Raw genomic sequence first — 72,089 nt, forward strand, 5'->3', positions numbered from 1 at the left:
AACGAATTATTTCGTGTCACTGAAAGAGTGCATGACCTTAATCCTGTCGTCTATAAATTGGAAGATATGAACGGGGAAGTGTTTTAAAAGGAACGTTTTACTTGATGGAGTTACAACATGTAACCAAAAAACAAGACGAAGTGTATGACATCGAAATCATTTTCGAACAAAGAACCCGAAAAGTGGGAAAATGACGTGTCAAAGAAGTCAAAGTATGTTAGCATGTATAACCAGCCAGTTTTGGTTCTTGGATCGACGTGTCGAGACTCACCGACTGTGACAATAAGTGACCGTCATGCACTTTAACACTGCCACTAACACCGTAACTACTCCTTCACCCAGTTCTTCTCTGCAAGATCTAAAAAGCCACCCTTGTGGATGCGATGTGAAGAACATGTGCCTAAAACGCAAAGCGTCATTTTCTGCCCAATATTTGTTGTGAATTGTGTCATCGTTGGGACTACTGCCAATTTAAGTTTGCAAGAAAGAGACAAACAGTTGTGGATCATTTTATTAGCCAGTTGCATCGTTTACCTTCTTCCAAATCCTCCCCTGAAATACTCCTCAAACGGGAATAATGTGTGTCCAACATCAGTCACCACTCCAAAAATAACCAACAATAACCACTCCAACAATAATCCGCTTTTAAATACTCCTGTGACTTCAAGTGACCCCTCGGACAGCAGCAGATCTTTGGAATTATGAACAACAATAACCAATTGTACTTAACGTTATTCAGTGACAGTTCCATGGAGATGTTTCATAACAATACTTTTATTACCTAAGGCCATCCCATTGAATCATGAAGCCCATTGGTATGTGGCTTTGGTGGAAATGTTTTAACCTACACAAATCATGAACATCACTGAAACTCTAAACACTTCCTAGGTCGAAATCCGGAACGTCCCATTGCAAGAAAGGCTGAATAAAATCGGGTTTTCAGCTTACACAAAGTCAGCAAGGAATCCACTGTTTAGCATCTATAAAGAAATTTCAGGATACCGAAGCATTGTAAATGAGCTTTAATGGTAGTTTCTTTAAATTCTTGGGCAGACATCCATAGTTGGTAGCGCAGAATTTGAGAACGAAGTTAAACAGTAATAAGGATTTTTACGGGGCTTTTGGATCCCCGGTAGAACTGACCGAAGGACTCAATTTGATCTTTGTGTACTCCGATGTGGTGGAGTATGACGTGGTGGGACAAACATCCGTACGGTTACCCGTGTCAAAGTGAATTCTACCACGTTCACTGACGAGTAAGGTGGAAACACCTATCACGTTCACCGAGGATTCGTACATCATTATTTGACCGTCAGTAAGTCGTATTTCGTCACTGTCAACCTTGCTATAAAAGGAGATCCGGGACAAAATATTCCATTCTCCAGATGGAAAGTCACTATGAAACTCCATTTTCGAAAACGATTCTCTAACGAGTTAAAGCATGTATCCTTTGTATCGAGGGGTCACTCGACAGCTAGGACATGGTTTAGTAGATATGTTAAAGTGGTCTTGTCGTTCAGTGACCCCCGTGTTGGAACCGGTGGTGACACGAGGATTGCTCGCGTTGAAAGATGCCGCGTTGACGCATAGCAAAGAATGTCCCCAAAACGTCATCATCGACAAACAAAACTATAAAGAAGCTTTCTTGAGAGCAGGCATAAATGTCTAGCTTCAAATAGGTAAAGAGACTTTTGGTCGGCGTGAAACTCCTATAAATGCCCTGGACGGTGCCAGGTCAGGCATTCGTGCTTCCCTGGTGCTACAACAAGCAAAAGGAAGAAAGAGAAAACAAAGACACCTTTCCAGAAGACTTCACACCTCCAGAGCTAGAAAGACTAAGAAAAGAAAAACTGTCCTAGACTTAGACGTTTTTGATTATTTAAAAAAATCGCAGAGAATGAAAGATATAAAATGATGAACTGAGAGTCTTGCACCTGCACCATCTCTGAAAGTGAAGACTCGGAGAGTGAGGCCATTCAACTGCCTCTGCGTTAACAGCCACACGCACCAATTAGTGGTAGGATTGGAGCAGGAAATGTTTCTGTGGTGCCATGCCTTGGACATGTAACCATTAACCAGGTGTATTTGGAGTTTAAAAAACAATCCTTCTCAGGGCTGACCAAATCTCTAGAAAACATACTATTCATGTTGCCAATTGGCGTGAGTGTGGAGTAGTGTGATTGTAAACACTCGCCCCTTTACTGATGTGATAGTGTTTGTGTGTTTGTTTGTATGCGTTAGCGTATGTTGTGTGGTTAAAACAATTGGGTGTGTATTCGTGCGCGTACGTTTGTGTGGATAGTAGAGTGTGTTTTTGTATGCGTACGCGTACGTTGTGTGGATAGTAGAGTGTGTGTATGTGTGCGTGTACGTTTGCGTAGATATTGGGTTTGTTAATAGTAAATATTTGGGATTTTTGATAGTAGATATTGTGATATTTTTACCCTTCCCTACGGTGTGGAAAGCATATTTTTTCTTCTGCTTCCCGTGTGTGAAGAGTAGAAATTTTATGTGAAGTGAGTGTAAGGGATAGTTTCCTTCACGTCCGAGCTTGATTCCTATAAAGTCAAGAGCACGTCATTCGCGCCATTCAACATTGAATAATCCAAGAAGATGGCAAGTAATCGCATTGACAAAATGAAGACGTTGCAAGAAGCAGTAGACTATTTGAGTATGGTGGAGTAGATGCTCATCAAACTAAATGATGACTACTATTTTTATAGCACACATAGAGTGAAAATGGAAATCAACAGTTTGAGAAAGACGAAGGAAAGACTAAGGGATCTGATGAAACAAGAAAAAGAGGAGAAGGATATAAAGCAGAGAAAAAGAGGATGAGAGCCTGGAGCGAAAAACTAGAAAACGAAGAGGAGAATGAGAAGAGGAAAAAGTGGAGGAAGAGAAGGAGAAAGAGGAAAAGAAAAAGAAGAATGTATGACAGAAAATAAGAAGTTACTGGAGGAAAAGAAGAAATGAGAAGAAAAACATAAAGAAAAAGTACGCCGAAGGCCCTTTTCAGGGCCACTCCGTTGCCTCAAGAAGATTTTCTTTATTGCCTAAAACATTGTTTTTAGTATTAAATATGATCTATATGTGCTTTCCTAAGATAGTACGTACTCAGGTCAGCCACTTGCTACAGTGTTGCCAATAGGCAGAACAGTGACGTCACCCACCTGTTCCATTCCTATTGTCCCTATACTGTCCCAGTACCTTTTGTCTCTCTATAGTCCCACCCATGTCAAAATTCCCCATGTTAAATTCCCCTTGTAGCTATACGTTCCCAGGGTTATCTGAAAATCTTGTCCGTACGGTACAACCACCTGTTTTTCCTCATATGTCTTCATGTGCCCTACGGTATCCTTTTACACTTGTCTATGCACTAAATAACCTAGCTGTATTACATACATACATAAAAATCATTTCAGCTTTTTAATCCATATTAAACAATTATTTTGTTTACTTGTAGTCTTTTAATCTTAGTGCACTTCGTCCTAAGAAATATTATTAAAGATGTTAGCATTTTTAAAAAGTGTATATGGCCTTACACATTGTCTGAAAATGTACATAACATAAAACTAATTGATTATATACAGTCGGGTTATAAAGAGGTATATATGTTTCCATAATGTTTCGCATATACAGCCAAGGACTTCAGCGGTCACTCCTGAAAATGCTATGATCTGAATGGCAATCATTATAATAAAATTATATATTTGCGATAATATTACAAATCTTTAGTCTCAAAATATTTAGCTAATCATTTTGCAATATTAACATCACATTTCAGCTATATGATAGGGAAAAATACAAAATAAACTTTTGCTATTATTGTTTCATTTGTATCTGATAATAGGTTATTTCATTCAGGTTTTAATTAATGTATTATTGATTTATTTTTTCTTTCATCATTGTACGAACATTACTTAAAATTTGCAGTAAAGATATATAACTGATGGTCAAAGCGTTGTCGAATGTTATTATCTTTTTGTGATGACCTTTTTTCTTCCGATAAAACATTTTAATCACTGTTATTATTTCTGATTCAGAGAGTCGACTGTGTCGGAAAGAGACGAAGATTGGAATCCTGAATGAATTGGGCCTTCTAAAAACATCTCTATGAGATGGTTTTAGACAATGTCATCTTCCTTGTTAGAATAGCGTGTAAAAGGATTTGACGATTTTAAAGTAGAAATAAATCTCCCTGTTAAAATGAAAATGTCTGATTGGCAATTTGGAGAAAGGGAAGTTATAGCAAAATTAACTAACAGAATTTATTTGTTTATACCTGCCTTTTGAATCGGCAAGGGAAATAGCCATACTTCTAGATGGCTCTTCAGTGGAAGCATTATTAATGGGACATTTAAATTAGACAATGCGTCTAAACATCTTAACTCCGTACATGCACATACCTTTGTTTTATTTAGGAGCGTTATGCTTCAAAAGCACTCACTAAAACCCAGGTGATACTTAAGTATCGTAGGGATATATGATTTGCTGCAACAAACATATCAATTTTAACCTCCGGTCTTATTTGCAGCGTGGATTTTAAAGGCTCTAAATACCCACATCGTCTTATGGTAATAGGATGTTGAGTTGTATTTGTCATGCATCGCAAGAAAAACCCCATTTCATACGGACCTATTTCCTCTGCAATCATTTGTCTCCTCCACATAGAAGCCTTGTTGTAGAGAAATGGAAACAAACTGGTGGTGAGTACTGTTGGATTTACAACATAAATGAAAATGCAACTTCTATCCAGAAATGCCGTTACAATCATGCTTGCTCAAGCTATAGCAGAAACCTCCCTGCGTACTAGTATCAGCATCGAGATCAGGCATTTGCTTAATTAGCTCTACACTCTTCTGTAGTCCGAACACAAATCTTTCTCTCTCTCTCTCTCTCTCTCTCTCTCTCTCTCTCTGTCTTTGTCTGTCTGTCTGTCTGATAACAAATAATTAAAGGATGATTCTTCCCACTTTATTTGAGGAGGAAGCTGGAATTTGGGCTTGCATATATATATATATATATATATATATATATATATATATATATATTGATCATGTTATAGGCAAATATACTGCAAAAGAAAGCGATTGCTTGTTTAAGTATGATATATAGTACACACAAATGCATTTTTCCCACATAAATAAGATACAAATTTCAATATAATCTTTGTTTGATATATCAGTTTATGTTAAGTAAAAACATATAGTATGCTTTCCATTAGAGTTCTTCTTGATTTTCTAACGATAATGTTAGGAAAGCCTTTCTTACAAAGGAAAGCTAATCACACACGTTTTTATCAAATAAAACGCTCTTTCCCAATTTGTACAAGTATCTGAGACATATAACATATTCATTTTAGAAAAAGACTAATTTAATCATTTATAGGAAATATTTTAACTTTTCTATCATTTAAAATTATTAAGCATGCCAAAAGGTTTAGAGACAGAGTGGAGTTTATCATCCAAATTTGGTCGAACCTCATGGTCATAAAGTACAATCTCCCTTAGATTGCCTTTGAAATGCAAGGCATTTTATGGGAATTTTTTTAGTGTTGTCAAGGTACATTTGTATTAAAAGTAATTTAGTTGTCTTCTTATCTAAAATCAAATTACTTAATACATTAAATCTGAAGAGAGCTGTGTCATGATATGACCCTAGACAGAGTACACTTAGTAGAAGTGCAAGTAAATTTTCAGCCAACTGACCATAGACTGTAGATCACAACAAGCTAGTTTTAGCATGCGACATAACTGATTTCCCACACGCACTTGATATGCACGTTTGCTGGTAGCAGGTTAAAAGGTGTTACATTTTGAACATATCCCATTTTTATATAGAGATCAAAATACTGGAAAACAGGTCATAGTTACCCAGTTTTAATGTAAACTGTTTTCATTGTGAGAGTCATTCTTAGTGTAATTCTTAGGCTAGAAGGTTGTATACTCTGAGAACAGACACATCTTTAAGTACTGTTCAAAATCAACGAAATGTGCGAAATGTTGAAATTTTCAACTTTATAGAATATTTTATATAGCAGTAAGTGAAGAGGTGTTATAATTTGATCTAAGAAGTAACTGTAGAAACTTTACTTGATTATATAGTAGATCATAGTGACCCCGTGTATGTGTATGGATCATAATAATCTCACGCGATCATTTGCAAAGGTTAGGTTTGATGACAATTATTGTATTGGTCTGAAATTACAGCTCTAATAATAAGGATGAGCACGTTTTTTTCCCCACAATTTTGAAGCAAATTCTGAAAACTAGGTTATAGCGATTCCGGTTCGGTTTGAAATATGCCGATTCTAATTTGCTATCTCTTAGCAGACGTTTGGTTAAAATGGACGGGAGGGTGGTAGAATTGGCTGCCTCCTCACTAAAAATGTATGTATAACTACTGGATTGTTTCCTACAATAAGGAATTTTTCAAAGTTAGAATTAAATGTTTACAATTACTCACGGGATTCTATCCAACAGACCTATCGCGTCTTTGTTTACACTACTCCTAAACACTAATTCTAGATACCCCTCACCGAACTGGTTATAGTGTCCCAGGTTTTGTGTGTAACATATGTTCATCCCAATATCCACACACAGTGCAATATATATATATATATATATATATATATATATATATATATATATATATATATATATATCTTACATGTTTTAACATATATAGGAGTTACACTCCAGATAGGAAGGGTTGTTTAGCAATTTTAATATATCTGAAAATGAATTAACAGCATACTAACTCTGGTAAGCAACACACATTTATTGAAAGATATACCTTAAGTCTAATTTTTGTGGTAAAATGAGAGCCCAGACGCAACTGCCAACGATTTTATGTTCAACAAATCACAGAAAGCAGTTTGCTATGAAACGGTTTTGGTGAAAGACACATGCTCATCCCAGGTTGACCCATTTTGCAGATTTGATGTTATTAACTCAAGCAGCATAGGAATAATATAATTTACAAGGAAGACATACTGATAGACAGACATAGTAAATCACAGATACAGGCCGAAAAGGACCAAACTCTTGAATTACGACCATTGTTTAGTGATTGCCTTCCTTTCCTAAAATGATGTGAATTGTATGGTGATTTATGAAACACACTTAAAACATAATAAAAAATAATAAAAAGGAAGTATAAGAGCAGTCCACTTCACTTGCAGTCATTTTAAAATCAAATATAATACAAATGTGCATTATAAACTATGATCATTTACATTTTTTTTTATCTGATTGTATTAAATTTTAACCGTTTCCATACAAAGATGAAACTAATGTAGAAAATGTAAAAAGAAGAGAATTAGAAAATATAAAGTCTCATTAAAACTGCAACAATAGTTTTAAAAATTTAAAAATATATTTTCCACCCAGTTGATGTAAAATGTACAAATGTTGCTATGAGAGCTATAAGAAATAACATTAACAAGAAAATGATTTATAACAGTAAATAAAGTGGTTTTGGAGAAGATGATACATTCATGTTTTTCACCTGGTTGTCATAGAGTCCATAAGACAAAATGTTTTGTAGATTGTGTCAGGCATGATATTTCATCCATTTCTTGACTAAATTTTTACCAGTTTTTCTTTTTTTATTTTCGAGGGGGGTGGTGGATATATTTCTAACAAGTGGATCTGGGGGTTGAATGATTGGTAATATATTTTACCTAGTTATTTTAAAACATAAATCTTCGGAAAAGTATCATATATGCATGCCCTTTTTAAGCATTGTTAACCACTTTCCGTTTTACCTCGTGAGCAAAGTCGATCAAAATCTACAAGAATGACATTGACCTTCGAGCTAAAATCATGCCAACTGTACAACAAGATGTGAAGACGAGCAAACATTCATCAAAATATACAAAGGGTTCATGGGTAAGGAAAATATGCTACTGACAAACATTATTCCTTGTTTTGACCTTGACCTTGACGGAATGGGCTATGACTGAATACGCAAGATACTGTCAAGTCCAGATACATACCAGGCTATATTTTCTATATACAGTCATAAAAAATATCTTGGTTCAAATGTCACACCTATACCAAGACAGAGGTCACTGGTGTATATTTTCCATTACTTTGACCTTAACCTTGAGTCTGGGCTCATGGCTATTTTATGTGACACACTATATATTAATGACATATAACTATTTAAAGTTTCACTAAAATGTCTTCAGTAGTTCAAGGTTACACACCAGACATTTTGTAAGTCACATAATTGCCGTGCTATGAACTCAACTTCGAGGCGATTTGGGGGTGGATGTGATGTAGTCTACTATACTCGGCACACTGTCTAGTTATGACATATGTGGGCTGAGTTTTATTAATATATGTCCAGCTGTAACAATGTTATAGGCTGGAGAAGCAAATGTTAAGAGAAGGATTGACAGAAAGATGGACAAACTCTAAGATACAAGGCAAGTATGTACACGTCGATTAACTCATTAACCCCACGTGCAACGTTTAAGCGTCATGAGATTGTAATCGACTTCTTAACCTTGTAACGTAATAATCATTTACGATATTAACCCTGTAACGTAATTATCAGTTACGATAGAAAATAGTGGGTGGTATTACAGAATATTGACAGATGTAATTCTACAATACCAAACAATACAGAATTTCAACTCACATTACAAAATACAGTTTTAAGACCCGATTTTGAGGTGGGGGGACAAGAATTACCGGTTTTAGAACCGGAGTGTTTCTGGATTTTAGACCTTTTGAGCAGAGTTCTAAAGCAGACCCGTCAGAACTGAACACGGACAGGTGAACCTTTCAAAATGTAGGATATGTTTGAGATTTGAAGTAATAGGTGGCCAGGACACGACAATCCTATGTCATATAAGCAAAAAGTCTAAGTTATACCTTTCCGGCTAAACGAACTATCAGAAGCAGACGCATTTGGATTCATTCAAAAGTAAACAAAAATGCATTTTTCCTACCATTTTTTCAGGCGAAAATGAATCTCCAGCAGTAAATTAGTAAAGGAATAAACTTACTGCTATTAAAACAAGTTATACTTTTTATGGAAAACATTAAACACTCCAATTGTATTTTTGAATATCTTTTTTTTCTATCGTGAGAAAAAGGTTTCCGTACATGCTGTACTATTGCATGGCATAAACAGACGTAATTCAAGGTAAAGCAAGGTAGTTTATTTTCTAATATTATTAGTGGTGTCTGTGACATATATTTACACAAAAATATACAATTTATATTATTTAATACCGTCAACAATAAATGTGGTCTTATGCTTTTATTTTTACCATACATGATATCATGTTTAAGAATAATGAGCACAATAATTTTTTTAATTTTATTGCTAAATACACTATGTAGTGTTTGTCCCATCATTTGCAGTTTACTAAAACAGATGCTCTGTTTTGCGTACCCTCTCATTAACAGTTTACTACCATATATAGTCTATAATGCATACCCTCTCATTTACCGTGTACTACCATGAATAGTCTATATTGCGTACCCGCTGATTTACAGTGTATTACCATGCATAATCTATAATGCGTACCCTCTCATTTACAGTTTACTACCATGCATACATAGTATATAATGCGTACCCTCTCATTTACAGTTTACTACCATGCATATTCTATAATGCGTACCCTCTCATTTACAGTGTACTACTATATATAGTCTATATCGCGTACCCTCTTATTTACAGTGTACTAGCATGTATAGTCTACAATGCGTACTATCTCATTTACAGTGTACTGTCATATATACTCTGTTTTGTGTTCCCTCTCATTTACAGTTAGCTAAACGTGATATGAATTTCAAATGAAAAGAAGTGGACTTTTCCCATCTTATATGGTCGTGTCCGCAAGAAGTCCGACTGGGTATTAAATCCTTTTTCCATCAATTGCACTCTATCTGGAAGAAACCTTCAACATAATCCCGTTGGCCGATCTCATAACAAGTGATACTTTCTTCTGGGGAACATGATTTGGTTCCAGCTCGAATTTTAATCTGAAGAAATACAAATGACGAAATGATCACATTCAGTGCCTTGTTACGAAAGTGACTCACATGAGACTTTGGTGTCATTTTAAATAAACTGTAGGAACATCTAATTATAACATTATTATTTGCTTGTACCACCTGTTAATTTCAGCTGCTGAGAGATCAAGAACTTGAAAACCTTAATAAGTACTCGGCAATGACGCGTTTTGCTGTTGTGGAAATATATGTATTTTTGTTTTATCATATATTCGTACATATTATTTACTTTTTGATTAAACAATAAAGAAAATAGTGTGTCTTTGTACCATTTCTCTAGTTATGATATCAGATTTTTAGTTTAATAAAAGCTATGTTTTTCATTATAACATAATTTGGGACCTACCTGCGCACCAGTTTTGCAAGAACGACTTTTCCTTCGTTCATAGCAAAGTCCTGTCCGATACAGTTCCTATGTGAGAAAATACATTATGAGAAATCACATGTATGATTCTAAGACTTATTGTAAGTTTTCTGTTTCTTGATAATGTAGTACTTAAAATACAGCAAAATATATACGAACAGGCCCAGAGATCGTATAACCTTTGAACTACGTCTTGCGTTGAGATTTTGCATTAACCAATCATAAAAGACTTTAAATCTGAATGGTTACGTTTGATTGGCTGAAAATAAAAATTTACCGCGCAGCTCGAAATGTAGTATCGTTCAACCAGACAATAGTGGCTCCACGAGTGCTCCATCATAGGGTAATCAAATAAAATCATTCACCGATTGCTGGTACGGCTAGAAGGCGCTTAGGGCATACTTGATATAAGCACAAAGAGATTCCTAGCCATCTTAAAGCATATCTGGACATACTGTTTGCGATCACTGAAGGATATCATTGTGCTGTACATAATTTTGTTAAAGCAGTCTGTGAAGCCTGTCTCAAACAACGATGGAAACTGCCAATGTTGATGTGAAACATAACATTATATCGACATTACAGTGACAAACTTCGTCACCTTATCACATCAATCAATGTAATCACTTTTCCTAATGCTGGAAAAGTTTCATTCAGGCGTTGTAAATAAACCGTTTTTTTTTTTTTTTTCTTTTTCATTTCTCTTTTTACCAGACATTCATTTGCCGGAGATCTCATGGAGCCATAGATCTAGTAATCATCCCTTCACATGAAAATCCAACAATTGGAATTTTTAGTAGAGGAATGGACACACTTTTTGTGAAAACACTGTAAACATGTTAATTGATGTTAACTGTATGGCTCGTCTAACCTAAACCGAGTGAACGGTATGACAGCATACTGTACATGTACAGATTTCCCACAAGTTATCACGTGTTGAAAAATAATTTTGCCAGTATCAAAAATGAATTATAATTTGTAAGTTTTAGAACTGCGCATTATTACTTCAACTTGCATCTGGTACTATTTTGTATACTATACTATTTCAATTAAAATAAAAGATAACTATGTGATAAACGAATCCCTAATGGGTACTGATTTAATATTAAATCAATGAAACTCGTTGAATAAAGTTCAGCTTGGCTAGCTAAGGCTAGGAAAAGATGGACATTATCCAGCTCGTTTCATAGATTCAATATTAAATTATTACCCATTATCCTCTATTTACTTAGTTGTTAATACGTTATTTGTGACCTCTGTTTATTAGTGTACTGTGAACTCTGGGAAATACTGAATGTCATAAGATATAGTTTCATTCAACCAGACCAAATGAGGGTATCAAAAATAAAAATAACAACAGCAAAAATAACCCCATGAGTTTTCCTTGTAACGCCAGAACAAGGCTTTCCGAAAGGGAAAAGTGTTTTCATGAGATGATACGATGCAAAACGCCACTGTGATGATGGAATGACATCATGTTTCTTGTAAACATGGACATTTTTATTTACTGGTCGGGAGACATTTCCTGCAATGGCTTCTTTTTTAAAATTAATATGAATTATATAATTTTAAGGTTTCAGTAGAGTTTTGGTTAAAATGATTAAATTCTTGTCGACTCCAGTGGGCTGACTTTCATTCAGTGAGACAGATGTTGTGTGTGTGTGTGTGTGTGTGTGTGTGTGTGTTAATAATTATTTTACTTCGATTATTTTATGCGAGCTAACTGAAGAATCTTTATGATAATATGCCACCAGAGAAAATCTCGGACTTTTTAAAAGAATGCAGTTTCTATAACAATTTCTAACCCTATTTTTCAAAGATTTGAAGATATTTATAACCTTTCACCGATTTTCTTAAATATTCATTTTAAAAACTAGTCGTACAAAACTTGGGAGATGAAAATCATACTGAAAACATCTAGATTAAATTGTTATCTTTGCTACTAAAAAGTGTACCAGAGAAATCACTGGGAACGAAATGGTATCAGAACTTTAAATGAGTATAAGATAAACTTTGATATTCGATATAATCCTCTTTCTTGTCATACCTGGGACCAGCAGAAAAAGGAATGAACTGAAAAGGTTTTATATTTGAAGCATTCTCCCTTGAAAACCTCTCGGGTATAAACTCCAACGGTCGCTCCCACACTTCTTCGTTGTGGTGAAGCAAGTAGATGTCGACGGCTACAGAGGTTCCAGCGGGAAAATGATGACCGTCTATCTGGAAATCCTTCGTAATTTGTCGGTCAACAGCAGGTATTGGGCAGTGGTGACGCATGCCTTCCTTGATGACCATCCCCAGGTACTCGAGACGTGGTAAGTCCTCCCTGTAGTGAAATCGAACGTATCATGTGAAATACATACTCTTCCCAAAAGGTCCATGTCCTCAATTACAAATAACAAATGACTGCTATTCCAGTTACGCTGGCATCCATAACTTGCGATTTACGTGTGTGTGTCGGTGTGTGTGCGTATGTTGTCTTATCACAATGATTTCACGACAACACTCAATCTACATGAATGTTGTAAATTAACCACTTATTTACCTCCTCTATATAAACGTGTATTTCTAACAATATATGCATGCATGCATTGGCTCTAAGTATATCTCAGGATAGAGACAGATAGAGCTCAAGGAACACACACACACACACTATATATATATATATATATATATATATATATATATATATATATATATATATATATATATATATATATATATATATATATATATATATATATATATATATACCACGAGATGTATACGTTTTTCATAAAAAGGAAACGAGGATTGCCGAGCTCCCTTTTAATGAAAAATTTATGCAATGAGTGGTATTTCTCTGATACAGCGTACATGCTATACCTATATTTTACTTATATCACATACAAAAACACATGTGCCCTTTGAACGGAGTTAAGATATCCTCCGGGCGACTGTGTATTGACCGAGTGAATGAACTCCCATCCCTGCCGAGTGTGTCTGCTATAAAAATGTAGTTCTGTGACTTTTTTTTATAGCTATTGACAATCACATCTGCATATTGATACGTTGGTTGTTTTCTTTCTTAAGTTTCTATTTTTATTCACATTGATTAAATCAACATAAGATAACCTTATGATTCAAACATGAAACATGCAAGCCTCGTTTCTTTTAAACTTTAAATGAAACATATATACATCATGTGGTATATCATTAATAAATCGTACATTATATATATCTTTATATATATATATATATATATATATATATATATATATATATATATATATATATATATGTGTGTGTGTGTGTGTGTGTGTGTGTGTGTGTGCAGTTGTAAATTTAATATTGATTATAAAATCAATATACCACCGTAGATCGTCCGTCTGTCTGCCATCCAATACACTATCTACTTCAGCCCTGACTTTGTCCTGCACGTCCTGATGTTCCGCGACTGAGTACAGGATCCAAGAAATGGCACTGGACGTAGAATCGTGCCCTGATGAAAACCGCGTGGAATTAGTGGCATCCGCAGTTTTATAAGCTGAAAACTACTCCTGCTTTATCTGATAATGAACGTGTATACTAGTTAAAATGGTTCTTTAATATTATGTTTCACTGCATTAAGATTTCTATGAATTTTTAGTCATATTGAAAATATGGGAAGTTTTACTTAAACGTCTCTTTTCTGTCGAAAGCCCGTACTCAAGTTTTACATCAGCACTCATTTATGCCTCCACCAAAAACAAAAGTCCTCATTCTTAAAATATCCCATTTCACCTCACATCTTTAAAATTTGGATCGTTAAGGGTGTTGATTCAAGATATTTTATCGCACACCATATATTTTCCCGTCGGGCGTGTAACCAGGCCTTGAACTACTTAACGTTGGTTACAATCTGTTAAATAATTATACTTACGTGCTGCAAACCATTTGTGTCGTGTAAGACATTTCTGTTAGACTTTTAACTCTGGAATAATTTTAAATTATTTTCATTGTCAGTGACATAATGAAGCTGCGTTGAGTGGTTTCATCATCCTCGCAATGATATTGTTAAATATACTGTTTCGACTTATGTAAATTAATATAAAACTTTGATCATTTTAATTTAAGAATGTGTTGTTTTTTTGTATATTTAATTTGTATTGATTGTTCGCTTTTGTTAGTGATTTTATGTGACAGTCATGTGCAAACAACCTAATACATAGCTAATATTCCTCTATCATTGTGGATTAAATATTCAGACCATTATTAATGGAGGCAGCCATGTTTATTTGAATCTGAGTATAAGACATCAGTTTTCCACTAGGAAATTTAGAAACCTGTTGACAACAATGAACGTTATACAAAAGAGACTGACGTACATCATGGCTCTAATATTGTGTCTTAGGTTTTTAGATAATGCTGTCGACTTGAAAGCTTTCTCATTCTTGCCTTAACATCTGAAGCAGAGTCACTCTTATTGTTGTGTTCTGATTTTTTAATTTGGTAGGATTTAATTATTCAAATTAGTATTCACTGGAATTTTTTCAAAACCCTCAATAAATATTCTTGACTAAAAACTTAATTTGGAATTATAGTGAATTCGTACAAGGACATTTTGGATTATATTATAGTGCTACATCAAAAGACAGCACATCGCCGCACTCCAGGCCATTCGAGACTACAGGAATATCAATACATTCAATATGGTAATTTATTTAGAATACCATTGGAATTAAATTGGAATATACACTTGGACTTGTGATTCAATTTTCTGTATCAAATTTAATTGGTACCTGGATTACGAAATTGAAAATAAATCAATAAATCAGTAAATAAAATTAAAAGAACTTTGCATAGCAGATCCTGAATTTATGTGCACAAGAAAGATTAAAAAATCAATGCTATTTGATGCTTAAATCATTTCATGAACGTGGACGCAGAACATGGGCATGGGAAGTTTTAAAAGAAATGACTGTTTGAGTATGGCTATGGTTATTTCGGGGGTATTTTAAAAAATGGCGATAATAACATATTGATGATGCAATGTCTTCTGAAAGTATATGACTGTTGTAAAAAAGGGCAGGTTGCTAAAATGACTGAATACAGTAGATGAGAGCATTGTACATAATTTAAAACCTTCTGGAATGTTGATACTCAAATATTGGTATATGGTTCTATTTGAGGAAAGCATTCGCTTGGTTTAAATGTTCCAGTCACAACTTTAGAATTAAGACATAAAGGGTTTATAATAGAGACAGACACCGCCATGAGGGATTATACATAGCTGAGACAGACACCGCCATGAGGGATTATATAGAACTGAGACAGACACCGCCATGAGGGGTTACATAGAATATAGATAGACTGACTTGAGGAGCTAGATAAAATAGAGTACGATAGACATGACGGGGTAGAAAAAATGGAGACAGGCGGATGAGGAGTTAGATCAATAAAAGAGTAAGATAGACATGACGGGTTAGACAAAATAGACAGAGACGGACAAGAGGGTTATATAGAATCGAGCAGGCCGACATGGCGTTGGGTGGATTAAATAGAATAGAGACAGACGGACATGAGGGGTTAGATATGGAAGAAATAGTTTATCCTTGTTGTTACAATCATGAAAATATCTCCATTTTGGAAGATGAATAGTGTGAGTTCATTTTCTGCCCACAAGATAAGGATTGATGACAATGGCTTTTATGTACAATATATCATTCTTTATACTCTATAACCAAATTTCACCTGCTTATGTGAAACGGCCAAGCAACCACTATCAAACGGATAAGTCTATCATCCTACAACTAACAAGAAGATAAATCTCTCTCTCTCTCTCTCTCTCTCTCTCTCTCTCTCTCACACACACACACACACACACACACACACACACACACGCACACACAAAGGCATTTTAGAAACATATAGAAAGAATCGTACCGAAAAAAGTGTTTTTTATACAAGTTATTTTGTTTATTTTATGGTTGTAAGAACGAGTCTGGTACTATGATTATAAGCAATATTAAGAAGGAATATAAAATGGATATATGTGATTCTGATTACAGTCGAATCCAAGAAAATGCATTTGATATAAATTTTAAATAATTTCTTCTTTGAATGATACGATTATTATTCGACATTAGGTGCGCTATATCATTGACATGATATGTATTTTGGGATTGTATTTAAATCTTAAATCTTCAATACCGCATATATATAGCAAACTGTTTACCTGCAGACAAGAAATTGTTCACCTGATCCCTCATTTCCACAGAAGAAAGTCCTTCACCGGTTTTAGGCTTACAGGTTAACAATACGTCCACCAAATCCAAGTACTTCTTGTTGGACACACCCTCCTTCTCCTGCGTTAATTAAGGTTTTATTTATTCGTTCAATTTTTGTTTCAAAGAAGAAAAATCTAAAAGAGTCCTAAAACTTTTCCAATTAAGTTAATATTATAATTTATGTTCTTAATTAGAAAAATATGCTGAATGACAGTATGTTTAAATTTTAAGTTAATATCAATAACATTCACCCTCGGTAGGGGTACAAAAGCAGATGACATCTGTTTCAAACGAACTGTGATTGGTTAATGTTGCGTAACTTAATTATCAACATTGAGCAAACAAGGTGTTGAAAATCTAACACCCATTATTTGATTTCGTGGAGATGTAAACTCATTAGCTTCTTTCATTAGTGTAATGGCTTTGATGTATGTAGGTAATTATTAGCATGTCAAGTTCAAGTTGTCAATTACATTTTCAAATAATTACTGAGGCCAGCCTGTCCATCACAACTCAGTAAGAGTACTTTTCTCCATGGAAACTTGGCTAGCACTAAGCTCCCAATTATAGTGGAAGCTCGATCTTTGAAAATATTTTATTTGAAAATAAAAATATACTAATGAAAAAGGTTTACGTTGAAATTGGATAATACTATAGTGGGTTTTAGAGGAGCATAGTCATTCTTCAACTTGCATAATAATAATAATAATAATAATAATAATAATAATAGTTACATCACCAATAATAATAATTATAGGTTACTGCATTTGTATGGAAAAATATGAAAAAGTGTTTTCTAAGTATTTCTGCCTGCACGACCTTTGGAGTACAGTATTACTCCGAAAAAAACATGATCATATTTTTCTATACAAATGCAGTAACCTTTCTATTACGTACTCATTTCGTTTTCTTGTCTAAGGCTTAATAATAAAAGAAATATACTACCAGAGTAAAAGTAATTGAATTTACGCTGTATTTCAAAATAAACACAAAACTTTAGATTCCTTAATGCACAGTATCAATATTAATGTGTACATAGCACTGCGCTCAGTCTATTAAAAATATTCAAAAGTGAAATTTAGAGCCATATCTTGAATCGAAGAAAAATGAAAAAAGTTTTGCAGTTGCTCTGGATGGATTTTGTTTTTCTGTTGATCTAACTGATTTCTGCTTTTCTGCTTATGATGGACTGGATTCATTGGGTCAGTTCAGTCCAGTAAGGAGAATGTGAGTTCAGTTGGAAATGTAGTTGAAATTACAGTACCATTTCAGTATGTATCAGGTTTTCCATGACATGGATCGTGTCATTCGGATGTGCAGGACTAATGAAGAAAGTACATTTTGAGGAAATGCAAGATGCATAAATGTAAGTATATCTATTAATATTCTTATTACCAGCAAAAGCATATGTTTATGCCCTGTCACTTACATGCTCGCTGTTGGAGGGACCCCATCTATGGCCTGTATCTTGCAGTGCAAGTTTTCTATCGCTAGCCTAATACTGTATCAAGATAGTTGAACGTGGAAAATAGCAGATCAGCTGTTGTTGTTTCCGTCCGTTTAACCAGAGGAAAAATACTTTTTTTATCGTCGTCTTTGCTTTGTGGCTCTGATGCTCTTCGTTTCCTACCAAAATCTTCAGTTTTGCATTTCTTTCTCGAACTTAGCGTTTCCACTGACTTTGTGAAATAGTATGTCTCTGATAGATATGCCTTAGCCCTTGGCCTCAATGTGTTTTTCTGTGCTGTTTTGAAAGACCCTAGAGAGCAACAGTCATTGTCAAAAGCATTCTATTTGCGAAAAGCTACAAATATTTTTCCTAAAACTGTTTAAAAGATCAGAATGATATTCTCAGTTACTGCGTCTCTCACGTTTGTTGTTGACAATGTTTATTCGTTTGCTTGCTGCAAGGTTTCGTTTGTGACTCCGTGAACTTGTCCACATAGTTAACTTTATCATCTCTACTTTCAAATGGACGAAACACCTTGTTTATTTTATTCACAAGCAAATCTAATCAACCAAAAGCGACCGCTCCAATGGTCTAGGTGGTTAGAGCGGCCACCTCTGATGCAGGAGGTAGCTAGTTCGCATCCTGGCCGAGCCATACCAAAGACTTACAAAAATGGTGCAGCAGCTGCCTTGCTTGGCGTTCAGCATTAATAGGTTAGTGTTAAGAATGGTTGACCTGGTATCAGGCTAATTTGACTGGATGAGACATGATGATACATGTCTGCGACATGATGCCCCTGTGCTAGACAACACTAAACTGCCATACTGTAGACATCGAAGAAATATCACCGAATGATCGTTAAAGCTACGCTAAATATCTAAATCACACACATGCTCAACTTAAAGCATTTATGACATGAAAGTACATGGTTTGTTTACAAAATAGCTCTTTATACACGATACTATTTTTAGCCACACGTGTATTTCAATATCAAGCCGTGTGGTTTCGAAAAATATTACATGATTCTAATGTTAACGGAAAAAATAATCACTCATACAATGTTTATTCCTCAAAGATAAGGAATCAAAAGTCTTTTCTTTTTCAGCATACCTGTTTGGACAAGATATGCATTGTATGTCTCCGAATAAACCTTAAGAACTTAATGGCGTAATCCATAATTTTCCCACCACAACATAGTCCGAACTCAACCAATCGCAACCTATTATTTTAATTCACTTCTCTGTTTGAAGAGGTGATTAAATTGGTGTTTAATAATTTAGATCATTCCACATTACAGATTAAAAAATCTTTGTAGATAAAATTTATTTTAAAAACCTGAGAAACAATTATTGCCAAATATAAGATTAATTTTGCAAAGTTCTACGAATATTACCTTTTTGAGAATTTCAAGGCCCATTAAATGACGAGTCGCGAATAATTCGAAAGCTTTCACCATCTTTGAACAGAACTTTAGCACGTTCTGGTCCATATATTAAAATCGCATATTCATTTACCCGTGAATATCATTAATAAGAAAAAAACAAGGTTTGGCTGAAATTAAGACTAATTCAGAGAATTGCTCTTATCTTACCAATGTTTTCTTGCGACTGTTTATAACATCATCTGCAAAGTCGTGGAGAAATTTGCAATGTTTGGAGAATTCCCGTCCCCTTTTCGTCAGGTAGAATATGAAATCTGGATACAGGATAGGATATCTGAAGCGGTAAAAGATGAATATTTTAAACTAGTAGCCATTCATCAATGTCTTTCCGTTGTGTTATAGCGTGACACTATGACTTCAATGGGTATTTAACATTAAGGCTATAATTGTTCTATTTCACAAATGACACCATAGCCTCAGTTGGAATTTATCATTATGGTTATAATTTGGGTCTCCAAAAATGCCACTATACCATCAGTGGGAATTAAATAATGAACTTTAATATTTGGTTCAAAATGCCACAATGGTCTCAATGGGAATCTGATATTATGTCATGGGTTTAGCATACACCAACTAATTAATATCCGTATTTACTGACCAACACATACACCTACTTACAAACATGTCATCTAACTGACCAGCGTCAATACCTACTTGCAACCACAAACACTAACTCAAGCATAGAGTATGAGTGGTCACTGTATCACCTATGAAAAGGGTAAGAATGTTTACATACACAAACATACACATAAACACACTTATATGCAACCGCACACACATAAGCATGGGGTCTTTCTTCCTTGTGAAAGACGTACACAACATAAAAACGAACACACATAAAATATACAATATTTTGGAGATGATTGAGCAGTATCTCGTTTTCAGAGAGATATGGATGACACAAAAAAGGACCGTTTGGTATTTTGTTTTTCAACCACAAAGTCCTTCAGTGGTAGCACGCCTAATCCCGGTTGCACAGTCAACACATCTCTTTTTCCATCTGTTTCAACGTTAGTATTCGACAGAGAAAAACAGGGAAAAGGGAAGCTGCTTGGCCTCACGTTCCCAATCATCCACTTATGGGATGAGGGATTCCGGCTCCTGTTGTGGTTGATGATTTTATTGCGGTCGCTTGAGAAACTTAATATTGCTTCTCCTGCCTTTGCTATTCCTCTCACTTGCTTCCCTCTCTTTCTTTTCTTTAAGCATCGCATCATTGATGAACTTTTTCGCCATCTTTAAAAAAAATTAAGCTTTGTTTCATGAGAGCTTGGATGTGTTGTGTCTTCAAGAAAGTCAGTCGTTCAAGGCGGTTCCTTCTGGGATGAGTGTCCACGCTTCTTCCAGACGCTCTGCCTTCTTGTCTTGACTCATCATTAAACATTTGTCGTGTAGCGCCTGATGAATTGGACAACGATAGCATTGTTTTCTTGTCAGGACTGTGATTATCTTACCTAAGTGGAGAGCAAAGCAGGAAACTAAGTGTTGATCTTGTTTTGGCCATCGTGACATCACTACTGTTTCTATCTTTTTTTCTCCACTCGTAGGTCAAGTGTGTGATTTCTATAATTTCTGTCCTGGAGGGAAAACATTCTCTTTGCCAATGTATGTGTTAGTGCTTTTTCTTCTTTTAAATAGCCTATGATTACTCCTCTCATGGTATTTCAGTTTTATTACCAAATTCTGCATATAACACTTTTCAGTGTGTTCACTAGGAGAACTGTAAAAACTGAAGTTCCACACAGATTGGATTTCATAAGTTGGAAATGTCCCTCGTCTACTCTTCGGTCGTGAGCAAAAACGAATACCATTAAACAATATCATTTTGCATAATCGTGATATCGAATGGCGTATAAATGTTGGTTCCCAACTGTCTCGAGCTTTCAAACAGAGTCAATAAAGATCTCAAGTGATTGTTCTGGGTAAAGATAGGTTCAAAAATTCTGGTACACAATGTATGGCTGTCACGGGTTGCTTTTGGTTTCGACACGTTGAAGTGTTAGAACACGAAAAGGTTGTGATCAATAGTTCCGCTGAGGAGGGCTTTGCTGACGCGGCCAATAAACAAACCTTTAGACAGTTATCTCCAGAACCACATAACTTTACATTTTGGATATGAGTCCAGGGGCAACGATGAAGGTTTTGAATTTCACTCGTCGCAGGGAATACTTGGCTGTGGTTTTGGTCAGAATTTGACTGCTATCTTTCCCCCACTTTTTGGTACGATTTCCAAATGTTGCGTGTAAAACTGACTTCTCCGATGATAGTTTTGTACTCCTATGCATTTGCCATCTAATGGATCCCGGTACTAGTTCGATTCAGCCTCAGATATACATCCACACAGATAAAAAAATACTTGTCTTGTAATCACATTTACGAGTGTAAACGATCCGTCATTTCTAAACTAAGCCCTTATTGGATTTTATTTTAGTGGCCTTAAAATCCAACATTGTGAAAATCGCCGCCCACTGTCAACTATGTGTTACATACATAACGCATCCAAGGTTTCAAGTTTCCACACCGTAGATGCACTGAGGTGTGTGTTCATGGCCTCTTTTTCGTATATTGGGAGACTTTCAGTACATGATGTTGCTGACCAGTTTGTTGTTTAAATCTAAATCAGCCAAACTCAACCAAGAGTACATGAAGTTGTTGATGGCAGCCTCTTAGCACTGACTGCTGGATTGGACTTTTCATTTTTAGAACTTTGACTTTTATATACAGTAACTTTTAGTCAACCCAATTTCATCGTACAATAACAATAATCTACGTGTATATATTGTAGTAATTAAAAAGGTCAAAATCTGACAGTTCTTCTTTTCTTATCCTTTATCTGATCGTGTCTTTGAGGTCTGAAGTGTTTTCTATATCTCTTTCTGCCTTGTCCTCGCTCTAACCAATAACATCAATTGATGCATTCGACTGGAGAATGAAAAACTTTTAAATTGGTGTCTTAGCGACCAGGAATTTTTTCCTACCTAACATTTTTCCTACGTTCGCTAACGCTTGTTTCAAACTTTGTTGGTCAATTGGAACGTTTTGGAGAAATTATTTTCCTTGCGTCAAGGCAGCATATTTTAAAGCATACGATATTCGAGTCATTATATGCCTGAAACTGAATGCCATTATACGGAAGACCAATTTCAAGATATTTTTAAAACCATGTCCTTGTTGTCAAGCTACTATGTTAACCATATAATACATTAGCTACTTACCGTTCAGTCCAGAATCCTTTACGAAAATTTATTTCCACGGCAACTTTTCCATTCGAAAATTAAAACCATTTGAAGGAAGATGTTCTTTTATACTAATTTTCACACTGTCACAAATGAGGATGCGCAAACTCGCGGTGAACATCATACATGTTTGCTCATCAACTGCACACAAAAAACTGCGGAAGAATCCACTTTGGAAGGATTGGCTCTCAGCGGCGACTATGTTGCCCACTATCTTGTACTCGATGAAATCAGTGTAGATAAACATTAAATTCTATATTTCGTTCAGTTTTAACGAGCATTTAATATACTTGAAGAACTAATTATTATTTGTCATATTTTTCGTTCCAGCAAGAGGTGTTTGTCCAACAAGAATAGATTACAACTGAAAAAGAGGCGATAGAGGGCATTCTACCGTCGGACCAAATCCAATTATAGACTATGTGAACGTGGATGGTACTCGATCAGTACACTTCAGTCCGTTTGTCGGTTTCGTTTCGAAAATATATCGATAATTTAAATAATATCCTTAGGGAAATCTCCGGGCATAACTATTTAATTAAGGTTTAAAGAGTGTCGTGCGTATTTTTTTTAGTTTGTTTTGTTTTTGTTCCTTAATAGCCATGATCATTTTCGTCCGAGTGTTTTTGGACTTGTTCATTGGGAATTTCCTCAGCGAAAGAAGTTTGATCTGCGGTAATATTCCAGACGTGAGTGCGATGAATGACTTCATACAAACCAACTTCCCAATTTGCCAATGAGCCTCGTGAACCAATTGCATGTAGTGAGGTAATATAGCCATGAGTCACCATAATTTCATGTTGGAATTATTCGATGCAGCAGCATGAGTAGCTTAACCGCGTTAAAGCCTTGTTTGCCTAGATCACCACAAAGAGCATTCCATGGTACGAAAAAAAAGCCGTTTTCCACGAACTGGAGCTGCCTGGGGTAGCGAAGGTCAAAACTGATTTTGCCTGTCTCGGAATGGATACAAGCGAACGTTCCCTTGGCGTCGGCGTTTAAGCGCATTCGGAAAGCAGTTAGGCTATGTGGGCCTGTATTTTTTCTTGCTTCTTATTGTTGAAGAGGCATGTGCGGGAGCATAGGTATCGAGGAGCCCAGCCTCTTGTCGCTTGCATCAGCCCACTCTTGAGTAGTTCTCAAATTGAAAACCAGCCTCTTGAAACCGCTGACGCGCCACCCACCCCGACGTTGTCTTCAGACGTTGTGTCACCTAATATTCTGCTTGTTGGGCAGTGTGGATAAGGTGCTAGACCGGACGATATGTGTTGGTGCAGCTGTTTAACAACTAGTTTAGGTCTGGTTCGGGCTATGTGCGCAAGGTGTATATTGCTGTGAGCTGAAGACCCTCTATTTCTTCGTTGAACTGTCTCCTGGAAACCTTGGTACAGCACAAGCGAGCAAATCTGTTGACGGGGTTTACTACATGTTGTTTATGGCAGTTACTGACCTCGCTGTCGTACAGGTGAGACAGAATCCCGAGGTCAAGTTTAGTCTACCAATGGTCTACTGCAGGCAGTCAAACTTAAATGGCACAGCCAAAGAAGGTTGTTTTTTGAGTTATTTACAGTATAGACGCGGCTTATGACGAGGCCAACGAACTTGGTGCCTACCTGCAACGTTAGTACGTAAAGCAGCTTACAATACAGGCTTCATCCATAATGGCTACTGAAGTTTGAAAGGGCAGACACCCATCCACCCGGAATGACTCCTCTTGTTCAAGAGTTTTCTACAACATCATAATCTGCTGATACCGCTACTCAATCTGTTGATACCGCTACTCAACTCTCAGTCCATCTCTTGCGTTCGTCCGACTGGTGGGACACAATGTTACCAAACAGAGAGCTCCGTTTTGCCTGCATGAGCATAAAAGCCGGTGTGGCAGACGAAACTGCCAGTGTCGATGTTGTGCCGAGCATGATACGTATCGTGGATAAGATCCACACTCTCCTCGTTGGTAATATATATCACTCTTGTAACGCCTTGGTCGTGGAGGAAGTCTTTTATCACGTAGTTGGCCGAGTCCACCGGAATTGCCGTCTCTTTGGCGTTATTGGGGCAAGGCTACTTGAAATTGAACTTGTTGTTGATCACATAAGGATAAAACGAACATATATTGATATATTTGATTTGCTCTTCAATGAGATTTGTTGACTTTGTACGTCAAACGTTCAGCAGCACAAGTCCGTCCTTAAAACAAATTCTTGAATGGATTTAACAGTTTGCTAAGCAGCACAACGTAGTCTTCTACGATACAAGGAAATTCTGAAACTGTTGTCAAACGTCGATCTTAATCGTGTTTCCCATTTTCAACACTTGGTATCCTTGACTTTCCAAACCTTGGCGTCGTAGGTATGTTTATCCCACAAATCTTCCATCGTCATTAATGTAAAAGGACCTTTATGGTTTTCATTCAAGATGCCGGTTCTAGCATGTTGTCTATCGGCGTCTCTAGTTTGGCACATGCAATTTAGAGAACGCAAAGCCTTGGCTGAATATCGACGTCTGACAGATTGAAATGACCGGGGTGATATAATGAATACTTTGTTGTCGGGCATACATTTATTTCCGTAATCCATGCACTTAATCAAGGGTACAAACTACCTTCAAGGAATGATACCTGTTATCCAGAACTGTTGAAATTTTCCAAAACAGCATCTTAAAATGTTCACACAGGACCGACAATATTTAGCATTCCTTCTTGAAAATCAATAGGGTAGACTTGCAATCAAGCGTAGAAGGCTCTGTAAGTATATTACCATTAGGTAAACCTGAAATGATCCATCTTAGAGCTATCTTGATATCTCAGAAAGAGAGAAACTACTTCATTGTCAAAATATTGTGTATTATATATGCATGCATATATTGTATGTATGTCTTTGAGAACTAAAACTTAAAGTAAGCCCTTCTGTCTTGTGTGTAAGTACACATGTATGCTTGTGTGCATGTGTGCGCGTGTGAACAATACTGCCCTTTTCATAGATTATAGCATGTACATGTTTTAGTATTTCTACCCGTTGTGGGAGTTAGAGTTATTGTTAGTTGGTACGGGTTTTGATAAGTTATATGTTGTGTTGGCTAGTGGGTATAGATGTTGGTCAGTAGGGGAGTGTGTTGGTCAGTAAAAATGTGTGATTATAGGCGTATGCGCTGCTCAGTAAATATGGGTGATTGTGAGTACGTATGCATGATAGTGAATAAATGTGGGTGAAAGTTATCCTGGTCAGTGAATGGCTGGTATTGTTCTGTAGGTGCCATTTGGGGCCCAAAGTGCCATACGTCACTACTGTTCGTAAATTGAACACCATACATGCATATACATAAGCAGTCTAAAGAATATACCTCTGATTTTTCAAAAGAGTAGAATCTTTCAGCCCAAACAAAAATTTGAAAATGTAGTGCTTTTATAGTTGAGATTTGTTGTTGTTGTTTCAAAGTGGCTCAGTGAACAAATCAATTTGGCACCTCATCTTGCATGGTGCATTTCGTTCGTTACAAAATAATTTCTTTTTTACAAAGAGATGCAGTTTATGCAATATGTTAAAAAGAAACAAGTTACACACAGGCAGGCCCACACACTTTTACAAAGATAATCTAAAGCACTCTGCATACTAACGGTTGTATTATCAGGAAGGAATTTCATAAGCATGTATAAAGATATAAACATCTGTCTCCAGCTCATATTAATATATTGTCATACCTGTTTCTATATTCCGCTGTGTCCTTGACTGCATGTACAGCCTCCATATAGGCTTGTATCTCTCTGGGGAAAAATGAGAGTTTGATTGTGAAATTTTTATTTTTAACGTAGCTTTAACAATTTTCCAGTCATATTGCTACTATTTATGCAGTGTGGCAGTTTATAGTAATGACTTGCACTTGGGCGTCATGCCGCAGACATGTAGCATGATGTCACACCCAGTCACATTATCCTGACACCAGACTGACCAGTTCTAACACTATTCTAACATTAACCTCTTAATGCTGAGCGAAAGTGAGGCAGCTGGTAGTGTCCTTGTTATAAGTCTCTGGAATTACTCAGCGGGGGTTTGAACCCGCGACTACGAGCATCCGAGGCGGACGCTCTAACCACTATATACGGACAAATGATCATGGCACGGCACACAGCATTTAGAGGTCAGTGTTAGGACTGGTCGGCCTGGTGTCATGATAATGTGACTGGACGGGACATGATGCTACATGTCTGCGGTATGATGCCCCAGTGCTAGACATCACTATAAATTGTCATACTGCAGATATTGTTGTGATATGACTCAATTGTTTTTACAGCTATTTTAAAATACCAAATTACATCACATCACGGACAAATGAGCGATCTGTACGTATTTAATTTACTTACCCAAGTATTAACAGTCTGGTACATTACACGCTTTACTTAATTGCAAAAGCAGTTTATATACCTGGGTACCAGACTACAAAATTGAAATTGATTATGAAACTCCATATACATGTCCATACAGTCGACAAAACAAAATATGAAAAGTCTAAATATTTGATCACACCAATCTAACACCTGTATGGGAATATTTAAACACATTCAGAGTATGCTTTTGATCTACATTAACGACGTTGTGAATCAAAACTTTTGCCCCGCTCAAAAGAAGAAAAAAAAATGAAAAACAAAACAAATTACAAATATAATTTATATATAAACATAAATAAAATAATTGAAAGACAAAACAAATTGCAAACATTATATATATATATATATATATATATATATATATATATATATATATATATATATATATATATATATATATATATATATATATATATATATATATACATACATACATACATACATACATACATACATACATACATACGTGTGTGTGTGTGTGTTCTTTTTACATTCGTTTTTATACCCTTGTTTCTGGCAATCGGTGTGATATGAGAAGGCACATCGCATGATGATTTCTAGGGCACACGTTCGGATTGCCTGGGAAACCTCAACAGGATTTCCCGTATCAACAAGTGACGTCAGCTTCTCCTGCATAATACAAAAGACTAATCTTAAATAATGTTTTGTTTTTTTTTTCAATTTTAAGAAAAAATACTTTGTTTTAAAATGAGTGGTCCTAGTCATAAAGGTGAAAGCTTTTTTTAAAGATTAGCAGTTAAAGAACATTCTTTAACTTAAACCCTTTCTAGTCATCAGTCGAAAAAATAAAAAATTCCTATGGGACTAAATTTTTCGATCTACTGTTGATCGTTTTAAATGAAATATCCTCCACTTCGCAGAAACATTTTGTAGAATCTGATATTTATAAGCAATAACTGATTGACTGTCTTACTTATATATTTACTTAATAAAATCCTGGTTAATGTTTCTAAGCTTCATTTACGCTTTAATCTTTATCTATTACTAATACTTGCAATTAGTAAGTTCGCAGCATCATTGTATACGGTAATGTAGGACTTCAGGATCTCGGAACGGAATGCACATGTTAGCATATATCTTGCTCTTTCCCACTGTCTTCCCCCCGATGTCAAGAGACTGCCTCCTAACCAAGGTATTAGAAACCTGTACACGCCGCTAAAACCAGTATTTTTCTGCTCTGAAATATAATTATGTTTAAGTGCTCTTAATTTTGCTTCCCACATGTGGCTCTCCATTTTAGAAACTTAATACGAACGGAGAGGACAAAGACAGCATTGGTCCTTTGTCCTCTTGTATTCCTTACGATGAATAAAATTGTGTTCAGTGGAAAGTGTTAAAAAGATAACAAAGCGCAAAAGCAAAGCATGACGTCATTTCAGAATCATCACAATGACGTATTACTTCATCTAATTTCATCATTTAACAAAACCATTTTACCAACTTTTGGAAAACCCTCATTCTAAAACTACAAGGAAAACTTTGTTCTACTCTCGGCTTGCCCAAAATGTGTCTATACAAACAATTTTCAGCGACCTGAGAAACAAACGACAAAAACTATGCACCACAGCTATCGGCTTGCATCACACTAATATATAGAGGACATCAAATTGTTAATGATTTAATATGGAAGTTATGAAACACGTTGAATAGTGTCCAGCTTTTGCTAGCCTTGGACATTATTCAACGTGTTTCATAAATTTAATATTAAAACATTATCCATTTGAGATTTGTTGTATCACTTCGTTCATTCCGACAGACGGTGCACCTTTCTTTTTTTGTGCGTAAAAATTAGTCCCAAACAAAGTTGAACTAGTATTAACGTTTAAAAGTAGATTATACTTTACTTACAATCTATAAGTCAAAGAACAAGCGTACTTCCTAATAAACAGAATAGTATATGCTGACAAAATGCACCACAGTGGTTGGTTTACATCACACCGATATACAGAGGATCTCAAATTGGTAATAATTTAACACATAGTCCCAAACAAAGTTGAAATAGTAAAAGTAGATTATACGTTTTTGCTAACTATAAATAAAAGAAAAAGCATCAAATGAAAAAAACAGAACGTTTTACAGAAGACAAAATCGTGTTTCAACACAAAATGTCCTATGCGTGTGATATCACATTGTTTGATACGGTGCACAGTACCGGTTTGAGTTGGCCTACACAACACAGTGCCAGTGTTTACCTTGAAATTTAAAGTCACAACTAAACATTACATTGTTGCGCTATTTTTAAAAAAGAAGATTACTGGATGCAGAAATATACTCATTTACTGTAGTGTATTTGTGACCAAGTATCTGCATTATCTGATATGAAACATTAGACTGTATAGAAGACGTAAACAAATCTCTTTTATAGAGTCGGAGTTGCATCGCATATTTACCGCGTAAATATGCAGTGGTTGGATAGAGTTCTGTCAGTTCGGGAGACCGGTTTATGTCTACATTCTTCTGTGAACAAAGGTGAGATTTTGTTACTTCTGTAAGCTCACATTTAAACCACTCTTGTATATAAGGTGGATTCCATGATACACCCCCATCCCACTATCAATTGAACAATATCCGTACTTTCACTTTATGGAGGGAGATTACCGCCATAATTATATGCGTGTATTTTCGAATCTTCCTTGATGCATTATTGTACATGGCTGCTTGCAAGTGCTACTTTCATAATTCTGTCCATGTCTATTAATTGTATTCTTCATTGATGCAAATTGTACGTGGCAGTTTGATGAAAGCTCGTTAAGAAGAGTACGAGGGAATATATCATTGTCATTTCTGATAGTTACTTCGCTAAAATAACTAATGTTTCCAAGGTTATGAGAGATATCACTAAGAAGCATATTTCTTAAAAGGTGAAAGTAGATACTTACTTAAGTGCGTCAAAACGGGAGTGGAAGAAGATGTAGTGTATGCGTTTTTGTTTTTTTAAGGTGCTATAAATCACTTAGATCATCGAGAAAGCTCCTGCTGTTTTTTTTTTAGAACGATTACAACTTCGCTGCTAACGACACCGTAAAAAAGGGACTGAAAGAGTTACAATATTTACCGACACAAAATGAATGTCGTAATGCTCCGTGGGGTGCATTAATTATCTCTGGTAAAGGAAAAACTTAAGAAATTTAGAGCGCCGTCTGTCGTCATTTTGCCATGCTAATTTCTAGTTTGTCATTATGACAACAGATGGCGACACGAGTTTGACAACAAAGACGATACTGATTAAACTTAGTATTTACGTTGTTGCCAGGCCAAATCTGTATGAAAACAGCGGTTGAAATGATGTAATTGTAATATGGCAAGTTTATAAACAGAATATACAAAGCTTGTAATAACCGACACAGCGTTTGACAAACAACAGAATCAATTCAGTAGTTGGCAAACTGCAAGACACAATGACGCAGAAGGAAAGTAGATCTAAGCATTTGCAAGCAGCCATTTACAGCTTGCATCAATGAAGAATAGAAAATTCATGACTAAAATTATAAATATAGCACTTGCAAGCAGCCATTGACAATAATGCAGAAGGAAAGTAGCACTTGCAACCTTCCACATACAATTTGCATCAATGAATGATACAATATACATGGATATAATTATCAAAGCAGCACTTACAAGCAGCCGTTTACAATAATGCGTCAAGGAAGATAGGAAAATACATGCATAGAATTATGGTGGTAATTCCCCTCCATATTACTTGTTGTTATTGTTCTTGTGTTTTTGTGCCGTTTTTCATGTTATGATATGTTACACATGACATAACAAACCCCTGTAGGGGTAACTTGGTCATATTGAAACAAACGAGACAATATTTCTCCCAATTCCTTTCATGAATCGAATAAAAAGGCGATCAAAATGTTCACTGACAACAAAACATTCCAGAAAGCAGAGGTTTAAAAAAAAGTTTTCCCACTATCGTAACCAGTCAGTAACTAGAATACTGCACAATAATTTCATGGGCTTATTTGGACCAATCAGAATTACATAAATTGATATGTTTACGTGTTATAATAAAAAAAACATATGAAACTGCACACACTATAGGCAAACTGTTCCGACTATGTGATAAATTTTGATCTCGTCTCTTTTAAAATGTAGATAGCAACGAGATTATGATGTCATAATGTATTAGACGTCAAACAGATGCTAGGTTTCTAGACAATTCAATTGTTTATGCAATCTTTTCCTGACTGATATAAATTTTACTTGTCTATATCTTAAAGGTATGAATTTGATTTTTTTTCTGTAGTCTTGTTTACCTTAATCAACATTTACAGCGCCTTTTACTACCTCATAATAATTTTAGTGCGCCTCGTTTTTGTTTGACTATGTTTGTTGGGGTTTGTTTTGTTTTATTTTGGTTGCTGTTTTCTCCCAGGTCTTGGTTTCATGAGCGTCCGCAGAGTGAGGGAGGCGAGGCAGTTGCAACACCCACCCACACCACAACCGATTTCGTAATATATATATATATATATATATATATATATATATATATATATATATATATATATATATATATATATATATAACCTTTCAATATGACTGTGTCCCATCATCTGGAAAAATTACTTTGCCTCCTACTCCCACCCCTCAGAAACATTCCCGCTAACGCTCATTGCTGGTTTGGTTTCCATTGCAAAACGATGAAAGCAGGATCCTGCATTGTACTCAAAGCTGGCTTTTAACATACGCTCAGTCAGCGTGGACCTCACCAAACGACCCTTGAAAACAAAACCTTAGGACTCAAGTACTACATTATTATGTCAATAAGAAGACGGTCCCGTTAAACATTCACCTTTAATTGGGAGGCGTGCATCGATTGGTTTAAGAGCTGCCAATTTAGTCAATGTATTAAACGTGTATGAGCACCACCATAAATACCAGCCAAGCTGATATATTTTATCAAATAAAATGGTTAAGGTCACACATTACGTTCGTCAATGTATCCTATCTTTACAAATTGCAATAAACGACAAAACCAATTTTATTGATACATCTCGTTATAAATAATGGACGTCAGACTTATCCGACGCACACCACACCTAGCTGTCGCGCTAAGAAACATACCTAATTACGATTTCTGCATTGGAGAGTATAATTGGCTCCAATTATATATATATATATATATATATATATATATATATATATATATATATATATATATATATATATATAAGAAACGAAACAAGACATAAGATTTAATATACATACACGCTAAGTCCTGAAATATTATTTCGAAAACCGTTACAGGAAGAAAACAATTTTACTAGCAATGCTAACTAAGATCGTAAAATGCTTAAAATTTTATATCATGTTAAAAAAGTATATATTTTCAATTTACTATTTGCACTTAGAACTGATTTATGGATACATAAAGACGCACGCGCGTAACGTAGAAAAGTGAGGTTTTGTATTTTTTTCATCTTCTCACCCTGTCCATAACGTAACATACATCACACAAATTGCTTAGCTACAGTGTATTTTTAAATATTGGCTGCATCAAGCGGTAAGGTTCTCAATAAATTATATTTCATACAAGATTTTGTGCTGGTTATTAATTTGTCATTGTTTTGTTTTTATTTCCATGCTATCTCCAATACCTACTTTGAAGAAATTAATAAAAGCAGTGATGCATATACAATTAGATAAGAGATTACAAAAGCACTGGACTGTTTTTTTTCAAAGGCCGAATTGTGTACACTGTACTGGTGGTTGCACCATATCAGTGGCCATTCATGTCATGAACAAAGTGAATTTCGATGAAGAATAAATAGCTAAGTTCTGTCCTCACTTTTATTTCCCAACGAATCTACATGCGTCACTAGACATTGGGTTAAGTAGTGTGACATTATTATATGCTTTTTTTTTCTCCGTTAACTTTACATTGTCAGAATCGTTTAATATTACCCGATACTGAACTCGCGTGCAAATACAGATATTGCATTCACGTGCATAAAGGAACTACTTTCTATTGTAAACAAACAATGGACGCAGACGCCAACACTTTTGATTTGTAAACAAATCATGTACACTCGCGTAAGATGCGCTTTACTTTGTGGTTGTTTAAATTTGTTTCTGAATGAACTAAAACAGATGTTTCGTGGACTGCCACATAGCAGCTGCTTTGGCACATTCCGCGTTAAATTTGTTGATACAGTGTTTCGGATTTAGGCTAGCTACATTATATAACAGACGAACGAAAGGGTCCTTACAAATAGCATACAAGTGACAAGTAAAATACTGTCTTCTTTAGCTGGTGATAAGAATGGCAAAAAATATATACTTACATTTTTACATCTGAATTTCCTCGAAATGTAGTTTCTGAGTTCTGCAAATCCGAATTACATGAGCCATGTCAAAGGTTCTCAATCTTGATTACACATTTCGAAATTGTACTGTAATTTCGATGATAAGTGCAATTACATCCTCCTTACTTCACTCAAAATGAAATAATCATTAAATTCTATAGCGTCGCTTTGATAAATGCAATTGAAAGACTTCATATTTTCCCACATTATGATTTCAAACACTCAGTGACAGAAACAGAAACACATTTGCAGATGTCAACACGCTTCTCCCTAGCTTCTTCAATCCCATGTATTTCATGTGGAATTGTCACATATAAATCCAGTCATAATCACGAAATTTCGTAGAATCGAAAAAAAATACCAAAATATGTTCATTCCAGATCAAATGGAAAAGTTGTTGCAATAGGCATTCATGCACAATATGACTACAAATTTCAATTTTAACTAGATACGCCATTTTCTTTCGACTATTATGTCGAGCTCGCGATTAGGTTCAAATTTATATGGGCGGAGTTATGTGCGCAGTAATAATGTTGTTGTTGTGTAATGCTGAATATGCGCATGTGTATTTAGTTTGGAATGCGGCATACATTTAGTTACTTTGTTTCGTGTAGTGTATTTTGTTAAGATAATTAAGCATTAGGTAGAATTTAAAAAATTAGCATATCATTAAAAGGTTACTGCATTTGTATGGGAAAATATGAACTCGTTTAGTCGGATGGATATACTGCACTCCCAAGGTGGTGCAGTATTTCCATTCGAAAAACTCGTTCATAGTTCCCCATACAAATGCAGTAACCTATAATTCTTACTCTGCGGTCAGCCGCTACACCTGTTACGGTAGCTTTCTACATCCAGTCAACAAGGAGCTAGCACACGTACAAGTTACTGTTAAATGTCGCGTTTCGACGTTGCAAAATGTACATTAACTATTGAAATAAAATATGACATAAGTCACACATTTTTAAACTAAATCATAAAAGGTTAATTTTATTTAAAAAATTGGACTGAGAAACGCATTTGATGTCAGGTTCTCATATTATCACGTACAACTGGTCTCCAGCGTTATATGAAAAACTAACTATAATTATTTGTTTATTCTCCCATATAAACACTTATCATCTAACTTAAATTAAAAAAGGTATAATTACACTTGATGCATGCTTCAACGTTGCAGTATGTAAATACCTTTATCCGTATACTCAAACCATGACTATTTGAGAGGATGATATTTTGGGTGCTCAAAAATGCGTCTACACATTATTAAGTGTGCTTTCTATCAGTGACTTTTCATGCAATATAACGAAGTGATTTGTAGGAAAAAGGTTACTGTCTCCGTCATTTGTTTCGTGAATGTTTCATCAAGTACCAGCCAAAGAGTGACATTTTTACTTGGAGTCCGCCGCCACGCTTGTTACAGATCGTTACAATATCAACATTAAGGGGGAGGAGAATACAGTTTGACAAGACTCCCAAATCGTTACAGTATCAAATATCAAATGGGACGGGAATACGATTGGTCAAGACACCCAAATCGTTAATGTGTCATACCTCAGAGGGGACGGAACTACAGTAGGTCGAGACTCCCAAATCGTTACAGTATCAGACATGAAAGGGGACAGGAATACAGATTGTCGAGACTCCCAAATCGTTACAATATCAGACATCAAAGGGGACGGGAATACAGATTGTCGAGACTTCCAAATCGTTACAGTATCACATATCAAAGGGGACGGATCATTAAAGTGTCATACCTCATATGGGACGGGAATACAGTCAGTCAAGACACCTAAATCTTTACAGTATCATATAAAAACATATCACAACCAACATTAAGAGTTTACCTCCTTTTCTAGTAATGAGAAGAAGAAAAAATTACCTGGTTTTTGAAGGAATTGTCTCGCTATGTCAGGATCATAGACAACAATGGTTGGATTGAATGGACCTTTCCATAACCGGAAATATCTTGGGTACTTTTTCATGAGACTCATAAGAAAGTCGACTTTAGCGGGATCTCGACCTTCCTTGACAACATCAAACTGCAACATTGGAAAGGTGAATTAGAATAAAAAGTGTGACTGACGGAAGGTCATGATATTATGGCATATTTCACAAGCGGCATCCTTGCAAATCCTTGGATCGGAGGGAGTACAGTCGATGAAATTCATCAACCGTCTAGTATGAATTATGCGTCAAAAGACCAAGACAAAATTGATAAGTGGCATATTTAAAATCACAACGCAGTCAGAGATGGGGGGAAAAAAAGCCGAGAATGCACGTATACACCTACCAGATTTAGCTGATGTATCAGTGGGGACGTTCTTTATGTCAAATGAAACGACAGTAGATTCGAAGCTTTGTTTGATACCAAAAGATTAAGGACAGACAGATAAAGACACAGACAGTCACACAATTACATTGCATCGACATTTAGATTAGGGCCCACAAGAGTAATAATAGTTTTACTAATTAGGAGTCTTGCTGATTTTGTGATTAAGAAAATCAGCCAGATACTTGACCCATATTTAATGCGCACATTAATGACAAACGTTATTTTTATGACGTTATTTTTATTCATCTAAACTTAAAATAGTCTACACTGAAAATCTGCGTTTGACAATTCGATTACCTTTATTTCTGCCTCATGTCAAAATCACTAGCATTATAGTAAATGTTATCACAGTTTTCAAATATATGTGCATATACACAATATTACACGAACTGATAATCAAACATGGAGATGTAGCCTACAGCACATGAAAACCAAACACGCAGAAAGTAAGGATGAACGAAATATACGGTACATGAACTGGAACTAGGCTTCCCAATATTTTGGTGCTATAAAAATGATTCGTTGCAAAAATACTAGAAGGAAATAATTAAAAAACTAGATTTTGTAACTTTACCTAAATTTTTGGCTGAAGAGAGAGAGAGAGAGAGAGAGAGAGAATAGACTGATTAAGTTGAAATACCATTTGCATGTTTCCGTAAAGCCAGTGATAGTCCCTGGGCCCTTGTACTCTGTTAAACACAAAATGTATATTTTGGAACCAGGCAACGAGAAGAACTATTCTGTAGATAACATATCCGAATAAGGCAATAAATGTTGCATTTAGTATCGTAGAAATGGACTCAGTCCAGTTTCTAAGAAGACCGTCTGCTTCCATTATATTTCAGAAATTGAAAATGATTTTAGAATTTCAAAAATGACTCACTACTGGACAAACATTAAATCACGCCTATTTAAGATGGCTGATTTGCACTCTAATTCAACACGTACGCGTGTATTCGTAATGAAGAGGTAGTACACACATACTATTGAGCGTTGTTATTTCCATGTCAGTATCTGAGGCAACGTTGAGTGGTTTGTTTATTTGCATTCTGTTAGTTTATTCTACTACCTGTAATGATGTCAGCTTTGTCATTAGTACTGGTTCTTTGAACTAATACCCAGCAAAAGTGCAGAGGAGTGATACATGACAGAGGGTAACTATAATTATAAAGCCATGATCGTTACTAACTCCTTAGTAGACCATAGTAAATTGGATTCTACAAAATGAATAATTAAATATGGTCCAACAGATATGCATCGATATGAAAACTCCGCTAAAATAAAAATGTGTTCCTAGGACATTTAATGAGTCCAATCAGCAAGTACCACGCTTTATCATAAGTTGCTCTTTGGACTGTGAACAATGAAGTCGGCAGCGACAAACGGATGTACTTTATGGAAATTGTGGTGGTGTTAGGTTGGAGAGAGGGAGGTAAAATTTAGAATTCTGATATACATCGTACAGAGACATAAGGCCTGGACCAAGCACACATAGTTTGTGCAGAATTATATATTATCCCTCGCTAAAAATGCATACATTTATTGATCCAATCAGAATTTAGAAGTAAAATTTCGATAACATTTTTATTAAATTCCAGATATATGTGTCAAATATACGATGCTAACATACTGACCTGAAGTTTTATTTATAAAGCATCTAACTCACGAATAAAATCTATCACTGACGACAATATATTTCGACTGTTTTCGATTGCTTTCTCTTTTCCAGTACCTATATAATTGTATTACGTTTTGTGTAAGACAAATAAACTAAATATTGCTTCCAGGACACACATATATTACTTTACCATGTTGTGAGCATCGCAAGCAAGTCTGTCTTTCTCTTTCCGTCTCTCTTTCTCTCATTAATTAATGATGTTTTTTTCTATATATATTTTGGAGTATTAGAAAAGGAAAGAGAACTGATTAATATCCAGAGGTAAATGTACAAGAAATGTTATAGATGATACAGCTATCACAGTGCTGTGAATATATGCTCCTGTGGCAGAGGCTTTGCAAACGCCTGAAGTTTAAAAGCCAATTAATTTAATGTTCCTAAAAATTATACACAGAAGAGACAATTGGTTTTGCAGTTTCAATAATATTGAATCTAATATTATGAGCCAGAGATTATTGAATGCGTGCACTTTACCAAACTATTCACGATGTAAGATTATTGAATGCGTGTACCTTACCAAACTATTCACGATATAAAATTATTGAATGCGTGCACCTTGCCAAACTATTCACGATGTAAGATTATTGAATGCGTGCACCTTACCAAACTATTCAGGATGTAAGCTCTTGCAAAGTGTGACTATGGTTCTATAATTTATTAAAACCTCCTCTCGTCTGACTTCCGCATTAATAAAATGAGCATTTCCGCTAGCTGGAGGATGGTAAATGCGGTACATTATATATATATATATATATATATATATATATATATATATATATATATATATATATATATATATATATATATACACGGAAATCTCTCTCTCTCTCTCTCTCAAACACACACACACACACACACACACACAACAATAACAATCCTGAAGCTTGCCAGTAAGAGTACCCTTTAAATTATACCAACTGATTTGTTTGTTACTATGCTTGTATCCTTCAGTACGGTATCGAAATATAGTCATCAAGAGCTTGTACTTGATACAGTCTGTTATCCTAACGCATAAATGTTTAAGGACATTTTATTCTTTCTTGTTAGTAATGTGAAGATAAGACAAGAATAGCATATATTCTATAAATTATGACATTCCAGATATGGTTATATTCAGAACACAAGTAAATATTACAAGATTAAAGGCACACTTTATTACTGCCATCTTCCTCTAATATTTAAAAAAGTTTCTTCCATTTCATTCCACAGTGTTTACAGTTCCAACCTGACATAGTTTTTTAGTTTTCCATTCTGTGTCCTTGTAAAGTTAATTTTCGTCACCAAATTATCGAGAACCAATATATTTGTTTCAAATTATGGAATAAATTCTGTATTTGTATTACATAAAGTTAACGAGTTCTATTGGTAAGTATTGATTGTGGCATAATATTGTAAAAAGGATCGAAGTTATATCCAGTCATGTTTGTTGCAAGCATTTTTACTTTGTTGCACACATCCAGCAAGAAAAAAACGTGTGTGCCGCAAAAGTATTTCCATCACGATTTATAAAGGGCGTAGTAATTATCCTCACGATAACGACACTTTAAACGTGTATTTCACAATCAAAACGGCGCCTAACTTTAGCATGATTGAAGTTGCTGATCGAGAAATATAGCTTTGAATAGCTTATGCATTTTAAGCGTTTTCAGATTAAAATTTTATTAATTCAACTACAATAGTACTGGAAATGTTCCAGTTGCTTTGTGCTCAATTCTTTCTTGATGGGAAGGGGTGAGTGGGTTAGCAAGACAATTTACACTTCTCTTTGTATGATTTATTAGCAAGGAACAGTTTGCAAAATGGTCAACGTATTCATCATTGTAAGCCAAAGGCGAACATTCGCAGCGATCTTTCACCTGTGGCTGCCTGCGATAACATTTCCTAGTTTCTCTTGTACATGCATATAAATCAACGGAAATTACCTGTTATCTATTAACAAGCAAGCATGACCGGAGGAGAAAATCTTACTGATTCCTCCATTCAGAACGAAAGGCCATGTTGGGTTAAGGTTCTGATAACATTTTACTCGGGGTTACATGCAGCCACATTTAACGTGTTTGCCGCTGTGTCCAGCTTCTATGAAGTTTTCATCTGCCTTTGGACTCATATAAATTTGATTTCTATTCGCGTTCGATCTCATTTAACTTTCAGCCTTATAATCCATCTGCGAAATATTCTGTGAACGTACTATGGTTTAAATAGCAAACATTTGTTTTCAGTCAAATCACATTAAAATCCATCAAATATTCATCCTTATGATCATTCTACGAAACTTTATGTGAAAAATATTCTGATTTATACAGCAAGCATTTTTTTCTTCTATCTACTGGCTTTAGAACTCATCTAACGTTTGACATTATTATTCACAAACTGTTTTAAATTTTTTTAATTATTATCAAAAAACAATTTCCAGGTTTTCCCCACTGTTATCCTGGTTTAAAAATAACGACCTTTCATATGTTAGGTATGTGTTAATATAGCTTTCAATTCTCTTTATGTTGATGTATGATTTGATTATTGGGTGTAACTTATAGCACAATTAGTTTGGCCTCAGTTCAAATGTACACCCCTCAAAGTCTTCTAGCTCCTCTTGGTTATTTTTCACTTCCTGAACTTCAAAGCTAAACTCGATACAACTCCAGCCAATAAGTGTTTCCATATTTTTAATATATATTTTTTATTTCATATATTTCACTTTCAGAAACTACTATTGTCCAAATTCATTTTCCCTATTTCAATAACTGCTACAGTTGATGTAATTTGGACCATTTCAAATTCATTTCTCAATACATATGAGAAGCCATTTCGATCAGATGTCTGCTTGAGGCAACTCGTTTGTTTTTCCTAACATCACATACCAAGAAATTTCAATGACAACAGTACATGCAATTAACACAGAGGTCTATCAACATTCTCTACATTGTTCTTTTTGCAATATACGTACAATTACACCTTGTGCCAGTCCTGGTTTCAGAAGTCCGCAATAACTGTTAATTCAACTAAACGTAACTAATAGTGATTATCTGATTCTAGCAAACTTTTAGATGCTTACTTTTCCCTACCAAAATATATAGTATGTCCAAAGAACGCCCTTAAGGATTTTGAACATGGAAAATACAGAATGTTTCACTACATGTCAACACAATCATCATAACGAAATCATTGAATTTAATATACTCAGAGGTGGAATAAAACTGCCAATTGAACTGTACAAGGGATAGACAGAAAAGAAAATATAGAATAGATTGAATTGAAGTTAAACATTGTTTAAGAAACCTTGTTAAATTGGACAGAAAACAATTGTCGAAGAAACCTTCTTAAATCGGACAGAGAAAAAAGAACAACATAAACACTACATTTACTATCGAACGAATTAAATGTACAGGGAGAAAATTAAACATGTTTTAATTTTTTATTTATGATATTTTGAAGAAATAGAAGAAAGTTTGAAAACATGAATGATTTTACAACAGGTCGTGGAAGAAAAAATGGAAGAGGACTTCAAACAAATGGAGGAGGATGCCAAAGAAACCAAACAGAAGATGAAAAGTAAACATGTTTGAAGTAAGTCTATATCAAACTTTTTTTGCTGGAGTCGACTGTATTATTTAAAGATAGAGGTATGGGAAAAGCAACTAAATGTACAAAGTTCAGCTGCAAAGTAAAGAACCTTCCAGAATACAATACAACTGTATATCATACCAGCTATCACATTCTTGACATATGGTATATCATACCAGCTATCACATTCTTGACATATGGTATATCATACCAGCTATCACATTCTTGACATATGGTATATCATACCAGCTATCACATTCTTGACATATGGTATATCATACCAGCTATCACATTCTTGACATATGGCATGTCATGCAAGCTATCACATTCTTGACATACGGTATATCATACCAGCTATCACATTCTTGACATATGGTATGTCATGCAAGCTATCACATTCTTGACATATGGTATGTCATGCAAGCTATCACATTCTTGATATACGGTATATCATACCAGCTATCACATTCTTGACATATGGTATATCATACCAGCTATCACATTCTTGACATATGGTTACTTCATTTACACGAGTATGTGCTTAAATAAATTTCGCAGGAAACGGTCTGAGTGCAAAAACATGATAAAGATCATTATGACAGATCGTTAGACGCATGTCTAATTGTTAGTAGATAGCTGTTTAAAAAACATTAGTTCCTCGTCTAAAATGTAATGTTGTTTGAAGAAATTCTTGAATTGCTTGTACTATTCGCTATAGTGGATATTACGATAGACTATTTAATTGTTCATGGTTTCCTATCAAATAAAATAGTTCCGTGTGCTTTATGCTGTGCTTTCATGTTTCTGAAACCATTCCGGCAATATGTGCAACGCTCAAAATATTAATATCAAAGGAAACAACTGCAATTTACCCAGTTTTGCGTATGGATGATGTCTACTGATTTGTATAAGCTATTGAGTACAGTCATTGCTACATAGGTAAATTAAATTTTTCAATTATCTTTTTATTCGCTTTTTTCCATTTTTGTACTAAACGTTTGCTGTTGTTAAACATTTGATAAGAATATTGTTGAAGAGGCAAACTAGTCAAAAACAGTACCAGCCAACAAAAACGACATCACACAAACTTAATTAAATGTACTAAACAAAACAGTGAGCAAAATATGTAAGTACGGGTCAAATTTCTACAAATTATTGATATATTAAGATGTACATTAAAAAAAATTTTTTTCAAAGCAGGAACTTATTTGATGCCCCTTAATTCGCTGATTCCTCTCGAACAAATTCGTCGTGGGTCGACTAAACGCTGATCCATAGAGATGACATGTCCAAGAAGGATCCATGTCAAAAACTATTTAAAAAATCTTCTTACGGCATGCTTTTTATCCAACCCCTTTATCTAGCCGACACTTTTGTGAAATCATTCAACAAATATTCTTCAGACTTTTCCTGCAGTTGGAACATATTCCTAGCTAGACATTCCCGAAAAGGCGTTGAAATAAGAAAGTCTCTAAGTCAGAATTCAGTTACTAAACATATATTGATACAACTGATGCATAGTCTGCGTTTCTCATCCATGCACCCACAGGGTGACCCTTATTTCGCTGGTTACTCTTCAGAAAATTCATTAGGACCTCCTTCGTTGGTAGACTCCATCTCTTAAAGATAAAAGTCAAATAAGGATCAATGACAAAATTCTATAACGAGAAGACGTAATGTCCCAACTGTACACATAAGATATAATCTTCAAACAGCATGTGTTGTACCCAAAACGCTTTATCTAGCCGCCTAATTTTCTTCAAACTTTACCTACTTTTGGAACTGATCCCAAACTAGGTAGTTTTCTAAGAGGCGATGAAATCAAAGTCCTCTAAGTCAGTATCTAAGTAGTTCAATTTATTACTCAATTCGATCCACATTTTTGCGTGTTTTTCATAGCCGGTACCCATATGGCGCCTCTTACTTGGATAATTCCCTTAAACGAAATTCGTCTGTAACTCGCGGGTCGTCTCTATCCCCTAAAGATGAAAAGCCATAGAAGGGTTGATGTATAAAGAGTGGGAGTAATGGCCCAGATGTAAAGGTGCGATATATTATTACAGAATGTGTTCTGTTCGACTTCCTTTATTTAGTCGCGAGTTTCTCGACATCGGCTCAACGAATTTTCTTTAAACATTTTCTGCTGTCACAAAAGGGCCTTATTTCAAAACAGTATAAGAGACGTTGAAATCAAAATCCTCTAAGTAAGGTTCCCATGAGTACAAACTATTGATACAGTTTATTAACATTTGCGTGTTTTTTTTTTCATACCCGGTACTCCCTAAGGCGCCCTTTATTTTGCTGTTTACGCCACAACTTCACAACTGCACTTTTTCTCCTTATTCCATTTCCGTAACTTATCGATATAATTTTACTCCTTGAAAATTTACAACTCAAACACTATAGAGGGAACTATTTTACCTCAAGCTAGTCAAATCATGCTTTTAAGCTTCATTGCGCTTGTAACCTTGCACCATATCTACCATATTAACAATAACTCAAGGCGTCTCCAGACAACGGAACCGTCCCTACTGAATTACTCTTTTGTACAATATACCAGTCACCCATCACGAATACTGCAAATGGACTCACATAATCGTTCCATACAGTGGGGTAATAGAGACTACTGGGCTCCAGGGACACTTATGGGACTCTTGACCTCAACTCACTATACAATTAAATCATGCCATCCTGGAATCTCAACAACACTGCAATCTGTGACGTTTTCCCGTAGCAGTTGGCTAATTAGTCGGGCTGAGGACATCGACTTCCCAAAATCAACCAAGTGATCACTAAAATCTATGAAATACTTAAAACGGAGAGCTATATGCAAATGGCTGATGCTCCAAATTTATTACGATATCAAAGATGGGTATATTCAAAAACTGTATAAAGAAGGGACGTGTTACCTCAAATGTGTGTGCGGGTGTGTGTGTGTGTGTGTGTGTGTGTGTGTGTGTGTGTGTGTTTTGGATGTTTAACGTAGCTTTAACAATTGTTCAGTCATATCGCTACGATGTCTGTAGTGTGACAGTTTTTAGTGATGTCTAGCACTGGGACATCATGCCCCAGACATATAGCATGATGTCCAACCCAGTCACATTGTCCTGACACCAGGCCGACCAGTCCTAACACTAACCTCTTAATGCTGAGCGCCAACAAGCGAGACAGCTGTTAGTACCATTTTTGTAAGTCTTTGGTATGACTCGACCGGGAATCGAACCCACGACCTCCCGCATCCGAGGCGGACGCTCTAACCACTAGGCCACCGGAACGGTTTTATTGAAGATGGCGAAAAACAAGGAACTAGAAGAGCTGGACAAATATTTTGACACGCCAAGGATGGACAGAAGTGAATGGTTGTTCTTACAATGTTGCTATATAAAGGTGATGCAGGACAACCTCTCTGAAATACCAGCAGTGATAAGACAAAAATATCAATGGTTACGGTCGCTCTAGACGTAAGCTACAAATCTTCACAAAACTAGCATTACGTTTAAATAGGAAAGGAGAAGATAGAGGATACATTTTAAGGCCGAGAGGATATAAACCAATCATGCCATATGGGAAACTGTTAATTGTTATAGGGTTTAACGCCATTGTTCAGCACAAGATAGGCTATACATGGCGGCCAGTTCAACTGGTTGAGGAAGAACCAGGGAAAACACCCAAAAGAACAACCGACCCACGAGAAGCTACTGGTACGTTTTCTCAAATACCCACGTTGGCCAAGCCCGAGGCTCGAACCCACGCAGACATTGGTGAGATGGCAGTGATCCGTACCGGTGAGCGCTTGAAACCAACTGGGGTCAAGAAATTGTTAATAGGATCTGAAAGAGCAACAGTCAAAGAGCCGGAAACCATTATGAGGAAAATCAAAAAGAACAGCAGAATTGCATATATCGGACAAAACTCTTGAAATCCCATTAGAAGCCAAAACTGAGCGTTTTGAACAGAACTTCCAGACAAAAGTAACAAAAGCTAGAATAAACACCCACCTCCTGGATATGAATGGAATTAGAATTTTAGAAATAGAAAGGGGAAAACTCTACACAATGAAAAAGTATTCTTTCTACACGTATTTCTCGCTAAAACCTGGTACAGAGGATGTATACACCATAGAAAATGCAATACATGTGGGAAAGTAGGACACGTGCTAAAGAAGTGTCCAACACAACAAGATCAGAAGAAACAGGGGATAACTCGTATTAGTGAGTTAAAAATCTTTCCCAAACAGAGCAAACAACAGCAACAGAAAGAAGAACGCCAGCAACATAAACAGCAAGTAACTCAATAAAACAAAGGAGAAACAGGAAATGGCAATAGCAAACAACAAAAAACAACAGCATTTAAACAAGCAACAGAAAGAAGCACAAGAAAAACAACAACAACAACAACAATAACAAAAAGATAAACCACAGATCCAACGACAAAAGCAAGTAAAACAGCAATTTTAAGTTTGTAACAAAGCAACGTTACCAAGTTTTTCAGAGACATCACCTCCACCTCCTTTATACATAAATGTCCTTAACCCCACAACCACAGATGGATTCAAATATCAAAATCTCCACATTTAGAGACAATCATACATCTGAAGTATACATCTTGAACAGTGCATGACTACCACACATTTCCCACCTGCACATGACATTACAAATGCAATACTAAATAGCACTGATCTGCCTTTATCACCTGCATATGACATTACAAATGCATTGACATATAAATTAAATTTCCCTGCCTTCACCACCTGCATATGTCATTACAAATGCAATGACCTAAATAACATTACCCTGCCTTTACCACCTGCATATGACATTACAATTGCAATGGGGGGCCCCGAGTGGCCGAGTGGTCTAAAGCGCTCTCCGTTACGGATCACTGCCATCTTACCTCTGTCTGCGTGGGTTCGAGTCTTGGGCTCGACCAATGTGGTTATGTGAGAAAGCTTGCCGGTAGTTTCTCGTGGGTCGGTGGTTCTTTCCGGGGTTTTCCCGGGTTCTTTATCTACCATTAATACTGGCCGCCATGTATAGTCTATCTTGTGCTGAAAAAGGGTGTTAAACCATATAACAACAACAACAACCAATGCAATGACATAAATAGCATTATCCTGTCTGTACCACCTGTATATTACAATCGCTACAATGGCAATATTGTATTTATTTTAATTTACCAAAAAAGTGTAATCCATATGAGGCAACTGTCATACCTAGTTTTGTAAAAGAAAACGTTATGATTACGACAAATACGTAATGGTTGGCGTATAACCTACTTTTAAGACGCTATAATGAAAATAACATGGAAGAAAAGACCTGAGAAATAGTCTGTTTTATTCCTCTGAAAGCAGAGTAATGCATGGCTTGAACATGTATGGTCTATAGGAACTGATTAGTTCTCAGCTAGGCTGAACTTTCCGAGATTGAAGGCTTCATACAATTTAAACTGGATCAAACGCAGGCTATGAATGCATCAATGCTGGGAAAAGACAAACATTCTAAGCAGGGAGACATTATGGAAGGATGAGAGAAAATACAAGTTGAAGATACAATAAATCAACTTAATTTCATATGTGTCTGAGTGTAACCTGTCCTCGTCAGGGTTACTTTATGTTTCATGCAAAAACATCTCAAAATCAAATTTTCATGGTTCAAATCCATGAAATAAATATATTGTCACAACATCTGATCCTCGATCTTACATTTACCCTGACAACTCATCAAAACACTAACTTAATTTAAAAAACAAAACACACAAACAATGCAATATCATCTGGGTTAATACTCGATTCATCTCAACTTTTATTCCACAACCGTGTGTGTGTGTGTGTGTGTGTGTGTGTTGGATTTTTAACGTAGCTTTAACAATTTTTCAGTCATACCGCTACGATGTCTGCAGTATGGCAGTTTATAGTGATGTCTAGAACTGGGGCATCATGCCGCGGACATGTAGCATGATGTCTCACCCAGTCACATTATCCTGACTCCAGGCCGACCAGTCCTAACAATAACCTCTTAATGCTGAGCGCCAAGCGAAGCAGCTGTTAGTACCATTTTTGTGTCTTTGGTATGACTCGGCCAGGGATCGAACCACGATCCCCCGCATACCAGCCATTCTATGCGAGTTTTGAATGTCCCTTTTAAGAATTGTAGTCAAATAAATTGCTATGATATCTGCAGCTATGGTGGGGTAAACATGCAGCAGCATGTATCATCCAGTCCTCACACCAGGCCGACCAGTCCTAACGCTAAGGCTGAGAGCCAAGCGCAGGGGTTCGTTACAAAAACTTAGGAGTATCCGTCCATCTATCAAGGGATGGAGGGGGGTCTAACCTGTGATATTGTTACAGGTTAGACCCCCCCCCCCCCAATCCCTTGATTCATGGTCGGATAGGCCTAATTTTCTTTTTAACTAACCCCTATGGATATAGGGCTATGGCTTAAAAAAACAAGTTAACACGTTTGAACGAGTCTCATCAACTGAGTACAGTCGCGCACCTACCTTGGTAGCAAGTACAGCCGTGCTGTGGGACCAGGCCGTCTTGGGGGCCCGGCTTTGTAAATTTGTAAGATATGAATTAGTCAAACAAAATACAAGAATAGGTGGGTGGTGGATATGTAACATACTGTAGTCTGACTCTACATCCCCGTTTGTTTGTACCCCTCCCCCCCACCGATTTAAAAAACGAGAACGTTTAATGGATAAAAAGTGCACAGAACTAAGTCAATTGAATCATTGATGTATAATTTCTAACCTGAATGTGACCATAATGGCACTAATGCTGGCATTCCCTGCACCATTTCATGCTCAACGGACTTTCCATACTAACACGGCGCCATATTGCGTACACTATAGGCTAGTTTATTTTCCATCAGACGACATAATGACGTAGTCGTAGTTTATCCTGTTCGGCAATGCTGAATAACTGCGTAAATTACATAACTTTGAGAGTTTGGAATTATATCACTCTGCATACATCAACATAGAAATCAAACCGCTTGTTAAATCCACACAAAAAGCGTAGTTGTCATTTTCCTTTCCTTGTTTCGATATAGTAAATATCGGAAGCAGACGGCTTATGCATGTACATACGTAGTCGTAATACATCCCTTTGCTGAAAATGGACTTGTCCAGAAACTGGAAATGGATCCGGAAATGTCCGTCTATTGCACCGAAAACTTCCGTTAAGCTTGAAACGTGCATAAGATGGCGGTGTTAGGGCCACTCTACTCAGAGTCAGTTAGAAAATATAAATCAATGAATGAATTGACTAAGTTCCTTGCACTTTTTTTCACATTAAAGGTTTCCATTATTTAAATCGATGGGGGGGGGGGGCAGTACAAACAAACGGATTTGTATTATCGGACTATAGTAATACAATTTGTATAATAATAACAATAAGAAGAAGTACAACAATATTATCAAACCCCAACCATTAAAAGTCTTATAACGGTCCTATTTTTGAAAGACAGCAAATAAATCGAATGCCGTTACAAAACTTTTCACAATATCGTTACAAGCAATAAAGAAAATATTTTTTTTTCTTCTTATTGTGGGCCATGTCTCAATAAATCGATAATCGCCCTTTGAATATGTTTTTGTTATAACACTGATGCCACCTCGAATTCCTTTTTCGACAAAGTGAAACATATCTACATCAGTTAATAGTTCCAACTTTACATTACTGAACTCGAGTAACGCGTCCCAACTTAAACCAGGTGCTGAATAATACCAACATGGATCTAGTTTTCAAATACGTCATCTAACAATAGAACGTCAGCAACAATATATAAATCGTGATGATTACCAAACGTTTTGCAATCAGACTTGTTCCATATATCGTGTGCGTATCTGTAGTTTCAGTTACATCTGCCATTTTCAATTGTAAAGCTTAGATCAATCTGGCAATTCAGTTTCATTGAACGCAGACTAATCATGAAAAAACTCATACAGAAATACTCCTTTTTGTTTTAACAGAATATACTTTTCTCCGAAACGATTGTCCAGATTATAGAATCTAGTGCAACCTTTCACTAACTCGTCAAGTGGATATGCCATAAAATCCAGACTATCAATGAATTTTAACTTTCCTAACGTAACTGACATATACTTTTCAAACTTATTCTGAATGTCGGACCAATAATCAAGATGTTTTTGAGTTCTTTTTCACCTGCACAACCGTGGAGACATCTATAACAAAAGTGTTTTCTTTCTTTGTGTTTGTTGTATTGTTTTCCAAAAAGTACATTAAAGTTTTTCATCCAAGCGTAATGTTTTTGTTTACAGAACAACAGATTTATTGGGTTTTTTTTGAGACGCGGTTTTTGAAATATATCTTAGATAAACTTAATGTCGTTCACAAACTCCAAATACATTTACAGAAATATTATTATTTCGTTCCAACCTTTCTGTTTGATTTTCTGCAGCTAGAAAATATATTCCTTTAATTTTTTAACTTGTAAAATAAGGAATATATATGTTAACTCTTTCTCGGTGTGCCGGATATAATGCAGAAAGTAATGCCCATTGAAAACATCTATCATCTGTATTCTTTACATAAGTACAGCATTTAGTGTTTTTTATATTTGTTGGTCGATCCATGCACGAACTTGCACGTAACGAGCTGTATTTCATCGTGTGAAACAGGATCTTGCAGATCATCTCAAACTTCTGACCCGATCCTTATGCAGTATATTCTTCAACCTTCTTTCAGATTTCCTGATGAATTTTATCTGATACAATTTAAGATCAGTTCAAATCAAAATTCGTTTAGATTTTGTTGTAAAGTATAGGTCTGCAAGTTCTTTGTCGGTTGTTGTTTCTGTCATTTGTAACTTCGTCAATAATAGTGAACCAATATCTTTAGTCCTTTGTGTTTAAGTTCGCGTTTGATAGTTGGTTGAAGGAGATGAAACAAGTTCAACAAATGCTCTACAAATAGACTGGGATTACATATAGAACTATTAAATGTGATCTGTTCATTACCCACGACTGTAGTTCTAGTCTATGTTTAGAACATTTGTTCCTCTCTCATTTTGGTGGGGATAGAAGTTATATTTATGCATTTTTGGTAGGGATTTTAAAGTCTACTAGAGTGTAATACACATTATATATCAGAATGTTTATTTTGTCGCTAAATAACTCAAAAATGGGCATTAAAAATGCATATTTTAACTCAAAGAGAAGAAAATGAAGATAATGTGTACTTTTATCGACGTTTTCCGGAAAACGCTCCGGAAATATTTTGTATACTTCGGTGATAATAGGATTTCCGGAAGTGTCGTATTGTCGGCAAGTCCCTCCAGTTTAACGTATGTAATGAAGGCTGAATTTAGTGATGATTTAAGCGAATTTACGGCAAATTTGTCATGCTCATAATAGTCGTGTGACGAAGGTGAACTCCTAGAACGTAATGAATCTTAAGAAAATTCTGCTCGCTGAGGTTAGACATTACCAATTTAAGCCCGAACGAGACGAGAACGTGGACGAGGACCCTAAAGAGGACATAACGCTTGGGCTATTCATTTTAATAAACACTATTAACATTATGGCAATTATTATTATTATTCTTTCGTTAATGTTATTTCAATTTCATAATGAAAAGAGAAGAGCTCTAATATGGGTGAAACTTTAATGTCTTCAGAGCAGATTTGCATGTGAGCGTGGTTTATCAGTAACTAGTGGTGTTAAAAATTATACACGTAAGACTCAGACTGTGAGAAGTGTAGAAATAAATACTTTATTAACTTTATGACAAGTTTTTTGTTTTAAACGATGATGAGAAGCAGACCCCGGATGTATTTTGGGTGTCGTTGTTTACTACCCTCCACCGATAGTAAAACTGAAGAGTTTTATTTAAATAAAAAGTAAGTATAGACCTGGTGTCTCCAGATGTTCACACAGCACATTCAGCAAACATATATTTTCTCTGTGAGTCCAGTTGTATAATACTAATGACAAAGGAAGTATACATATTTATGGGGAAACAGATCTCGAGAATAATAATAGAAAATACATAATAATGCATTGCTGATTATTGTTATGTTATTGTGGTACAAAAGGAAGAACAAAAGTCTAACCATGCATCACATATACATGTATATTTCAAACTTTAACATGCAAGACCTTCTCATACATGTTACCCACAAGTTTGCTATCTAACACAATAATGAATGATGGAGTGTATTTACCATGTATATTGGTGTACCTGTGGAAATTGCAGCGGTAAATAAACTGTCGAGAAGTGTAGATGCTGTAAAGAGATTATGATTTTGAATAAGACTGAGGAGGTCAAGGTCGATTGTATCATTCATCGTCAAAGATTTCATACAATTTGCTTGGATGAATACGTCCTGGAAGCAGCATACTCTGCCTACAATTAGCAATATGGAAATTGCAAGTAAATCCTGTCAGAATACATGAACAATTGTAGACAAAATATTTTTACAGTAGTTATGGTGCCACTAACAGGGTAAATTTTGGGACAAGTGATTGCTTTATATGCATGTACGAATTATGCTTAAAATTCCTTTTCATAAAATCCTTCCTTTATTAACAAAATGTATCAGTACTATCACCTTACTTGACTGTGGAATGTTTGCCCAAACCTTTCATTTTGATAATTGATCGTGCTAAAAAAAATCGTTGATTATCTTGGAAATTCTAATGAAATATTCTTTAATCCTCTTTAATTTCATTTCTTGAACAGATTTGATACTGTGACATAAAAAACATATTGCTGTCTGTTTATGTTCACTGTTGATTCATTTAGCTTCCTAACACTGGTTGCAGTAAAATCTAATTTTATGCTAAAGGCAATAGCTCTGAAAACAGGAAATAAGTAATAGAAAACCAGGACACATGAAATAACGTAACTTTATTCAAGTTTAAAAATTTCCCGTATATTCTCAAATGGTCACTGCAGACTATCTCGCCTGTCACTGGTCTGATAACGCACAGTACCATCTACTGAATGCAACTAACAACGAAAAGTTGAAATGCACAGTTCCCTACAGCACGTCACTTCCGCTTTGTCTTATGGAAATTGACAAACGCGAAATCGGCTAGAAATTGTGCGATAAAAAAAATCGATGTTTTGTGGTTATTTTTTCATTAATAATGATGTATTTGACAAAATATCTTTAAGAATCACATCTAGAAGCTTAAATTTATCATATAAACGAACGTTCTGTAGACCTTTAAAAGGAATTGTTTATTCTTGAGAATATGAGCTCAGGGTGTTGTTGTCTTTGTGTATTTCGGCGACAGTGCACAGTGAGTAATAAAGCCTTGGTGGCGATCCGAAAGTGAAATCTTTTTTCCATTTCATGCTGCTCTGTTTACGGTCGAGCCTGTCAAAAACATGCAGGCGAACCTTTGACAAGAACTTCACCGTGAAGTCAACCTTGAAGGTAGTTTAGATTAACATATGATTTGTATTGATTGTCACACAGTGGAAAGGTCAGTGCTGAGAAACAAATGTATATACTATATAGTAAAATTAAGTGTGTATGTCCTGTCAGTGCAGTATTTAAGTAAAGTTTAAATTGGTATAAAAGATTTATTATTAATGATAGACACATGAAATTTGAATATGTTATGTATATTGACTTTGAAAATATAAGAGTGAAATTAAAAATTAAAAAAAAATTTAATTAAAATTTGTAATGAAATGTAAAAACAATTAAAAACATAAGCATATTCCCCCCCAAAAATGCACATATATAATATTTTTTGGGAATGATGTTAAATAATAACAGCATGTATATATTTCTACACCATATACAAGCTCCAATGATGTATATTTGTCAAATTTTGTCAGAGAAAATATATTTGTAAGTCAAAATGAGACCTACATTGACAATACACGAAGACAAATTCAGTTTTATATTGGTCATTCAAACTATTTATTAGGAGTCCAGGTAGTTAATTTATGTGTTTATGATGGGGTGAAGTCTGCTTGTATAGCCCTCAGTAATTGTTTATAAAAATAGTTATAAGGTATTTAGTGAAAGGACAGAGATGAAAACTTTATGCTATAATCTACTCAAGTTTCTACTAAATCATTTTAAACTATCCGAGAATGAAATACAGGTCAAAGGAATAAAATATACGTTCCCTAGATATATTTACCCTTGGATGTAAAAAAAAAAGCAAAATGATGTAAGTTGTACACAAAATGCATTTCATTTTATTGTTTAGTTTGGTTAAGATATTGATTGATGTAGTGCGGCATTGTTGCCTATATGATGTTATGGGAATTCTAATGATCTGTCTTGCTTTATGCTTTATTAATCATTAATAATTTGTTAACTGACATTCTAAAGATTATATAAGAAGTATTCAAACAGATTATTTAAATTTAACTTTGGACAACTGATCTTAACATGGTTACATATCCCACATAACCAAATATCCCTATATTTTAAAATGTATGGATTAAAAGTTCACATTAAGTATATAACGTAGGCTGACATTGTGCCTATAGTGAATCTGTAAGGCACATTCTGGCTGTGTGCACTGAAACTATCCCAAAATGTTATTTTCATCATAAATATGCCTATGCATGGTAACATATTTCACTTTAGTACTTTGACAGAGTGCGGTATTGTAGCATCGGCTGATATTTGATTCCACTAAATCAATGAGCTTAATAATTGGTAACCAACACTCTTAACAATACACTATAAATGTTCAAACATATCATTTGAATTATGTTTGCACATTTGATCTTAACAAGTACATTGTATATGTCCCATATATGCAAATTTCCATCCTTGTTTACAAGTTTTGGAGATCAGAATTTCATATTTAGATGATGATATAGGATTTATTGATTCCTATAGTTGATCTGTGTGGCCACATTCGGCTGTATTCACTTGCAATCACCAAAATTGTTATTTCCCTCATGAATAAGATTGCTTACAGTAATATAGTTTAATTTAGTACATTGTTGCTTGACTTTCCCGTATACTGTTATGTATTGGGCGTGTCAGGAATCAGGTCACAATTAATAGTTCCGGTTCAGTACTCACGAATGTTGTTCTAGTCTATTTTTATAAACATTTTTTCCTCCCTCATTTTGGTGTGATAGAAGAGTTTTATTTATGTATTTTTGGTAGAGATTTAAAGGTAATTGTTTATTCTTGAGAATATGAGCTCAGGATGTGGTTGTCCGTGTGTATTTTGGCGACAGTGCACAGTGAGTAATAAGGCCTTGGTGATGATCCATAAGTGAAATATGTATTCCATTGCATGCTGCACTGTTTACAGTCTAGCCTCTCAAAAAAAATGCAGGTGAACCTCTGACAAGAACTTCACCATGTAGTCACCTTTGGAAGGTATTTTAGATTAACGTATGATTTGTACTGATTGTCACACAGTGGAAAGGTCAGTACGGAGAAACAAATGTAAAGAATATATAGTAAAATTAATTGTGTTCTATGTCCATATGTCTGAGTGTTGCTTTAGTATCCCATGGGAGGCAACCCTGTCCTATATGAACAGGAAAAGATGGTATTTGGATGGACTACATGTTTTCGTCTTATTGGAAGCTTACCAGAGCGTATTTAAGAGAGTTTTTGACTATGTGGAAAATTTAAATGGAGTTACACTTATTTACTTCTCTCGATTGTACTTATGACTTACTACAAATTTTTTTAATTTGATAAATGGAATCGACATTTATCTATAAAATCTGAGCGACAACATTTTAGCCCCAACTTGTCTATCTCAGCTGTAAGAGATAAGAACATTTTGAATTCATTGCGACTTCTGGACATTTTTGTCTTCATTATTTACATACAGTGAACGTTTGTCTTTTTATATTAGAGATCAAAGTTTAAAATACTGTTTATATATTGACGAGAGTATTCACTCGGTATCAAATAATGTTACTCTATAATACATTCGTCGATATTAGGGAAAATATGACTAATATTTCCGCGGCCCTCTGGGCATTAGACATGTGTATTTTATATACACGGAAATCGGTAATAAAATCTCACCCACACTATTGAAATCTCTACATCTTAAATAGTTTTCATTCAGTTATAGACAAATGTGAAAATGCCGTTACCTACCCTGTCTGCTAGAGCGCGCCGCTGCATACTTAGAACTTCCGGTAAGTACATAGAACGAGCAATTCACTAAACCTATAATTGCTTGTGATGGTACATATATATAAGTGGATGTGTTCACATGCGTGTGTGTTGGAATAATGTTATTAGTTATCTTAGATGCACACGTTTTACACATACTTTTATTTTCATTATTGGATTGCTGGTGTTTTTTGTATAAAATGTGTACCAATGGATCTGTAGCCCTCTAATCTGTCACTAATCGTACTAATGCTAAGGTGAATTAGTTATACATGTATAGATGAGAACATTTAGTTCAATTAAAGAAGCGAGAAAATTCAACATCTCGATCACTGATATCATCACATATGAGATAAGCGTAGGTAACCTTACGTTTATCACCCAGTTTAATTTCTTTCATTTATTATGTCATTCATTCAAGGATATTAAACGCTTATTATGACCTTGATAAACATAAATGTATGCAGGAACAGTTACGTCAGTATTTGTTATGTATTCATATGGTAATTGGGTAATGCTTTTTAACTTTATTAGTGCAGTAATACATTTTGTGTATATAAAAAGTTAAACAATGTGATTTAAATATCTACAAAATCATGTAATGCTAAACATAATTTAACTGTCATATTCTCAGCAAATATATGAATAAAAATATACATTATGCAGATTGTGTGTAAGACATCTGTGTAAAATGAGTGTGGTGTTGACCGCTGAGTATCAGTGAATCTACTGTTCAAGTAGAAGGCACCCATAGTAATAGTTTAGTGTACATGCAATATGCATTACCTAGGATAATATAATCATTCCGATTAAGAAAGTCACGGAACTACTTGTGTTACCTAACGGTTACTAGCTCTATAATATGTGAATGTACACAATATAGTTCTAACCTCGACACATTTCTGTGGCAGACAGAAAATATTGACAATATATTTTAATGATCATAATAAAGACACAACTGAATATATATATATATATATATATATATATATATATATATATATATATATATATATATATATATATATATATATATCTTAAAACATTTGACTATTATTTAACCACTAATGATATATGTAAGTCTTGCACAAATTTTCCATAGTTTTATGACTGACTGGCCCATGATATTCGCTTCACAACCTGCATCGGTCTGAAATTTTGTATCTTCTCGAGCTTTTTCAAAGTGTATCCGTAGATTATCAATGTTTTTAGTCTGTTGCACTTCGCGCTTGGATACCTTCTTATTAATTTTTAAAGGGTGGAATGAAGAGATCAATACCTTTTGGGGTGGTTAGGTCTGATATTTAAAAAAGTCCCTTACCTTACGGCATCAACTTCCTCTCATATGTACAAAATGCTATACAAGGTAGTAATTTGCTTATCTCACTATTATGCTCCGCTTCTATCAAATTTAACGTATTTCCGGGACCGATATGAACCTGTGCAAGGATACCTTTTAATTAGCTTTACCTTTCTCAACCCTCATGTTCGAATTCTTCATCAAATATATTTTTCAGCTCTAAATATATGCTTTACAAAAATTCTTAAATATCAGAGAGAGAGAGAGAGAGAGAGATTGAACTGAAAATGTATGGCAATTAACAAGAGTTCTGAATTACTAAAGTTCCCATAAAGGAAACGTTAATAGATCTTTCTTATTATCAATGTAATATAATTATATATATATATATATATATATATATATATATATATATATATATATATATATATATATATATATATATATATATATATATGCTTCTGAATAATATGTAGTTTTAGCATTATCTTGAGTAAAACAAACACCAGTGTCAGGAATAAATAGCATATTTAAACTAACAACAAATGCCACTTCCACGGTGGAAAAAAATTCGAAGTTAATGACAACTGATGCTATTATTATCTTCTAAATCTCCAATATCACGTACTTATTCGTGTACAGTGCGTCTTCACGCTTTCGATAGGCAGGCCCATAAGTCTGGTCATTGCTAATTCATTTTTGCAATATGTCTGAAGCAAACGACTTTCTTCCTGTTAATTGGTTGAGGTCTAGTTCTACAATCTTAAATGTAACTTTTGCTGCTTTCGGTGGGTATTTTATTTACAGAATTATCATTTTCATCGTCTGGTTCCATAATCATTGGTCAGTGTTCAAGAACGTACAGGGGCCCAAGGACTATCACTGCCTTTATGGGAATTTGCACGTGGTATGTCTGCCTGTTCCTTTTTCTCTCTTTCCATCTGTTATATATATATATATATATATATATATATATATATATATATATATATATATATATATATATATATATATATATATATATATATATATATATATATATATGTGTGTGTGTGTGTGTGTGTGTGTGTGTGTGTGTGTGTCTTTCTTTCTCTTAAAATCACAAACTCAGCTATACGAAAAATTCTTCAAGTGAATATTGGAATATCGCCTCCGTGAGAATTTTGCATTTATAAGGTAATAGAAGGCTTTATACCAGTATATGTATATCTGCCTTGCGCACATTTATAGCTACATTGCATTATCTGGTAGTTTTCCTTTGTGTGTCTTAATTTGTTTTTCCATGGTTGTCACTTCGTATACCATTCTATCTCTTGAAGAAAACGCCGACCATAATCATACAGTTCTTTCTCCATGAGACGAGGTTTCATGGAGTGAATTGTCTAACTCAGAACTTCTGTTCAGAGGAATCAGTCCGCAGATGAATAAAATCCATTCAAACCTTGCTAAAACAAAACTGCAATTATCAGTTACCTGCGTTATGAAAACGTGTAGAATATCAGACTGATGCATGGCTTTAGATGTGTTATGAAAACGGGAGGAATATCAGATAGATGTGTTATAAAAACGTGAGGAATATCCGACTGATGTGTGGCATTAGATGTGTCATGAAACGTGAAGAATATCCGATTGAAGTGTGGCATTAAATACTAAGAAAGATTCTCTTTTACGAAACAGCTCAGTAATTTTGGCTTCCTTGCTCAAAATTCGGATGTCAGGGAATACATCATTTTTGTCTCGTCCGGTTATCGGTCTGTCCATAGTTATTATTACAACCACTGAATATAATTTCGTACCCTTTGAAATATAAACATAAGCAGTACATGTAAATGCAAATTCTCAGATTTGTATGTTTCTGGGTATATATTTGATATATTTATGGACTGCTTCTCTCACTGGTTAATGATATGATTGTGTTTGTTCCTTTATTCGACATAACTGATGGTTTGTCAAACTGTCCACTTCCTCCTAAGGACTGAACGTTGCTGAACAGATGCTTTCTCTCGAAGCATTTCCTTAATGCTAGACCTTTATTAACTGTTATACTTTTTAGTCGTGATTACATTTTGTATGTTACAGTTTCCCAAAGACTGTGGAGAGGATGTTAAAATCGGCTTTATCCGGAATCTTGGCAAGAAGTACCCAAAATATTTTCGGTTGTGGAGAGGTCCATTCATTCCAACTATTATTGTCCATCATCCCGACACCGTGAGAAAAATTCTTAAAACATCAGGTAATTTATTTTTGAGAGAGACTCTCCTGTTTGAGAAAAACGCTGCTAATTTGGATTGAGCGTGTTGTTTCCATCTACCTCTCCCAAACTAATGACCTTTATTTTTTGTTGTTGAGGGGGGTGATTTTTGTTTTTGTTGTTTTGTTGTTTTCTGTTTCTTTTTTGTTGCTGCTGTTTTTATGGCAGCTGCGAAAGTACGCTACAGTTTGTGTCGGCTCATAACTAACTTATAAAAAATGCATACAGTCTTATGCTAAACCACATACATTGCTGGTCCTGTTTTCAGTCACAATTTTACTATACAGCAGAACTTATTCATACAGATAGTAGAAGTCAAGCAGGAGCGATTATTCTCACATCCAGACTTTTCAGAAGTTTTTTAACATAGGTACTGTTCATTGATTCTAAATGGTCATCAGCCATCGGCTTTTGACATTTCTTTATGTCTATACTTACGATGTGAGCTGCGACATAGTTGCAAATTGTACATTTTTTATTCGTTGTTATTGTTGTTATTGTTGTTGTTGTAGGGTTTAACGCTATTTTTCAGCACGATAGGCTATGCATGGCGGCCAGTATTAATGGTGGAGGAAGAACCAGGGAAAACCCCGGGAAGAACCACCGACCCACGAGAAGCTACTGGCAAGCTTTCTCACATACTCACATTGGCTGAATCCTAGACTCGAACCCATGCAGACAGAGGTGAGATGGCAGTGATCCGTAACGGAAAGCGCTTTAGACCACTTGCCCCCTCGGGGCCCCTTTTTCATTCGTCAAGCGCAGTGGACGCTACACTCATTCCGAATCGATAGTGTAACACTTAATATCAGTTGCGAAAAATGTCATATGTAATAGTGTCTCGACCTGGGAACCTTTGTTTGATTTATTCGTGTCCGCTTTTAAATGAATGTCGTAGATTTCGCTGATTGCTGTTTGATTGTAGAACTCAATATTGACTTTTTCCTTCAAATTGATAATTGAAACAAAATCTGAGTTTTAGTCGCAATATAATTGTTGTCCACAATCGGACGAATCTATGCCTTTTCTGTCTAACCAAAAACAACCTCAACTGTTCCAAAAGCGGATTGATTTATCCATTTGTGGAAAAATAAATATCAAAACAGCACACACTTCTTGCGCAACAAAGTAGTGCGCTGCCTGTGACTTATTACTTGACCGTATATGGACTATCTAACAGCTCAATTAAACATGCTTTGAACAAACGTTTCATTGAAAGTAGCTTTTCAATCGTTTTAAGTGAATGTATAATTGAGTTCTTATATGCAGAGTGGCGTATTGTTTCGTCATACGATCCGGTCGCGTGATAGGTTCTTTTCATGAAATGTAATTCAAAATGGCTGCTTTATTGATGCCTCATAGTATTTTTTATTTTAAAAAGGCTGATGATACTGTGGTTAGCTTGTTCTTAAACCAGGTGAAAATAATTATCAGTAATGAAACTCCAGATTTTAATGTTGTCCATATACAGTGAATGCTCGTAATAAATTATTTATAGCAATGCCAAAGGAGTCCATGTCAAATATACTTTGAATAAAGTAATTATTGTCCAGTGAAGTGGTTCTCGTAGGTCATTTTGATCTAAGTTTATACGACAAACTTTGATTTGTTGTAACAGTTTATTGAAATAATCAAAGATATCTGTATGTTAAAGATTAAAAATGTGTATGTTAGGAAACATGTAGATCTATTGAAGAAAAAAATATTGACTGCTTATTCTGTATTCGTAATTTTGGTCAAGAATATATTTAGATTATTGATGTGTCATGAAATAATTGAATTATTCTTGTGCCAGCATAAGTATATAAAACTTTTTAAAATCAAGGTCAGATGACTATCTTTTAAGTTGTCTGCAGGCTTTTTATGTTGGGTGACTGATAAAGGATTCGTGACAGCAGTATTCAATTTCGTGAATGAAATCAAAATTTAGTGCACAAACTACGTTCGAAGAACGATTTCCATCAAGCGTATTTATGAAGCAAGGGTAAAAATACTTGCTATGTTGACTGGCTTCCCGGTTGGGCGGAGCGTTTGTCAATAAACTATAATGTAACAAACATCCCAAGAAAGCTGTCCAGTCTGAATATCCAGCCAGGTGTAAATGTTTACCGTATTGCATTTTTGTCAGGTATAGTTTGGTTGTCAGAATATACCCCCAATGGATTGGGTCACCAGGTCTGTTATGTCTATATTACATGTGGAAATACAAGTCTTTATAACTCCTATCCAATTAATAAAAACGTCTTCGCAACGTATTTAATTGTTTTCTTTCAATCATCATTATTTAGTTTTAAAAACGACAATGCTAATTCATGGAAGTGTCTTACTCATATAGTCTTAGGTGCCAATGGATATTTGATATTATACATATCGTGAATATGAATGATAATATAACCATTCTATATTAAAACTAATGGGAGTAGTTTTATCGCCATGGTAAAATATTCGGGAGTGGTGTGTAATGCGCAACGACAGAGAATCATACGTTCGTAATCTTACAACGGAAGTATAACATTACAAGGATGAAATTACAGTAAAAGTAGCGTTTGAAATTAGTCTCATATCAAATGCACCAACATTTATCATTAGTCACACCTCCTTGAGATAATTTTGAATATACACGTATAGATAACATTATGCTATGTGTTAGGAGTACCATCCTTCCTTTCCTACTTAAAGTCATTCTTCTCACTCCTTTTCACTGTAATGGGGAGAAGTCATGAAACTTTGAGACTTTATTCAACTCAAGTCTCCATGCTGTAGTATGTGTCAAAATATCCTTCATGAATATTGATGGAATAATTCTGCACAAAGGCAAGAATCTACATGGCATGGGAAGGCACTCTTAATAAGACATTATTTATTATTTGAATATTCCGTGGAAAATTCGCGTATTTTTCAGTTTTAAATAATTGGCGGAATTTTGCACGATTTCATCTTGCTGTGTTGTATTTTGGTTTGTCTAAGTAGATCATATTTAAAGATACAGATTTTTAAGATATCCATCGCGTATTTGGTTTACATCACATTAATAGCAGATTGCGTCATCTCGGGTAAACTTAACAAACTACATGTTCGATGGGAAGTTTAAAGTTAAGTTACCTACAAAGAGTAACAGATGTCCACAGGTGAGTACCGTAGGAGAATTCATCAATATTTATCAAAGTTCGTACAGTTCTAAATTGTATATTTAAGACTTTTCGGGAATGAATATGAAGATTCATGCCGTACTTGTTCAAACTGACTAACAAGTCGTTTTAATCAATATTTTTAGTTGTTGATAATTATCTGGTACGTTTATGACTATAAATCAGAAAACACAATAGTTATTTTATTTCCAACAGAAATCCATTGCCCTCTGCACTAAATAATCTACCTGTGATGTTGTGTCGTAAAGCACCAGACCACACCAACAGAAATGAACATATAAGAATCGGGAAAATATACATTTTATTGGACTGAATTAAAACAAAATATACAGAATCAGTGGCATACTAAGGGTAAATGGCCACCTGGGCGACGATGATGGTTCGAAGAGCCAAAATACAGAATACGAGTCCTGAAAATTTTTATCAGCTGTTTTTGGCGACCCATGACCTCTGGCGCCCAAGACAACCGCCCCCCCCCCCCCCCCCAACCTCCGTCCACCGTTAGTACGCTACTGTACAGAATTTGCAGAGATTTTATACCGTTTGCCAAACAATTAGTCTTTTCGAGAATTCAACTATCCCAACCTCTTCCGGGTGGAGGCCTTATTCATCAAAGGCATTACAAATCTGGCTACATTAAAAACGTATTAGTTTAAAAAATAAGAGAAAAGGCAATTTCAATGTATCATTATTTTTACCCCATATTTCAGAACCGTTAAACACAACGGGAGCAATACCAATTTTAAAAGGTTGCAATACGATCGTCACATTTTCATTTTATTAGTATTTAAAACATTTACTGTTCAACAAATTTGGTTTGGCTTTTTTTCTTCAAAATACTCCTTTGTAGATACGTAAAACCTCATCAACAACATTTAGTTGTTGTTCATTGCTAGCAAATGTTAGCTTAATATTAAACTTGTTCTCACCGAAAACACGTGACTCGGTCTTTGATGCATTAGACTCAACTTTCCAGTTTTTAAAATAACAACCCATTGCATTTAAATCAGTCTGCAGCTGGTACTGTTTACTCTGCTAGGACATCATGGCCACCAGCGTACAGGTGGTAAACAGGACACATGTGACATCAGCGTACAGGTGGTAAACATGACACATGTGACATCAGCGTACAGGTGGTAAATAAGACACCTGTGACATCTGCGTATTGGGTGTAAATTGTACAACAGTGACATCAGAGTGGTGGTAAATTAAGTTTGTGTTGAATTTTAGTATCATCATTATAAAATCAAGTCCATCATAGTCTTTAGATTTGATGGAGTGTACAAAAATAACGAAAACCGGGGCTTGTGACAGGGTTGTCAATTGTCTAACTCCAAAGTTCCCTTAAGCAAAATCTAAACGTTCCCAGTCTGACAGAAGACTAGACTTGGCATTCAAATATAAATTGTTATTAATATTAAATATATCTTCCATTATGTTAAGACGTAGCAGACCGGAACCCCGACTTTAGTTTGCCTTACCTTCCATAACTAATTATAACATATTATTAATATTTCAGAGGCAAAACCCACGGGTTTTAATGGCAACTACAGGTTCCTATTGCCTTGGTTAGGACCGGGTTTGTTGACAGCCAATGGAAGCCATTGGGCAAGATCAAGACGTCTTCTAACACCTGCATTCCATTTCGACATCCTCAAGTCATACATCGCCATATATAATGATGCAGCTAATATACTGACCGCAAGTATCATTGCTTGATCAAACAATATAACGTCCATAAACTTACCGGAGCATGCTGTTATCGTGTCAAGCAAACTTTAAATTGTGTCATCTCTATAGCTAATATCAAATTAGACAATTCTTTCCAGGAAATAGAAAGTTATTTCTTGTACAGTGACTGACTGGATGGAACATTAAACAAAGCATTAACTTGTACAGTGACTGGATGGAACATTAAACAAAGCATTAACTTGTACAGTGACTGACTGGATGGAACATTAAACAAAGCATAACTTGTACAGTGACTGACTGGTAGGAACATTAAACAAAGCGTTAACTTGTACAGTGACTGACTGGATGGAACATTAAACAAAGCATTAACTTGTACAGTGACTGGATGGAACATTAAACAAAGCATTAACTTTTACAGTGGCTGACTGGATGGAACATTAAACAAAGCATTGACTTGTACAGTGGCTGACTGGATGGAACAAGAATCAAAGCATTAACTTGTACAGTGACTGACTGGATGGAACATTAAACAAAGCATTAACTTGTACAGTGACTGACTGGATGGAACATTAAACAAAGCATTAACTTGTATAGTGGCTGACTGGATGGAACATTAAACAAAGCATTAACTTGTACAGTGAGTGACTTCATGGACCGTTAAAGAAAGCAATAACTAGTACAGAAAGGTTTATGTTCTTGATTGATAAAATAATGTATTGAAGTTCAAGTCGTTTCGGCGCAGACCCTTCTGATTCACTTACGAGGTGGATTGATCGAGGCACGTTTATATAAATTACTGTGGCGTCCATGACGAGGCTTGCCAAAAATATAGTCATAGTGCTGATAGATCTACTAACTTTGATCGATAGGCTCTTTTTAAGGGTTTAGTTCGCTTTAGAAACACGAAAGATTGTGTGCATCCACATGCAAGTTTGATATGAGCAAGATGGCTATGTCTGTATGACGCATTCGTAACGATACATACTATTCAAGTGAACGAAGATCTAATGAATATTCAAATAAATGGTCATACGGACATATCACTTTCGTCTAGAATTAACAAAGGGCTTCAAAGCAGACTCGTGTTTTTGATTCGGTACTGAAAACGTAAACATAGAACTAGTGTTCGCAAATGGTCAAACCGTTGTCCGTTACGTTGATGAATACTACTTGGGCTGGGAACACCATCTGCTGTCACCTAAATATCTAAGATACAATTTACGCCGAACAATGTTTCTGATCTCAAGCGATGAAAAAATAATCAAGACCTTGACTATACTCTAATTTCATTTAATCAGATTCTCGCTTGGTTAGTGGAGATCTACGCTGAACGAGAGCACGGTAAAGGTTATGAATTAATTATTACTGACATGTGGTGGTCATTTCTTAGTTCTTTCTGTTTTTCCTTTGACTGAAAAATATGCTTAAGCGAAACAAATTTATGATGTACTTTGGAGGCCGTATAAGGTATTACTACCAGTGCGAGGTCAACATTTGCATATTCATTGAATTAGTGTTACAATCAGTTTGCACAATCTCTCTCTCTCTCTCTCTCTCTCTCTCTCTCTCTCTCTGTAGTTCTCGTAAAGTCTCTCAAGAATAACGAGTTAGACCAAAAGGCAAAGAAACGTGTGTTGCAACAGGGACTCTAGCTGAGGTTCAGGAAAGAAAACTCGGTTTGTAATCATAAACTTTCTGTTAGTTTTAATAGTGATGTCAAAGTTATATAAATATATTTTTGTACATTCGAAGTATTACTAAGCAAGAAAGTTAAATCAAAGGAAACGCTTGCAAACATTTATTGTTATCATTGCATAACTACTGTTACTACTACTAATGATACTACTACTACTACTACTACTACTACTACTAATAATAATAATAATAATAATAATAATAAATAGTAATAATAATAGCTGCACTATAATATAGAAAGGGAGGAATATCCGATTGATGTTTGATATTAAATGCTAAGAAAGATTTTCTTGTACTAAACAGCTCAGTAATTTTGACTTCCTTCGTCGAAATTCGGATGTCATGTAATACATCATTTTTGCCTCGTCCGGTTATCGGTATGTCCATATTTATTATTAAAACCATTGAATACAATTTCGTACCCTTTGAAATATTAACACAAGCAGTACATGTAAATGCAAATTCTCGGATTTGTATGTTTCTGCGTATATATTTGATATATTTAGGACACTGCTACTCTTACTGGTTAATGATATGTTTGTGTTTGTTCCTTTATACGATATAGTTGATGGTTTTTCAAAATGTCCACTTCTTCCTGAGAACTGGACGTTGCTGTACAGAGGCTTTCTCTTGAAGCAATTCCTTACTGCTAAACCTTTAGTAACTGTCATACGTTTTAGTTTGGTCAATATCTGTGATGATAAAACAGTGCTATCATTTTTATTCACTGTCACACTGACTATTGGCCTTATCATCCCGAAATAGATAGGATTCTGTTTTACTTCACATGCAAGTAGTCCATAATGTTTAGCCTAGGTATGTGATCATAAATAAAGTCATTGTGTGGAATCCTTTTTCCACCTTTAGTCAAAAGGGTCTTGACCTCTGACCTAACATTCGACAGGATTTTTCCTTGCCCCACGTGCAAGGCAACCGCAAAGTTTCTGGTACTTGTAGCAGGTGGAAACAAAATTGCTGACAGATAGATAAGTTCACAGATACGATCATAAGATAATGCGAATACCGTATGGTAGGCTTATAAAAAGCACCCGAGAACATTGAAGGAAAAATTCCCTGGGATTTCAGCATCTAGGAAAGGAGGACGGACTAAATACTCATAGATAAGGAGATGAACCTGACCTACATCATTGAAATTTCAGTACCTGGTGAGACCCAGAAACAATTGGCCCATAATTGTTCGCTTGCTTGAAATCACAAGGGTGCGGAAAACGTAGAAATAGATTATACCAATTCTGCTAGGAACGAAAGAGTTATACCACACAAACTGGGAGACAGTCTACGGCAGCTCGGAATGTCACCAAGGCCATACTTAAAACAGAAAGCGGTCACCCTCGTAATGCAAGGGTACGAAGGAAGTCCCTGAGATCTAAAGACAACGGGAAGTACCCCGAATTAAGGTGACGACAAACACCAGGAACAATACCATCAACAGGCTGTGGACAAGAGCAATAGTAGTAGTAGTGGTGGTGGTGGTGGTCGTAATAACATAATAATAATAGCAACAAAAGCAGCAGTAGTATAAAAATATGTATGTTAGATATTACTTGCTGGTTTTTAATCCACTAATATTCTGCCAATAAACTAGATGGTTCATCATAAAAAAAGGATTCTTACAATCCAGTGCTATTGTCAATGAGTTTCGTAATTTGTTGGTATGACTGCATGCTAATTGGTGCTTGTAAACAAATGCGAAAATTAAATAATTACATTTAAGATAGTCGGTGAATTAGTGGATTTTCCAATGAGAAACTTTTTGATAATTCACTGGTCGATAATCTTCAGGTTTTTTCTTTCATTCAAGAACTTTGTTTTCAACGGTCATTGACAAGGTTATGAACTCCGTTATGTTGTCAATAGCTTGGCGCAGTTACAGCACGTTGACCTGTCAACCAAGATAAACACACATGAATCCCGCTGTGAATATAATACATTTTCATTTGATCTGCGGGGCCCCGAGTGGCCAAGTGGCCTAAGCGCTCACCGTTACGGGTCACGGCCATCTCACCTCTGTCTGCATGGGTTCGAGTCTCGGGTTCGGCCAATGTGGGTATGTGAGAAAGCTTTCCGGTAGCTTCTGGTGGGTCGGTTTTTCTTTCCGGGGTTTTCCCGGGTTCTTCCTCCACCATTAATACTGGCCGCCATGTATAGCCTATCTTGTGCTGAAAATGGAGTTAAACCATACAACAACAACTACTACTACTACTACTCGTATCATGTATGTGAATGTGTATACAACACATAGAACTTAAACGGTAAACATCAGGCGTTACAGTAAAAACATATCCTTTTCAATCTAGTATACACTTCAGCTAGTCGACATGTTAAAACATAAAATACAAAGAAATCGTATCTAGACGATTATGTAAATACTACTACTAATTATTCTTATTCTTCTTCATTCTTCTTATTATTATTATTATTATTAGTATCCTCAGTAGTAGTAGTAGTAGTAATATCTGTATTATGTAGGAGAAGCTGGCTGCAGTAGTTGATACAGGGAAGCCGTTTGAGGTGTTCCAGGCCATTAGTTTGTGTACTTTAGATGTCATCATGCGATGTGCCTTCTCATATCATACCGATTGCCAGAGACAGAAGTAAGTATCTTCCCAAAATGTAGCTGTAAAATAAAAACTCTTTACTAGATACCGTATCATTCTCAAAGAACCTCTGCTAAAGCAAGGGGATGTGAATAAAGCCAGATTCCTCGAAGTAGCTATGTTAAAGCAAGAGGATTGGGATAAAGCCAGATTCCTCGAAGTAACTGTGTTAAAGCAAGAGGATTGGGATAACGCCAGATTCCTCGAAGTAGCTATATTAAAGTAAGGGGATTGGGATAACGCCAGATTCTTCGAAGTAGCTTTGCTAAAGCAAGGGATTGGGATAACGCCAGATCATGAAGATCATCTGCAATTAGGATATTACGTTGCTAGTTAGAATTATAATGACGACAGATACCCAAGATTTGGGGTTTATACTTTGCATAAATACCAATAATTCCATGCAAGAAGTGATCACGGGAGTACACAGTTCGGTGGAAAAGTAGACCTATTTTGGACTCCTGAACCAATGCTATTTTTAATAGGTCTTGAGAAATTATCCCCTATTTCCCCGAACCCCCACCACCTCCGGCACAATATCAACTTTGGAGTCGTTTGAGCTCATCAGACAATTTGGTAAATATAACAGTAAAATCTCATATACAGTGTGATATTGTTAGTAAAAGACAAACGTTCATTTTTGACATAACGTGCAAGTATGCAGAATAAACAAAACGCTATATCTTGTAGTTAAAAGATAATGTAATGTTTTCTATCATACTCTCTTGCCAACCTGTCATTTTCATGACAGGGGACTGTATACGCTATTGATACAGTGATGCTTTTCTGCCATCGTGAAAGTTTCAAAACAGAGAGAGAGAGAGAGAGAGAGAACAGATAATTCATCAGGTCTGTTTTTGTTGCAGAGAAACACATCCCTACGTACAGGCCGTGCATGCCTTAGCGGACACGGTGGAATATAGAGGCAGGTATGCTAACAGAGATGACTACAAATAGAGGTTACTACATGACAATTTAATATCAACTCTGAGTAAGAATTTTGGATTATACTTTCGTGAGAACTGATGCTATTTTTAAGCGTCATTAATTAGGATCAAGCTCAAAGAAATCAACAGACCTCCACAGTAATCATTCTTTTGTCCGTCAGTCCATCAGATTGACAGACCGCCACAGTAATCATTAGTTTTGTCCGTCAGTCCGTCAGATTGACGGACCAACCGAGTAATTATTCTATTGTCCGTCAGTCCGTCAGACTGACAGACCTCCACAGTCGGTCAGCACTTTGTTTGTGCAAGATAACTTTATTGGGAGTTGTTGGATTTTAACCAATTTTAGCATGCAGCTTTACAATGATGAGACATTGAAATTTCAGAGCAGATGTAAAGTTATTTGCAAAAACGTAGGAAGATTTGGAAAATGTCCATATACCTGCGCCATGTATCTTTAACTACTCATCCAGTTAGAATTAGCCACAGCGTGCCCACCACTGAGGTATTACAGTCTCAGTTCGTTATGATAGCCCGGAGATTCAACTAAATGAAATATGTGGGTTTGAGTTTTACTAAAGTTTAAAAATTGTGCCCCCAAATTACTGATTGGCGAATTTCTTTTTTTCACTGAATATTCAACAGGTGTAAGAAATTAAAACAGTGATACAGTCTTTAAATATCTTTTAAGAAGTCATGTCTTATATCTAAGAAAATCATAAAGATTTCCTCAAATTTAAACAATCCTTAACACTGTTTTTTTAAAGAATAAAACCGTTCCATGTACTAAATTTTCTAAATTATTTTTGCATGTTTTCCACTATCTCTGCCTATGACAAAATGTTGATTGAGAGGTGTGTTTATGTTTTCCTATAGGCTGACATTTAAACCACGCTTGTTATTGGTTGGGGCGGGGATGGTAATAACAGGTTTGGGCCTCCCAGCTATCATCTCTCCATTGATCGATGCTCTTAATTTCATTCGTAACACGTCACGGTGGGTTAACCTAGCCATATTCCGACTGGCATTACCGCGCAAGTGTGGAATTAATGATGTGACCTCAAGGATCGACAAATATTGAAAATATTTATTTTCTGTTCCAGAAGTCCTATCCTGTATCCAGATTTCATATTCTTCCTGACAAAAACCGGACGGGAATTCTTCAAATATTGCAAGTTTGTTCACAGTGTAGCAGAGCGTGTTATAAAAAGGCGCAGGAAAACTTTGGTATGATGAAGGTCTTGATAAAATTGTTTTGCCTATTCACTCACGTAATATTTTTTGTCCTAATCTATGCCGTGTATTCTTCTCGTAATCAAGGAAATTCTCCTGTTTACATATTTGATAGGGGCCCCGAGTGGTCGAGTGGTCTAAAGCGCTCTCCGTTACGGATCACTGCCATCTCACCTCTGCCTGCGTGAGTTCGAGTCTCGGATTCAGCCAATGTGGATATGTGAGAAAGCCTGCCAGTAGCTTCTGGTGGGTCGGTGGTTATTTCCGGGGTTTTACCGGGTTCTTCCTCTACCATTAATACTGGCCGCCATGTATAGCCTATCGTGTGCTGAAAAATATCGTTAAACCCTACAACAACAACAACATATTTGATAACGACGTCCCAATCGCTACTAGACAACACACACAACAGAGCACACATATAAAGACAATTACAGTCAGTGATAATGAAGAATAGGATGTCTGTAAATAAACAGTGAGACAGTCATATACTTTTGAATATATGAATGAATACGCCATAAGAACAGTGTGGGTCCGTTCACATTGTGGAACCTTGTGAATTCTGTCAAAATGCACCTTGATTACTTTTAGGCGATAGTTGTTTTATTTGTAATATTACAGAAAAAATATTACTGACGAAGTTTGTTCATGACCAATGCCGCTCGATTCCCCATCTTGACTGAATGCAACCTTACGTTACTGAGCATATTATTAGTTTGCATATATTTACATTTTCGTAGAAAAGCCAGTAAAAATGTCGAATACCAAAGTAATTTTGAATAAATTAATATTGACTGTCCCTAATATTCGCCTTGACCTGTCTGCATCATTATACTGAGTATTCTGCACCAATTTCGAAATTTAGGAACTCTTATGTTTTAATTTGCTTTTTTAGCGTATTAAAACCTTTTGCTCTGCTACAAACAACTCAACTGATTTCTCTTTCGTACAAGTTCCGAAATTTTAATTCATAATTTTGGAAAAAAATACTATTTGACTAAATAAATGAATAAATAAATGCTTATTTAATACAGGAGAAGGAGTGTGTCTCGAGTAGGAAATCCTTGGATTTGGTAGACATACTGTTAACAGCTCAGGATGAAACTGGAAACGGCTTGACTCCACTGGAAATCAGGAATGAGGCAGACACGTTCATGTTTGGAGGTAAACATTGTATAATAAGCAGGTGTTTCGCAGTCGATCAAATACATGTTTCGTTCTTAACTAACCTTTCCATAGTTAATACACAAAATTAGTAAAGCTTCTGATGGTAGACAGTGGCAATTAGGCTGTATTTTTGTATTCCTCAGGTGTGCAGAACGAGCAACAATTTTCCAAAATTACATGACATGGTAACTGACCTCTCATAATAAAGGGGAAAACATCGTCAATTAATTATTTCTTTAAAACTGTCGAATTCCGCCATGAAACAAAAAATGCAACAAATAATGGCGATTAACCGAAAAAAAATCGGTAAGTACTGAAAAATTAATCATACAAAGTCTGTTGAAAGCAATAAAGTGTTGAAATTGCTTAAAGGTATATTATATAGTGTAAAGTTATAAAAGCATTTAGGTTACCAACTGGGCTGCTCTCAGACTGTTTTGTCGAACCCATATAAGTTGAGTGCAGGTGAGATATCGTAAAGATTTACGCCTAGCAGGGTGATTCAAATGTTATATAGTTCATTGCCAGCCGCCGTAGCTGTTCGGCCTAGATGTCCATAGACCCATGTCCCCATGATACCACATAGGTCAACAAATGCTAAATACTTAATGGATCAAATGTGGATTCCTTCACCTCGGCAAGTGAGTAATGCATGACATAGGCACATTTTCGTGACTAAAGGTTAAACTGAAGTGCTTAAAGTATGATTGTCTTTTGAATAATGTTAAGTTTGTGTCTGCGAAAAATTACAACCTAATTTGTTAACATTCTCTTGCCTGAAAATTAAAACTAAAAAGTTCAAAAAAGACGCTCAGCGACATTTAAAGTTTGTTTGAGCTAATCCCACTTGATGGTGTTTGCCTATTTGCCTTAGT

General features: G+C 35.6%; 2 protein-coding genes across 4 annotated transcripts in view; one reads left to right on the plus strand and one right to left on the minus strand.

The window, feature by feature from the left end:
• Window positions 1–9,163: 9,163 nt before the first annotated feature.
• LOC149781821 (cytochrome P450 4F12-like) lies at window positions 9,164–48,076 on the minus strand. Of its 3 annotated transcripts, XM_089935995.1 has the most exons (12): window positions 47,818–48,076; window positions 36,465–36,513; window positions 35,372–35,531; window positions 28,177–28,358; window positions 27,666–27,790; window positions 26,477–26,539; window positions 19,691–19,814; window positions 16,598–16,727; window positions 13,753–13,882; window positions 12,449–12,727; window positions 10,384–10,449; window positions 9,164–10,007 (listed from the first exon to the last, which is right to left on the minus strand). In XM_089935995.1, exons 1-12 carry the CDS (start codon window positions 47,829–47,831, stop codon window positions 9,908–9,910), a joined length of 1,422 nt encoding a protein of 473 aa, XP_089792121.1. In that variant the 5' UTR covers window positions 47,832–48,076; the 3' UTR covers window positions 9,164–9,907. The 3 variants fall into 3 exon arrangements, with proteins under 3 accessions (XP_089792121.1, XP_089792122.1, XP_089792120.1); XM_089935996.1 differs by lacking the exon at window positions 36,465–36,513 and having other exon boundaries at window positions 47,818–48,075; XM_089935994.1 differs by lacking the exon at window positions 47,818–48,076 and having other exon boundaries at window positions 36,465–36,714.
• Window positions 48,077–57,081: 9,005 nt separating this feature from the next.
• Window positions 57,082–72,089, plus strand: part of LOC149781822 (cytochrome P450 4F12-like) — a 20,551-nt gene continuing 5,543 nt past the window's right edge. The window contains exons 1-8 of the mRNA XM_089935014.1: window positions 57,082–57,369; window positions 58,542–58,695; window positions 63,382–63,563; window positions 65,207–65,230; window positions 67,740–67,864; window positions 68,734–68,796; window positions 69,918–70,041; window positions 71,082–71,211. Coding sequence (XP_089791140.1) covers window positions 57,169–57,369; window positions 58,542–58,695; window positions 63,382–63,563; window positions 65,207–65,230; window positions 67,740–67,864; window positions 68,734–68,796; window positions 69,918–70,041; window positions 71,082–71,211 — 1,003 coding nt within the window. The 5' untranslated portion in view covers window positions 57,082–57,168. The remainder of the gene's footprint in view (window positions 57,370–58,541; window positions 58,696–63,381; window positions 63,564–65,206; window positions 65,231–67,739; window positions 67,865–68,733; window positions 68,797–69,917; window positions 70,042–71,081; window positions 71,212–72,089) is intronic.

This window comes from Sinohyriopsis cumingii, chromosome 15 (assembly GCF_028554795.1).
Source record: "Sinohyriopsis cumingii isolate HCF-2022 chromosome 15, ASM2855479v2, whole genome shotgun sequence".
NCBI classification, from domain to species: domain Eukaryota; kingdom Metazoa; phylum Mollusca; class Bivalvia; order Unionida; family Unionidae; genus Sinohyriopsis; species Sinohyriopsis cumingii.

What these genes read in the sequence shown, in the direction of transcription:
- LOC149781821 (XM_089935994.1), bottom strand. Translation starts at nt 36,659, where the DNA reads ATGGAAGCAGACGGTCTTCTTAGAAACTGGACTGAGTCCATTTCTACG. An exon ending in ACCGATTGCCAGAAACAAGG is followed by an intron (nt 26,540 to 27,665) that starts GTATAAAAACGA and finishes ATTTTTCCCCAG; the next exon opens with AGAGATACAAGCCTATATGG. An exon ending in CTTGCAAAACTGGTGCGCAG is followed by an intron (nt 10,008 to 10,383) that starts GTAGGTCCCAAA and finishes GTATTTCTTCAG; the next exon opens with ATTAAAATTCGAGCTGGAAC.